Source organism: Panthera leo, chromosome D3, assembly GCF_018350215.1.
Source record: "Panthera leo isolate Ple1 chromosome D3, P.leo_Ple1_pat1.1, whole genome shotgun sequence".
In the NCBI taxonomy this organism is placed as follows: Eukaryota; Metazoa; Chordata; class Mammalia; order Carnivora; family Felidae; genus Panthera; species Panthera leo.
In genome coordinates this window covers 59,779,133-59,851,221 of record NC_056690.1, presented here as the reverse complement: position 1 = coordinate 59,851,221, position 72,089 = coordinate 59,779,133, and the positions used below count along the sequence as shown (strand labels likewise).

Genomic DNA, 72,089 nt, shown 5'->3' with positions numbered 1-72,089 from the left:
TACAGTCCAACAATTGTGTTGTAAACAAAAATCATTGTCATTAATAACAGCAATCTAGTTCCAAGAGAAGCTGCTCATTGAAGATGGAAAAGTTTGTAGCTAACATTCACTCTCTCTTAGTCACTCTCAGGAGGATTTGGACCAGGGCTACACTCCACATTTAGAATCAGAAAAATTTATATGAGATGTTCTTTCAACGAGAAATTTGTTTGCCTTATAGAATTATCTTTTCTCTGGGAACTTAGGCAAATTTTTTTCTATAGCAGTATCTATGCTAACCTTTTATGCAAATGGACTACACAAGCAAAATTTTGTTTTGTAGTCAGTCTACTCTGATAAATGGTTGACATTTCATGTCAAACATTTCTGCCCAGGTCACAGACCTCTATTCTTACACTGAGTTCCATAGTGCTGGCTCTCTCTGATAGTCATATGCTGATCCCTGCACTATTGCTACCATTGCCCCCATCATCACAAATTATAACACATCACCATGGGAAATAGTAAATGTCTACAGAGGAATGTGAGGGGTAGGCACCATTACGGGATTCACACACATACCTTTAGACATAGACACTCATGGTACTATGCTCTTGATATCTACAGATGAAGTAGCCATTCCACAATCATGTGAGCTTCTTACAAGTTTCTTCCATGTTTTGATGAAGGATGTGCACATATTCACCCACATTCCTATGCTCCCTTGTCTTTGTGAGGTAATTGTCAATACTTTCCTATCAGGAACTAGAATTAAGAAATGGGGTATGAACCTTAGGTTGACACAATTTATAAAGTGCTACTGGAGTATGCCTTAAGCTGTGGGAATATAATACTTATGCTCTCATTCTATTAACTGAAAGGCTCTCTTGGAGTCACATTTGGAACCTTACCCCACTAGGGTAGTGGTCACCCCATTTGGCTTAGTACCCAGTGAGGTCTGATGTTGTCAACTCACAGCTCTGGGACGGAAGATAGGTTATCAAATAACCTCTGATAGATATGCCAATAAACTGGCTGAATTTGATAAGGAGCAATTAAGGGAAATGTTCTGTGTTCCTTATGTACAGTGTGCTGTTGGATTCAGAAGCATGTTATTGGGGAACTGTATGTCTCACTCATGTCTCAGTGAGTTGGATCTGTGGAATGAACCTCTCGCCTCTAACTCCTCAGAAGCTGCTTTGTTCTTACTCCCTTGGGTTAGTCAACCAGACTGGAAACAAATTAATGAAGAGACCTCCTCCATTAGAGAAAAGCTGAAGGATCAAGTTGCTAATCTTAAATTCCAATTTTATTTTCCTTTTATTCACTAACCTCTTGCTCATTTTTTTCCTTAAATAATATTTGGTTTCCCATTTTCTTCTCTCATTTTCTAATTTCCAGTGAGTGCTACATGAGGGCAGAAGATGTAGCCACCCATATGATATGATTTCTTAGTACCACACACCCCTCTTCCGATACCATGTCTTAAAAACTTGTCTTCAATTGCTCAACCTATTTTCCCCATTAGAAATTCATTAGAAATGTATTCCATTCAGAATGAAAACATCAAACAGCAAAGAAATAGATTTATACTTCTGGATCTAAAAGATTCATAAGAAGTTAGGAAGGCAAATTTTGGTTAAATAAATGCAAGATTTGTCTATAGACAGCTACAGCTAAACCCAACAGGAATAGTGAGTAGTCCAATAGGGTCCTTTTAACACAGATTTAATGAAGTCCTGTGATACTTCCCAGGCTAGTGGAAAAGCGAATGTTGGGTGACCTATTGAGGTTCCTGACTCATTTTTCTACCTCAAATGAAGCAATTATGAATTTGTCTGCCTTAAAAAATTGGCTTTAATTTACATTTTCTCCTGATGCAACGGTTCCATTGCTAAATAATACTTGGAAAAAAACTTTTTTTTCCTTATTGATTTTAATAGTGCTGTGTCCTTAGGAAGGGGAATGTTTAAGTTGTTATTAGTATTCTGGTTGTTACTAAAGCAAAGGCAATGTGGTGGGGTTTCTATTTGTTGCTTAAGTTTTGTTATTAAGGTCAAATAAGATTGCATTTTTCATGAACACAGTTATTTCTCTCCCTATGACCAAATTCACATTATAGAATAAACTCTTCGCTTATTCAAGCATCTTGGCAAGAAAAGTGAGGTAGAATTTCATTGTTTTGAAGATGTGTGTTTATATTGTTCGTGCATGCTGAATCCTAACAGAATATTATTTGACTAAGAGTAATAAAAGATCTAGGAGAAAGCAAAACACTTGAATGGTTTTTACAAGAGCATGTTATTATAGAAATTCTACCCATGGATACCACCATTTTGAGTCTCTAAATGCCCTAGCTACCCTAGAAAACCCAATACTGGGCATGCTACCAGACTTTTAACACACATTCACTGTACACATGTTGGCTGAATGGATGATTATTGCTGCCAAGTCATTGATTTCTGGTCCTGATGAGGTACTCTGGATGCACAGAGGGTCAGCAATATGACTGTTTTCTCATCTGGACCTCTGTCCCCATTAATGACCTCTTTGTGAAAGATGGTTTAGAAACAACTTTTCCTGAATAAAAGGCACAAGCATAAGGAATATAGTCAGTGATACTGTAATAGTGTTGTATGGTGACAGATGGTAGCTACACTTGTGGTGAGCATAACATAATGTATAAACTTGTCCAATAACTATGTTGTACACCTGCAATTAATGTAACATTGTGTATCAACTATACTCAAATTTAAAAAAGTAAAAAACTTTTCTAAATAATAATATTGTGTTAAAGCACATTGGTACTGGCCACTTGGATGTTCATTACATTATCTTTTTTTTTTACACATACATATATAATTATGTAAACATTTTTGGTAACAGTGACATATTTCATAACACACACACACACACACACACACACACACACAGATTCTATACTTACTAAAACATAAAAGAGTTGGCATATAGTAGTCAGCCTAGGTTCACTTTGTTTTAAATGGAGACAAGGATTCTGGCTCAAATAAGATGACTAGGAGTATCCTAGTATCACAATTGGCATGTTTTTTGTTGTTGTTTTTGTTGTTAGTTAGTTAGTTTGTTTTTCTTTTGGACTTGTGTAGCAGTATTGGTGTGAACCTATTAGAAACGTAATGGGACCCCTGACCTGAGTACTCTGCTACAAGGGTTTTCTGCCTCCCCATCTATAATAACCTATTGGAAGTGTCTGTTCAAAGACAAATATTTACCCTAAGTATAGTTCTCTAACTCTATTTTCTGCTCTCATACTTCTATTATGTTGCTCTAGCAATATGAACCACCTCTTCTCCAAGATCATGACATTTTCCTTCCTGATTTTCTGCACATGACATTGCTTCCTTTGAGGATCCTTTTGTGAACTTGTTCACCTGGAAAACCATGCTATTGGTCCAAGTGTCACTTCTGCACAGCCCCCCTTGGCTTCCCATGTAGCGTTAGATCTGCTTCCTGGCTGCCACTATTGCTCTTATCACCTGGTCTGTCATACAGTCTGATGCTCTGAGCCACCTCTACCTCTCCACTGGACTGCCATTTCCTCAAAGATGAAGCTCAGAATCTTCTCACTTTCCCACCAGAGTGACCAGTCCCATATAGCACCTTGCTCGAAGATAGTCAATGTATGTTTGCAGAAGACAGGGGGTGAAAAAAAAGAAAGAAAAATCCATTCAACTGTTGTCATTGTGCTGTGAATGAGTCATATCAAAGCACATTTCTGAATTTACCAGAAAGTGGTGGAGCTTTTTCTTTTTTTTTTTTTTTTAATTTTTTTTTAAGTTTATTTATTTTTGAAACAGAGAGAGACAGAGCATGAACAGGGATGGGTCAGAGAGAGAGGGAGACACAGATTCGGAAGCAGGCTCCAGGCTCTGAGCTGTTAGCACAGAGCCTGACGCGGGGCTCGAACTCATGGACCACGAGATCGTGACCTGAGCTGAAGTCGGATGCTTAACCGACTGAGCCACCCAGGCGCCCCTGGAGCTTTTTCTGATATACAGGAAGGAAAAGAGAAAGAGCTAAAATATAACACATCGTCTGAATTCATGATCCCGAATAATTAGATAATGAGGGGCAGGACATTAGAATCTACGACTGCGGTGGAGTGGATAACGCTCCTCCTCCACCGTGCTGCTCAGGATGGGATTCTCTCTCCCCATATGCCTTCAGCTGTCTCTGAATTCCACCTCAAACCTGAAGTAGGATGAGAATTACCTAACTTCAGCCAGCAGCATGGGGAATGCAAGAGACAAATGTCTCCAACTGGTGAACACCCCATTATTTTGATAGACACACAAAAACATTAAGGATTTTAAGAACAATGTGATTATGAGGTGAATTTTCCATTTATTTTCCAGATTTGGGGTGTCAGATTGACACAGCTGCAGGAAAGCAGAGCTGTCAGTGTAATGCACTCACATCACAGGCGTCCTATGAGTGTATAAGCATGGAGTATTATCAGGGGCCCAAAAAGAAGAGTCCTACCCCAAATCACAGAAACACACCCTTATACAAGGGTCCTTGCCAGCTTTCTTACACCTAGAGTTCCTGTAAAATCGTTGTCTGTGTTTTTCTTTCTTATTACACTGAGAGAGTAAAAAGGCAGAGAACCCAGTGGGAAGGAACATGGTGCCTGAGATTCATCTCACGTGGAACAACTCAAGGTCACATACTTCCCTTAATCCAGAGGCTGGGGACATCAAAGTTGAGCACCACCAACTCAGCAATGCTGCTGGCCATTCAGCATCATATCAATCTGCAGAACTGGTGTGAGATCACAACGATGGCAGAGTAAAAGCTGAAAGGAGTTCCAGATCCAAAGCCCTTCTTCACACAGGGAATTTGAAGCTGAGAGAAGAAACATGGTATGGTTTGCCCTGGCCATATTTGATTGGTGACCCCTAAAACTAGGTTTCTTGTTTTATGACTCCTAGTTCATTTCTCTTTGCTTTAATCATGATCACTTCCTTAGAAGTATCTGTAATCTAGAATTGAAACTTGAGAGATGAACATAAAAGTTCTGACAATTCTAACTTTTATGATTGTTTTCCTCATTTAAGAAATTTAGAAAAAAACCCAAAATATACAACATGAGACCATATATACAATATAAATAATGAATTAACAGTTTTATTTATGAACAACTTTTAACTCATGTCCCATAGAAAGGAGGAAAAAATGTAAGAGAAAAATCCCACAAGATTAATTAAGAACATAAGAGAAGTTTTTACTTGTCTTTTTTTGGAATTTTATTGTTTCTGGGTCAGGTTGCCTGATTTGGAAATCTCCCTGCCTTGCTAGCACAGGACATTCATGCTGATGTAAATTGATCATTTAAAAGCCTTATATAATTTTTCTCAGGAAGGATAAATGAATATAGGCAGGAAGAGGGGGCTTTAAAGCACGACTTGTTTTTAAAAGACCTGCATACAATATTAGATCATCTCCATTCAACAAAGTATACTGGTCTGAAAAGACATACATTTGCACATGGTAGATCCAACTGAAAGAAACTAATCAGAAATCAATTGGACAAACAGGAGAAGGCATTTCTTTTTGTCTGACTCAATTACTTGGGAGGGAAAAGACAAACTATGGAAGTGGGATGGGGATAAAATATCCATGCAAATTAATAGACTAATACCTATGTCCTATGTGGGTCATGATTTCCCTCTTCTTGAACCTATTATATATATACAGGCAATAATATTATTTTGTATATATGATTATTTATATACATGATTTCCCTCTTCTTGATATATATATATATATATATATATATATATATATATATATATACACATATATATATATATATATAGAGAGAGAGAGAGAGCGCGCAAATGAAGTTTGATCTCCATGTTATAATTACTGGTTCCACTTTGAACACAAAGAAGATCTATTTGTAAATGTCTGCAGCTATGTTGAAGGTTGGTATCTATGCCTGGGTCACAAAATTTAGTTCCCAACTTTTTATATTAATCAATCAAGTCTACTAAAATTTATTACTTTGGTAAGGATTATCATGATCCCGCAGTAACTAATCCTATTTAAGATGTTCCCCAGATCAGAAGGGCCCAAGAGGGGCACCTGGGTGGCTCAGTCAGTTGAGCGTCCGACTTCAGCTCAGGTCACGATCTTGCGGTCCGTGAGTTCGAGCCCCACGTCAGGCTCTGGGCTGATGGTCCAGAGCCTGGAGCCTGCTTCCGATTCTGTGTCTCCCTCTCTCTCTGCCCCTCCCCCGTTCATGCTCTGTCTCTCTCTGTCTCAAAAATAAATAAATGTTAAAAAAAAAATTAAAAAAAAAGAAGGGCCCAAGAGTCAGAGGCAATACCTTCAAATAGAACCATGATGTGTTATATCTAAAGAAGATTCTAAGTATCTTCTCTGGCACTAGTCGATGGGAGGGAGATGCTGGTGGTTAAAAAATGCTGGGTGAGATGAGGAAATCTTGGCCATGAAGAAAAGAACAGTCATTGGCTGAAACTAACTGATGCTTTCTAGGTTCCAGATGGAATGGTAAATGGTCTATGTGTGAAACATTAGGAGTTCTTCCAATAACAGTGATACTATTGTGCCCTTACGTTGGTTTCTTATTGACAGTCCAGTAGAACAAAACAGAGAAGATCTTTTCTGATTTATGCCAAACTAAATCTCATGAAAAAGGACCATAGAAGTACTTTGCAACTATGAAAATTTTAATCAAATTATTAATACTTCATGCTCCATAAGAAAGTAAAATCAATATACCCAATAGAGGTTTAGATTTCATGTTAAAGAAATCTCAAGGTGCCGAATCTCACATCTTCCAGCTACCATGGCCTGTAGAAGATCACCTGAGATTACACATGTTCACTTGGAGAAGCATCAAAACTGAGGACTGTTGTTGAATGTCTCATACTGTCAGTTGTGTAAAAATTACTGCAGTATTTGCTGTATATTACTTTGTGAAATATAAATACATAGCCTGTTAATATAAATAATTCACAATATAGGGATGTATCTTTTGTTCACATACACCCATTAATCACCTTTCCCTAAAAACTGAAAATATTTGACTATGATCATTTAATGAGAATACAGCAATCATGAGCTATAGCATAGTTTAATAAGCCCTATGCAGTTCTTATGAGCTAGAGGAAGAGTCAAAGAAAGATATGTTAAGCAGAGGGAATATTGTGAACAAAGCAAGAAGGATAAGAAGAGGAGGAGCTGAAAGTGTTTGTATGAGACTGAGTTAAGAAGTTTGCTGGAGCAGAAAAGTAGATATAATGAAGCCAGTCCATAAAAGACTTTGAATGCCACCTGATTTAGCAGGTCTTGTGTCTCTCAGGCTCTCCAGGAAACAGAAAACTTATGTGCAGACAGTGCGCGTAGTTATATTGAGAACACCTATAAAAGAATGAAAGAAGCTAGACAAGTGAGAGCTGGACAATATCTTCTTCAAACTTTAAAAGTGCTTATTGGCACATTGGGTTCTGTGTTTGTTTTCCATAACCTCCTCAAATGAATCCATGTTGTATCATACAAACACAGCACTACCTAAATAAAAACAAGTAAGCTACAAAGTTTTAGCAGAAGAAATAATTTCTGTTTCCTTAGTAAGTTAGGAAAAAATATTTTGTCCTTGTTAAAAATATCTCAGATTCTAGCTTTCTTTAAATGTTCATGCAGGGATTTAAAAAAAAAACATAATGCATTTTCAAACAACCCATCTTAAAAAAAATTTAAAAACATCCTTCACTGCACCGAGTCATAACGAAGCATACCCAGCAAATGCTGCACAGTTAATGTTGCTCATGGACCCCTGTTGAGCGGAAGGATTTTACTAGAACTGTATGAAGTGCCTTGAAATTAATTTTCCTATAATAGAAACTACTTAAAAGAATTATCTTGCTGTGCAGCAAATCAGTTCATGTGGCAGATTTATGCTTTCATCTGGAATTTTCTTAAAGGGGGCAAAGGCAACAAAGAGATGGTTTGGATGAACTTAAAATCAGAGTCTGCCCAAGCCCTGAGCTTTGTTCTTGGGTTAAAAAGACTTGAGAAGATGTTAAGACCTGAATAAATGCAAGATTGTTTTTGGATAAGCATCAAGCAATATTCCAAAGAAAATTTCAAGCTAAAGGAACTTTTAACCCTAGCATTATCTTACAGATGAAGATACTGAAACTGTGGGGAGAGGTCAAAGAGTTGGTCAGTGGCATGCAAGCAATCACATACGTGTGCAAAGACACATCTATTTATCTATACATAGACACATCTCATGTTTAGGAATACTTCCCAGTTCCCAACCATACAGTTTAAGATCCATATTATTGAGGTTGGGCTAGGCTTTTCCGTGACATAAGTCAGCACAAACTTAACACAGTCAAAGCTCATTTCTCACTTACTTCACATGTATATGCAGTTTGGAGGCCCTCCAAAACCTGGGTGGTTTGTTCCCCAGATACTGACTCTGAGAAGCACCATGAGGTTCTATCATCTCAGAGTTCCATGCTTCCAGTATACTAACAGTGGGAAGAGACTCTACTAAACTGTATTTTTTTTCCTTTTTTAATATTTTCAGAATATCACTTGGCCTGGTGAATGGAGAGGGTATTAGACTATCAACAGCAAAGCTTTTAGACCAGTATTCTCAGCCCCCCTCCCCCATCCTGAATGGCAGTTATCATCGTAAGCTAAGAAAGTTCTAGGATGATTAACTTTGGAAACAAGTATTTGTTAGCTACCTGCAGTGAAACACACTCCTCATTCCCCACTGTAGGAGAGTCACAATAGTCTTAAAAAATTTGGGAAGAGTCTTTAAAAAGTCATGGAAACTAAATCCATGAACTGATAGCATCCAACCATGGAATATGGGAATTTAGAAAAGAGAAAATTTGAGAGAACATGTAGAAATAGTGAATAAATCAACATGGGGAGAGAAATATAAGAAAAAGACACAGGGGGGCACCTGGGTGGCTAAGTTGATTAAGCGTTCGACTCTTGATTTCAGCTCAGGTCATGATGTCATGACTGAGATCGAGAGCCATGTCAGACTCTCCACAGACAGCATTGAGTCTGCTTGGGATTCTCTCTCTCTCTCTCTCTCTCTCTCTCTCTCTCTCTTTCTTCTTCTTCTTCTTCTTCTTCTTCTTCTTCTTCTTCTTCTTCTTCTTCTTCTCTCTCTATGCCCTTCCTCCACTTGCACTCTCTCTTTCTCTCTCTCTCCCTCTCTCAATAAATAAACATTAAGAAAAAGAAAGACCAGAGATTTAGGAAGAAGTTCTTTGAGCTACAGAGTAGAAATGATGGAAAACAAAGTCTTCAACTTTTCAGACTATGGTTTAGAGAATATAAGTACTGAGGACTTGTAAGCAAACAGCCCTGGAACCCATGGAGTGTCAGGAAAAGTCATAGGTTAACAGAGATTGTTCTTTCTTGGCCTCAACTCATCACTGACTAATCATGAAGGAAATTAGGTGATCACATGTCAATTATGAGGTGTGATTTTCAGGTCCTGATGAAGCACCATATCTGAGAAGGAAGGGGACCAACAGCTTTGTGTTTTTAAATTTTTTTTCTTTTTGAGAATTTTAAAATCAAAGTCTTAGACAAGTGTCCTTGGTTGAAGTGCAAAGTTGAGCTGAAATTTCATAACAGGTGAAATCTGTTGCACTTCTGGTAACAGCCTTAAGAAAACAAACAAGCAACAGCAAAGGCAGTAGAGGAGAAGCATTCCTCAGAGTCAAGCTCAGTCATATACACTACCCTTGTTTATCACCCAGCAACATCTCCTCAACTCTTGTTTGAGACAGATATTTTGCTCTCTAGGTTATTCCTTCCTCTATAATGAACTAGTTCCAAGAAAGTTTTAAGAAAAAACTCAGTAATTAAAATACATAATGATATTTCTTCTTTCTTTGTTTTAATTACAGTCCTTACAGTGTGAGAATGTTCAGTATCAGGTTGTCGTATATTAAGTCTGTGACCATTAATTCTAAGTTTAGTCTGCAAAGCATTTTGCTTTTGCTGAGAGAGGTAGCCCTCATTCTTAATTCAGTTTTATTCCAGGCTGACTCTCTCTCTCTCTATGGTATATGTAAGTAGGATATTTTAGCTCATTCTGGAATCTAACCCTGGAAAATTCATCTCACTCCCCTGATCAAGAGTAAAATATATCTTGCTAGTTCTGGTAGCCAATTTCTTCTTGACTCTGTAGAAAGACATGCTCTAAGGGGCTGAGTAACAATCCTTTAACTCCTATGTGCCTGGATTCCTAGCCAGAATCTCTTTGCAGTGACTCTGTTCTTTAAAACATGTTCATGCAGTCTTCTACTTCTAAATCCCTCTTTCCAGATGTACATTTCCTACTTGCAATTACTTCTTTCTTGTCAAAAACATTTTAGTATGGGTCCTTTATGTCCAACATAAAGGGATGATATATTTGAAATAATTATCTTTGATTTGTTAAGAAGATTAAGAAAAAGTGGAGATGTTTTCATGAACTTTCCCCCGCCCCACTCCCCACAAAATGTAGGTGATATGCTTATTTTACAGTTAGCGACCCAATGCTGGTCCTTATAAATTCTAGTGAAGAACAATGATAAACTCTATTACTTAGTTTCTGTGTAAACCTTTATTCTCTAAGCTTATTGTATTTCTAGTCAACTAAAACCTTCTGCCTGATTTAAGGAGTTAGCATGTGAAAATATTTGCTGAACCTGATTCCCTGATGGGAAATACAATCCACTAGAATCAAATGTATTTGTGAAACACAAACACATTTTCATTATCTGTAGCTTATAATCAAAGCAAAGTTTCTTGCTTTGACAAACATCCTATTCACTTTGGAAATAGCAGTGAAGCACAAATTTTGCATTTATTAATTGTGCATCCCTGCTGTAAACATTAGCTAACCATTTGCTGTTGAATCTTAAGTAAATCTCTAGCCCTAAAAGGCACCACTCAGCTACCAAACTCTCAGGCTCCACATTTTGAGTAGGTTATAATCTTGGCAAGATGCATTTTCCCCATCAACATCCATAATGTCTCCCCAGGGAGGAATTTGTCAAAGGAGGAATTTGTAAAGTCACCATCTTCACAGAGGCCCTGGAGAACGAATTTAGCTGATGTGTGTAAAGACCTCCAGAGGTGAAAAATGGGGCAAGATAGTCACTGGTGCCAGAGGGACTTTTTTTGGCAGTGTTGGGGAATCTTCCATGAATTAAACAGGAGCATTTCTTATATGACCAAGAGAGGAGGAGGTTTTCTAAGAGAATTACATGGAATCGTATGTGATCTTCAAGCAGTTGCTCAGATTAGATACGTCTGGAATGGCCCATATTTATTCATTTGAAATTTCAAAATGCTTTAAAAGAAGAGGAAGATCAGAAAACTTGAAACAAACTGAAATAATTAAAAAGCTCAATGGAAGATATTGCAGGCCTTTGAATAAATGTGTACATAGTCCCTCAATTCTAGAGAGAGGTAAGGAATGTTTGAAGTCCTGAAATTCAGGTGATCTCATCTATAGAAAGCTTTTTCAGTCCTAGAAACCTTATTCTGTTACACGGTTGGAAAAAGAAAATTCTCCCCAACATAGCGCCTATGTTTTGATCCTTTTTTGTATATACAGACAATGGGTAAATAGATAATCCTTTCCTTCTGTGAAAAAATATATATACAAATATGTGTGTGTGTACATATGTGTACATATATACATATGTGTATTGTAGGTGTATGTGTGTGTGTGTGTGTGTGTGTATGAAAGAGAGAGAAATTATGAATTTCCAAAGACTAAGCTTAGTCATTAGTCAATGGGAAAACTGAGATTTGATGGGGAAATGTTTATATTTTGGCTTCATATATTGGTACCATGATATATTCTAATGGGAAAAATGTCAATAAACCAGTAATTAATAAAGAAGCAAACAGGGGTGACTGGATGGCTCAGTGGGTTAAGCCTCCAACTTGGTTTTAGTTCAGATCATGGTCTCATGATTAATGGAATCAAGTGTGGGGTGCTCTGCCTCTGCAGAGCCCGCTTGGGATTCTCTCTCTCTCCCTTTCTCTCTGTCCCTCCCCCGCTTGTGCTCTCTGTCTCAAAATAAATGTTTGTTTTTAATAAAGAAGCAAAAAATAAACATCGTCTTATTATTTTCCCTTTAATATCAATTTGGGACATTTGATGCCTTGACCTAACTAAACTCCTGGAGTCTCCAAGCCCAGTTCCTCCCTCCGTGTCGCGCAGTAGTTCTTTTCTTTTGTCGCTGCCACAAATTCACTGTAGGCTTCCATCATCCCATTCAGCACTACAGCAACAGTCCCCCATCCCCTTTCCTTCAGTCTCTTCCTTATCAAATTAATTAAATCTGCAGCAAGCTAAGTCTTTTGAATATAACACTTTAATTCTGGTTGCAAAACTCTCAGTTTCTTTTCATTTCCTAGAGGATAAACCCTTAAATTCTTCGCATGCTATTCAGACCTTCTACAATCCAACCAATCCATCTTCCCTTTTACTCTTCTGTGCCCTTTGCTGCTAGCAAGTCAATCTAGATTTGGGGCTCCAACAATCCCTGCATTATCTTACTTCCCTTCCTTTCTTCATACTTACCTCTCTTACCGAAATGCATTTGCTCTCATTTCAAACAATCCTTCAAGGCCCAGATAAGGAGCTCCCTTTTCTAAGCAGCTGCCTCAGTTCATTCATGATAAATATAGTTTCTCCTTCCTATGAAACTGTATGGGCCATTGTTCCTACCAATGGAACACACCTTGCCTTGTGCCATTGTATACAGAATCAATTATTATTTAATGAACCTATGTTTATAGCTTGTTTGTCCAATGTGATTGTGATTAACAATGAAGAATTATTACTTCTTCTTTTCTTCCAGTCCCTCCTCCTTCTTCATTCACAACTACAAACAAAGGACTTTGTACAAATCAACACTCAGGAAATATTTGACAATTCATTAAGAAGTGTTATGGGTCCATGTTCCCATCATGATTTCATTTGGGTCATTTCCATACAAATCCTAAGGAGACTCACAGAATTTTTGAGTGAGCCCAATTCGATAATTTATTTGTTGCCATGGTTGTTGTTGTTGTTGTTGTTGTGTGTGTGTACTTATGAGTTTTAAAGGCAGCCTTTGAAAGTTATTGCTGATTACAATGTGATTTTGAATAAAGCAAATTCTCTATGGTTGTTTCAACCCCTAAACATAATATATATATACCATTGCTTACCAAGTCAAGTTTGAAGGATTCAAACATTAGGGTTGTAAACCCACTTCTTGCTAGAACAGTTATCTTACAACACATAACAATAATTTAACAGATCTCACCAGATGACATCTCCCAATGTTCTAGTTATATTTTATCTGGCTTAGTTTTATTCAGTTAAAGCTCTCCACGCTCTTCCTTTCTTGATGTCTAGCTCCTTCAACTGCCAATAGTAAGAGTTTGCAGGATCATGGTTCTACAGAATCTCATATGAAATTTCTGTATGTGCCATGTCAACTTTACACTGAATCCATGGAGCATCTTTTTATTCTCAATGGGGGAACCAGAGTAGTTACATTTAGTTAGGTTTTCAGTGTGGTGCAATGCCAGTGAAATAAGAACCTGAGGGGGACAAGTTGTTCCTCTAGCTGACTTCCTCCCAACCTTAATTTTACAGGTTGAAGACACATAACCACTAGACGTGCAATACCTCACTACATTGACTGCATTGACCTAATAGTAAACAAGTGTAATACACCACATAAATGTTTGATATTCAATCCTAAATGAAAAAATATGTATTCTATAATGAATACTTAATTAGGACTGCAAACTGAATATAAGGAATGGATCCCCTACTGCTTCTGAGACAAAGCAGAGTAAAATGAATTACCATCATGCAGGGAATGATATTAATAGTGTCCAGCTTTATAAATGAATCCAATTTTAAGCCACTTTAGTTGCTATCATACTGAGAAAGAGTGCAACATGTCTAACATATCATTTCCTTTCTGGCAAATGACAAGACTTAAGCAGAAAACAATTTTAACTTGCTGATGTTTGCTTGCATTAAATATTTCTAATTATTGAGTACTCAAAGTCAAACATCATTCAGAAAACAAAAGTCAGTGCTCTTTTCAGCATCAGCCTATTGAGGGGAGCCATGTTGTTTGTTTATTGTGTGTGTGTGTGTGTGTGTGTGTGTGTGTGTGTGTTTCCTTTACAAAAGAATAAAGTAGTTTGAAGTATTGTTTGGGTGACTTTATAGCTTCAGTAATTGTTGGTTCACTCCCTTGAGTCTATCTTATAGAAAACAGTTGGTGGTTTACTATGTGCGATAGCTTAGGTTTATGTGATGTATTTGTTATTCAGAATGTTTGCAGGTGAATGAAGTCACCAGGAAGTGATGTAGCAATCAAAAAGCACTAGGAAAAAAAATCACAAAGAAAGAAAATCACAAAACTCCATTTCCACATGCAAGGAAGAGAGGCTGTTGTGGTGATTCTTATGGTAATAAGGATGGTAATTAGACCATATAAATTGGACTTAAGATAAAGAATCAGTAGACTCTTCTGATTTCCAGAAGTTCTGATTTCAATATTCAATCTATTCACCTACCACTGAATAATTCTTTACTATATTCTCAGTTTGTGATAGTTACTAGATTAAATGTAAAACTAGGAAACAGTGGCATTCCAACTTTGGGATTTATAGTCTTGATGGGCAGGGGAGACCAACATACATTAAGAGTACTAGTCAATTTAGAGTGGTATAGAAATCCTAAATATGGTGATTTAGAATACCATGTAAGGAAAGGAGGTTGAGTGTCAGCTAATAAATGTCTGTCATAGTGCTGAGACAGAGTGATAGCTCATCCTTAGAAAGTCTTCCACTGTGTTGAATCAGAGAGGAGAGGTTTTGTTTACTTTGGAGAGCATCTCCTTCCACCCCTCCTCCCCCCAAGTAGTATTACACGGTTATTTCTAGGCAACAGACACATTGCCAAAGGCTTTGTTTGAAAAGAGGACAGTAAAGAGGAGACAGGACAAAACTCTGGGATCTGTGCAGGAACTTAAGCTTAGAATGGTGCTCAATGTCCTCTTTCTGCAACATGCACAACTAGAGAAAATATGACCCACTGCCTTTATCCAGCTGGCCCCCTTGATAATCTCATGATTACATTCTTATATATACACACATACATATATACTATAGAATAATATAGTATAATATAGAATACAAGTTCAGGCCAGATGCCCACACAAGCATCAGGCATCTGAGTGAAGAATTTCTGCCTTTGGGCACAAGCTAAACCTCACCTTTTCCCTTAAGCCTTCACAATGAAGAAGAAAAAGATCTATCATCAGCCCAAGGAAACAAGAAGTCCTCAAGCACATTCAATTAGACTAAGAAACTCAAAGACAGCAAGACAGTTGGTGGATAAATAAATGGATGGATAAATAGACAGCTGGATGGATAAATAGTTGGATGGATGGATGGATGAATGGGAGGGAAAAAAAAGACTGAATGGATCAACTTATTCTTGGGTTGTCTCTTTCTGAGCTTCACTTTCTGTCCTCTAGGTAATATGTAAAGGTGAGACCTGAAGTAGCTTTTGCTTAAGAAGCTCCTTAACTATTAAAAGAATAATTACTTAACTTAAAAACTTTACCAAGAGTATCTTAGACCAAGTCCTAGGAAAGAAAAGATGATAATGACAACAATTACTTGTATTGAAGACAATGCAATCTCCAGGCTCTAGACTAAGGGTTTCATTTGTATTTATCCATTTATTCTTCATAGTAATTCCATGTAGTAAGCACTATCTTCATATAATCCCTATTAAAGCAAAGATATGTTGGTAACTTGCCTGAGTCACACAGCCAGGAAGTGGTTATCAAGAGTTAATCAAGGGTTAATCAAGAAAAGTATGAGTTGAGAACATGCTCTTACACATTTCTCTGCACTCAGGAATTAGACCCTTTGAGATGTTAACAAGAAGCTAAAAACAAAGCAGTTAGAAGGACCTTATATAGTCTCAATTCTATATCTCTTTCATTGTTTCTCAAAGAATGCTCCCCAAAACTTCTCTCTACAAAATGCTGACTGACTCTCCCCCTCACTGCAGATGAGCTCTGGAGGAAGCAAGCCAGCCTGGATAAGATGATAATCGCACAGATATGTCTTGTTTGGGGAAAAGGCACAGTGTCAGGAGAGGAGAATGGATGCTCTCCGTCCATGGGCGACACCCCTTCCACTCTATGATATACGGACACCAAAGACACCGTACATCATGGTGACATGCACTTAAACTTAAAGCTGGTCCAAGCGCTTCTCTGTTCCCCAGGGGAGCTGCCATAAGCTGTGATCTATGGAGAGGGCCCAGGGCTGCTCTCTGCTTGGGTTTGTTCTGTTTAGAGTAATCCTCTAAATACAATTATTGCCTTCACTGCAAAGAGGCATTTCTTGGAAAAAAGTTAGTGATATGCATCAGAAGAATTGGGATAGGAAAACAAAAATAATCTGGTTTTGGTAGCAGAAGTTGTCTAGACTAAAGCAACATATTGTTATACAAAAGCGTTAAATTGGGAAACAAAATACATGGCTTCTAGCACTGGCTTCTCCCAAAACAGCCTCTGTGACCCTGAGCAAGTCATTTGACACTCTGGATCTCTGTTCTTTCTTTCTGGATCTCTGTATAAAGTAGGGTGGTAAAATTAGACATGTTCCTTAAGGTCTTTTAAAGTTGTTTAAAAATAGAAATTCACTGTTTCTAAAATTGAGAGTCCATATTTGACTGGTCTCCGTGCCTTTCCTATCTAGTACAAGACAGGCAGAGAGGTGCTCAGGAAATATGTGTTGAATTAGGAGACAGGGAAGTTTGCTTATAGAGTTGCACAGAAAACAAGAGACATAGAATCCTGACCTTCAGTCTGATGTATACATTTGATGAATCTGCCTCAATTTTTCATTAGGCTTACAGGAGTAATTTCTATAAAAAGCCGACAAACAAACAAAATCCCCTGTATTGTGTTTAAACATAGTTATAAAAATGAGGTTCTTGCCATTCCCCAGTGATGGCCTGGAGCCATTGTTATATTCATCAGGGATTGATCATTATTGCTCTGCCCAAGATATTCCTGCAAAAAGCAAAAACATCATTTTTCACTAGTCAGACCAATAAAAATGCTAGAGCAATAGCTTTTAAAAAATATATATTTTTAAGTCCTGGATTTCACTGGAGCAGAATGCAATTAAAATAGCTGTTCATCTTACCAGTTCTATTTTATAAAGTAAAAATAATGATGCAATTTAAAATATAATTTTAAGTTCTATTATTAAAAAAAAAGAGTAGTTCAATTCTCCAAGGCAGCACACTTACTCTTTTTATAAAATTTAAAATTTCACCCAATATGTAAAAATGTCCCACATCATGCCATATCTCATGACAAAACGGCTTTTTGAAATGGCTCTTTTGGTAATTTTACATAGTTTCTTTTTACGACTAAAGTATCCTTATTCTCTAATCCCCCAGATCTATCTGCAATGTTCTTAAAGCAGCTGGTGATTTGGGGCTGCATCTCTGACCTTTGCATCTCACTTGTAAGAAGACTTCCTTATTAAGGACATTTGTACTATCAAAGCTTTGTCATATTTTGGATGTTTTATATCAGTTCTGTTCAAGAGGAATATAATGTCAGCCAAAATTTTTCTCATAGTCACATTTAGAAATTGAAAAACAAAGCAAAAAAAAAAACCCTAGTAAATGAATTTGAACGTATTTTTAGCCCAATATATCTAAACTATTTGAATTTCAACAAGTAATTAATATATAAAATATCAGTGAAATACATTGCATTCTTTTTTTCATGCAAAGTCTTCAAACTCCAGTGTCCTTTTATACTTAACACTTAACAGCAATCTTGTGTACCTGCCTCATTCTGTGTGTTCCATGGCCTCTTGGGGCTTGTTGCTGCTGTACTGGACAGCACAGCTTCAGATGACAGCTTCTACTGGAAGTCTAATTTGTTTGCTTATTTGTTAAGTTTTTTTTTTAATGTGTTTTCTTTAACCTACTTGTTTTACATATTGGACCAATTCTGAGTTTCATCAGTACTCACAGGTTTCAGTTATTTTTCCTTTCGTATGAATATCCCTGTAACCGTCTCTTTTACATTCCTTCCCATTCCCACTTTAACCAAGGGTTCTCAACAATAGCAAGTATTAAAGGTTCCCAAATTGGAAGAAAAGCAAAGGACAAAGGGGCTTCCACCATATTGAACAATAAACCTCTCTGTCTTTCTCCCTCTATCTCTCTGTCTCTGTCTCACCCACCTCCCTCACACACACACTTCTCTTCCTCCTCTTCCTCCTGTTCTTCCTCCTCTTCCTCCTCCTCCTCCTCCTCCTCCTCCTCAACAATTCTCCCATGAACGGTGGAGAGGTTTAAAAGTATTATAAATCCATGGACTTCTCTCAGTTCAAGATACCATGAGGCAACAACAAATGTTTTTTGAATGTCTACTACATGCATGGCCTTGTGCAGATGGCAAGTGCAAGAGGAGTTACTAAGAAGCAAGGAGTTAGTAAGATACTTTTAGTTGGTCCACTGGAGACAGAATATTTGCTAGATCCTTGGTGAGAAAAGAGATAGTAACATTCAGTGCTTATAAGTACAAAAACAGGAGCTGTATATTCATTGGGAATTGGGGAATTCCAGGCCGCTAAGAAGGCTGACCTAATATTTTGTAACCATATGTCCTTTCAGCTTTGTGTGACACTACCAATCAAATGAGCTGCGGGATCCTGATAACATTCATTTTTATATAAGCATGGTGGGACCTATTATGCCTATTGACAAATGTGGGGACTAGAGTTCAAAGAACTTTAGTGATTTACTCAAGGGAGGGAGTATGTGGGACTAGAATCCTGCGGACTTTGTTTCTGCCTCTTGATTTTTTTTTTAATTTTTTTTTTAATGTTCATTTATTTTTTTGAGAGAGAGAGAGAGAGAGCAAGCAGGGAAGGAGCAGAGAGAGAGGGAGACACAGAATTGGAAGTAGGCTCCAGCTGTAAGCACAGAGCCTGATGTGGGGCTTGAACTCATGAACCGTGAGATCATGACCTGAGCTGAAGCCGGACACTTAACTGACTGAGCCACCCAGGCGCCCCATTGATTTTTCTTTTTTAATGCTGCATTTTTGTGAACCATATTTGAAATAATTGTGAGTGGGGAAGGACTTAACATTTTAATGAAATTTAATGAGTCAATACATATAAGAAAACACAATTTGTTTTATCCTCCATTTCTCCAATATCCACTCTTAAGTGAATCTTCTCTGAGCATCCATCTCCCATTGAAGGTTTGCTCTCCTTTGGCAGGCTTTCCATTAACCACTTCCCCGGTAGAGAGGCTCTAGTAACATTTGATCCAGGAATTCATGCATGCATAGTCCCTACACGTCAGGTAACCGTGGCCTTCTCTCATCCATTGGTTTGAGGGTAGGTGCTGAGAACGAGCCTTTTTTTTTTTTCCTCCAGCGCCATACTCACAGTGCTCATGCACAGCAAAGTTCAGTCCCGGTGTGGTTTGACTGACACTGATTAGGAGTCTGGGGAAATGAGACTCCCACTCTCCAGTGACCTTCCAGTGGACTCAGCATGAACTCCCCTGTTCACTGCCCGTCGATTTACAGCCCCAATATACTTGTATTCAGTTCCTAGAAGGGTGTCTCATGGAACTTGCTGCTTCTCCTGTTCTCAGAGCAGCAGGAACATGTATTATCACGCTTGATTCAGTTTCAGACCCACCCACACCTCTCCAACTTTCCTGTCATTTTGTCTTTGCCATGAGAATCCTATTTCAGCCCCAAATACTATCCTATGATAGGGTTTTTGACATAGATATTAGACAGGTATATCAAAAGTGGGCTGCCCTAAAAAACACAGTAGCTGGATTTCAACAACTTATTTGGCTTCACTTCGTACATTATTTTGTATAAATATGAACTGGCTTGTAGCTAGCTAGATGACCACACATAAGGGCAGCTAATCAACAGATCGGCATTAACCTGAAGATAGATCTCTAGTGGCCTGACAATGAGTTCTGCCCTTGGCCTTGACCTGTTCAGCATCCTTATCACTTGATCATTTGCAGATTGAATTGTCCTTTGAAGTGTGTTTCAAAAGGTCATAGCCCCAGAGTGCCAGCATTGCTTGGAGTTGTATAGTAGCAGTCAGGAGCAGAAATGGCACCAGAAGCACATTTTCTGAATCAGGAAATGGAAATTTCAGTGATTACTAACTGAATGAGACTTGTCCCTGCTGAGTATATCAGCTCAGACATGAGAAAGTAAACAGACTGCCCAGCAGGCAGATGTGCCTGGATATTCTTCAGATGGACAATACCAATCCCTTTCATGTGCATGCCCTGGAACTGACTTCTTCTTCTGCTTTCCACGTTTCAGTCGATAGTACTATATTTTATAGTGCACCTGAGTCAGACACCTGAGTGCTACCTTCATTTCTTTCTCTCTCCCTTTTCCCCACACTCAACTGACCACCTGTCCTGGTGATGTGAACCTTCCAGTATCTTACTAACCGATTTTCTACAACAAACAAGGGGAAACGACAATTGGGGCAAAAGTGAAGTTGGAAAAGGCTCCACATATGATTATGATAACTCACCCAACCCCCTTAAATAGGTTCAGAAATGCTGCATTATAGAATGTTATCTCTACGGGGACCGCGGAGACAGTTGCCTTTGCAAACACATTAGGGTTCTGTAATAATACAAGTAAAAACAGAGACTTGAGGATCAACTTAAAATCTAACACGTATTTCTATCGCCTCTGAGATTTGTAAAAATGTTTGTAAACAGGAAATTATATAAGGGATTTTGAACCCTCAACCCAATTAAAGGTTAGTGTGAGTTCCCTGCATCTCAGAGGTGATGGAGTTTGGGAGTTCCTATCACAGTAAGAAACACCAAATGGAGCTTTTGCTTTCTGGTTATTATTCACTTGTTGAGTTCTAATGTAACACTTGGGGCTGAGGAGAATGCACAACAATGCAGATAGCCCTCGAGGCCAACAACAGTTGAACTGCATAGACTTTACAACAACTCAGATATCCAAAGAACAGGGGGAAAAAAAAAGGATGGCCCAAAGAAATGACATTAGATGAACTCTGGAGCCCACAGACAGTAGAAAGGGATTTGGGCAGCGCCCCCACCTCCTGCCACCAAGCCAAGCTTTCTAAGGTGCTCACTTCTGTCACCCACACCATGGGCTTTGGATAGGCACAGCCATTCTTTATGCCACACAGTGGGCAGTGTAGGCTGAGGGACAGCTAGCAGAACCTTGGCAGAGGCTTTGATGCTGTCTTTACAAATTGTCACTGAAGGCTTAGGTCAGATCTTAAATCTGTTGTTCTGACTCCTGAAAGACAAATGAACTTGACACACATCCAGTTTCCCTCCACATAGGGAGTTAGTTACACGATGAGACCAGAGCCCATAGTCCACTGGACAATCTACTTCCACAAAGCAGTAGAGATCCTAGTCTCTTAAGGTCAGAGAAATCAAGCAATGATAAGACTTCATTTTACTTTTGGGAAGTGCCCCTAAAGAATTAGAATTATAGCTGATTCCTGTATGCCTTGTGGAACACAGCTCACAGTCCTATCCACCAGGAAATTTCCAACACTGGGATTCACCAGCTCCACTGGGATCAGAAACCAAGGCCCCCTACTGCCTGTACTCCATTTCATGCAGCAGCTTCCATGAAAGAGCTAATAGAGCAGGCCCCAAAGCAGGAAGGCCCAGCTGGAGTTTCAACATTCACCTCACTGGCACTCTTTTGACCTCTTTTCAAAATAATACTTCAAAATATCTGAAAAAAGTTCTTGGAATTGGCAAGAAAATCTAGTATTTTTAAATGTTAGTTTTATCAATTTTACCCAACCCTGTTTATCCTTGTGTGGATGGATGCTGATGATGGATGGACCCCCATGTAGGAGTCAGTAACCAATAGCACCACCCATCTTTAGTTTTGTAGATAGGACTGTACCAATTTGTTGGTATTATCTAATACTTTGCTCATACTGAAACTAGTTCCTGGTTTTCCTTTCTTGGGAACTGTGACCTTATAATTGCTCGTAAAACCAAAAGTCCTTTTCTAAAGAAACAAACAAACAAACAAACAAAAAACCCCAACAACAACCCTGCCAACCCTCTGTTATTTTTTGTTTGTTTGTTTGTTTTACGTTTTATATATTTCCTGATGTGACAGTAAAGTCACTCGAAGCAAATAGGAATCATAAAAACCTTCCTTCACCTTAGGAGAGGTAATTTCATTTCCCTAAAATAAAAGTCAGTTCCTTTACTGTAAAGCCCAGCACACCACACGTTTTCCTGAATTCAGGCTTTGTTATATGTTGGAATACTCTAAGGGAGCAGTCATCTTCAAAGCCATAAACAAACTCACTGAACACAGAGGATAAGCTTTTGTTATTCTTTTTTTCTGCAGGTTTGGCTATTGAATTGCAATGACCACTGCATTTTTTTGTTTGTTTCTTTTGCTTTGCTTTGTTTTAATGCACTTTATGCTGCTTCCCATTACAGCTTATTTTTATCATCCCTTTTCATTGATAGAAGCTTCCAATGTCACTGTTTTGGCCCTTTCCTCAATTCTCTCTCCCACAGTGAAACGTGGTGATTTCTCACAGTACCTGGTCAGAGACTTGGAAGAAAGAGCTATTATAGCTTCAATTGGAAACTGTGGAAAAATCAGAAGAAGTCATTCTCAGATAGTTAACGGCATTTGGTCTGAGATTAAACTGCATGAAATGGAACATTTGGGTCATTGGATAGATATGACAAATAGCAAAATATAATAAACAGACTCCAGTCTTCCCATCCAAGACTTTCCAAAACAAAATAAATGCTTTCCATAGCTGCTGCAGATACTCAGATAGGCTTTTTATTTCAAAATATCCTGATTAATCTTTCAAATGCCCAGAGCTTGGGGATGCCCCCAAACATCACTGCCCAGTGAACTTCTATAAACTTGCATCTTTGTTAGGGGCAATATAATCTATACATTGCAGATTCATTTACCCTTTACCCATCAAATTGTTGTTTAGTGGAAGCCGTTCAGGGCCCCTGAAGCTTTGTGTTATTTTAACGAGCCATTTAAAGCTTCTGTTTCTCTGTGCAAACAGAAGAATGCATTTGACTACAGGATATTTTCTTACATGCCAGCTAATCTGGGTCTTGTTATAGATGCAAAGACTGCACAGGCCAAGTCATAGGCTAACTCTTTCCTTAGTTTTCTGCATCACTCCATACCTGAAAAGAAGAAATGAGACACCACTTCTACATAGCATAGTAAGTAGTAGCAAGTGACATGAACTTTGCTTTTCAGGACCAGGCCCTGAACAGATGTATATTTGGATTGGCCCCTTGATGAGGGAGTTTGAGTACCCAGGACTCTCTGATGCTCAGCTTCTACACCCCACGCCACTCCTGCCAGGTCAGAGGCTTCCTTTGATATAATGCCTGCCCCCACCCCCAACCAAGAATCAGTTACAAAGGATCCCTTTTGTTCCATCAAGAAATTTCTTAGGATGACCTCTTAGTCCTACCAATATTTCTTGCTGTAAACAAGTCAAGCCCATAGAAAACCTAAGAGTGCCTGCTCCTCCAGCCCCAACCAACATAAGTGGCATTTATGTGTGAATCTTGAGGATGGGTCCTGTCTTGTGCGACCATGAGTTGCACAACCAGGAAAGACCAGTTGCAGAGCCGCACCAGACCAAGGACAAGTGTGTGGGTCTTGTGCAGACATAGCCTAGAGAAAAGACACTGGCCTTATCCCTGTAGCCCACCTACCCCCACCACAGTCTGCAGAGAAAAGGATCAGCTTTGGACATCTCTTTATTCATCGAGGGGACAAAGAAGATAAAGACAAGGGGGAAAATGCTATGAAAATGACCTTCATTAAGAATCTTTTCCCCAAAGTTGTTTTGATCATTTGTTTGGCTGTTCTTTTAGCTATTTTTCTAAAATTTCTCAGGACCAAACAACTATGCTTATGTGGCTGCATTCTAGTCTCCTCGTGGTTCTTGAGGTCTGAAGTCAGTTATATTTTGATAAATAATAAATGCCACATTTTTGCCTGAGAGGAGTTGCTTGTGTACCCTAGAACACTTTCCAGGCAAGAAAGGCTCTGAGATGGTCATCGTGATCCAAATCACAGGAGGAAAACAGAGAAGGAAAAATACAGCTCATCCACCTGAAGAGTACCTGTGTTTCCCTGGAGCAGAGTGAAAAGATCCAGAGGCACCTTGAGTATTTAAGGAGATGGAAGATAATACGTGCAGGAGACTGATGCAGATGGAACTTCACCTTCTGGGAATTCTAATGGATCCAATAAGGCAGTGCTGGAGAAAACTTGGGCACACTAAAACCCATGTTTGGTACTCCCTTCTCTTCCCTTTCTGGACGTAGAACTCCCCAGTGTCTTCCATCCAGGCTCCATTTCCTGGTTGTGCCCTCTCTTCAATACCAGCTTACACAGTTGGCTCATGTTCATTGCCTACTACACTGTGCCCACTACGTGACTTACTGGATATGCAATAGGTCAGGACAGAGTCCTTGCTCCGTCACATACCAGATGTGATGTCGCGCTGTTCTTTAACCACAGGGAGGGGATTCCCTTTTCCTTGTCTATAAAGTAGGGTGATAGTTATACCTACCTCATAATGAGACTACTGTAAGGATTAAAAGAGATATTACTAATGCTTATAAGCATTTCTTGCACATTTTAAACCCAATAATAAATGTTACCAGCATCATTATTTTTATTAAATGCTATGGTATAAAATGTGACATCTCCCAAGAGAATTTAAAAGGATTTCAGTTCTTGAACCTAAAAGTACTGGATTTTAATGGTCGAATTCCAAACATCTTAAGAGGCCTATGGAGTTGGGAGAGCAAAGGCTTTTTTGTGGCCACCCAATTATAACTATTCTGTCGATGTTTAATTTTATTAATGGATCTGGTGTCTCAGATCGATTTATTTTTTCATCCGTCTTTAAAGACAGCTCCTAGTTTTGAATGTGACTTGAGAAAGTGGGGGCTTGGAAAGCATAGCCTCATCCCAGCTTGGAGCAGCCTCAGACTATAAACAAATGCACTGAGGCATGTTATGGAAGGCAGGCTCCACATTGCAGAAAGGGGCACTAATTCATTCTTATGCAAGGAAGTTCTTTTAGCATTATTAATGAATATTTTTAATCCTGAAAATATCGCTCAGACTTAGTCACACATGATTGCACCCATTTTGTTTCAAAATTTAAAGAAATCATTTTGACTGAGGTTAATCTTTGCTTTTGGATTTTTTTTTGTCTGAAACAAGGAAAGTATAGTATTCTTCACAGAGACTGCTGTAAAACTTTGCAGCAAATATCTTTTTTAATGTTTTAGTGTTTGTCTCTCTCTAAAAAATAAATAAATAAACAGAAAAATAAATAAACATTAAACAATTTAAAAAAAGAAAGTCAAGAAACTATAAGCAAAAAGAAAAAGATATTGGGCTATATGACAATTAAAACTCTTTTGTGTTCAAAGATACTTTGTGTTTTTTAAAATTTTTTAAATGTTTTTATTTATTTTTGAGAGAGAGAGAGAGAGAGCGCCAGCAGGGGAGGTGCAGAGAGCGCCAGCAGGGGAAGGGAAGAGAGAGAGTGGGAGACACAGAATTCAAAGCAGGCAGGCTCCAGGCTCTGAGCTGTGAGCACAGAGCCCAATGCAGGGCTTGAAGGCACGAACTGTGAGATTATGACCTAAGCTGAAGTCAGATGTTTAACCAACTGAGCCACTCAGGTGCCCCCAAAGATACTTTAAATGATAGCAAATCACAAATAACAGATAAGAAAAAATGCAGATGACAAACAGATTAATATTTTAAGTGTTCATGAAGTTCCCATAAACCTATGAGAGAGAGAAAATATCTATTCAAAGGACTACTCCAATGTTGTTTTGAAAATATTTGCATCCATGTGATAAGATGACTCTGTTATTTCCAGCCATTGGCCCAGCCAGAGTGTTTGAGATGATAAAGATACCATGGGGATATGGTGGAGGAATAAAATATGATCAGGCTAAGTGCTCAAGAGCTGCGTCTGTTGATTTGTCTTCAAAATTACTGATTTGTGCAGTTTGGGGAAAATATTTATTTCTTTAACCTCCACCAAATCAGAAATTTCATCCTTTCATGATTTGTTACATAAATATTGTAACATTGCCCAAGCCAGCACCAAGTCAGGCTTCACATGGAGGGAAAGACGTGGAGATGTCAAATAAACTCCCTCATGAGAAAATTCCCCTCTTCCTAAAAGTATACATTTTACCCCTTCTGCCAGCCTAAAGTATGAATTAGAAATGTGCTTGTTTTACTAGGCTCACTTTTAAGTTATTAGCCCTATATGCTGATGCAGGGCTTCTATTAGTCACTCTAAACATACCAGGGATCCATTTCTGGCGAATTGGGAAAGAGACTTCACTCTGAAGCCTGTGACACTTTCGGACGCTACTCAAATAGGCCAGGGTGAAGTGTCATGGAGGGAATCTTCCTGCAGATCAACAGAATTTAACATCAGAGAACTGAAGGGGCGGGGGAGACATGTTGGCAATATAAGAGGAGTGCTAAAAATGAGATATAGGAGAGGCAAAAGCAAATTGCACAACTTTGTTCTATGCTGTAAGACTTGCCCTTCCCCAAATCTGACTTCTGTTACCCCTATCACAAAGTTCTAACAGCTCTCTGAGGAATGGTGACTTATGGCCAAGGAGAAAGTAAGTGTCAATGCCGTTCTGGGTTTTGGAAAACATAAAAATTCTCCTTGTATTTGTGTAGTCATCATTTTCCAATTTCCTCTGATCCAAGTTATTTATGAGCTTTTTAGTGTGGCCGGCACGGGGCTGAATGCAGCCCCTAGAAAAATGTGGTTATAGACCTTGATGCCTGCTGGTTAAAAGTACACGGGACTCTTATAAATACACAGACACTGCCTCTGGTCACTCACAGGGCTATTATCCAGACGTGTCCCTGCCTTACCTTGAGGATGTTGTTCTCAGATTACAGACTCGACTGTCCTTTCTCTGACCGCGTAGGAAAAGCAAGAAAAAGGCACAAAGAAATAAAAAGTAGGATACCAAGCATTAGCCTCACACAGTTCATGACAGGCAAAGACAAAACAGTGTTCAGAAGGAGTAAAAGGTGGGGCCAGAAAGACCAAGGTTGAGGGAGGAGTCAGGACAGAGATGGAGAGAATGAAGCAGAATGGGCAGCTCTGGTGACATAATGGCTGAAAATAGAAGCACATCTGGAGGGGGGAGAGTGAGCCAATCACAGCAAATGTGGCTATGTGTGACACACTGCCATTTCCCATCCTCTCTCTGAAATGCATTTGAATTTCCCCTCATTTTATACTCACAGTCATTTTGAAGAGTCCATCTTAAGGTGAATTCATGGAAAACCGATTTTCATTAGGATTGTGGACACTAAGGTTTTAGCATTTATAGGAAGTGGCAGCACCAAGGTCTGGCCTTATATGTGCATGTAGGAGTCATGTATATGGAGATGGGGTTCTAGAACACTGCCTTTATCCAGAACAGCCAGGAGCCACTGAGCATGGTGCAGCCCCAGTCCAGGTTATGAATTTCAGCAACCATTGCCTAAGTGGCCTTCCTCTTAAAATGAGCAGTTTACAAAGGAGTACACACTATTTGGGGAAAGACGAAGCAACAGAAGTTCTTAATTATGTGCTCACTATATTCTGGGTGTTGTCCTGAACACCGAAGATGAACTGCTGCGAACATCAAGCAGACGCAACACCTGCCCTCACGTGGTCTATACTTTAATGGGGAAGACAACAGATGAAAGCTGATAATAAACACTATAAAGAAATCACTGCAAGGTGATCCGATAAGGGCTGCTGAGGGTGGTCAGGAAAGTCCCTTCAGAAGAGGTGATATTTGAGCAGGGAGCTGTAAAAAGGAGGACACAAACATCTGGTATCCAAAAGAGCCCTACAAACAGGACTTCTCTCCCCATCCAAGTTTGGAGCAGATTAAAAGGGGTACAGTGTGTGAGTCAGCAATGTGGCAGGAAGGCTGCGGCATTCTTCAAGGGGTACTCAAAGCTAGCTTAATGAAGAAGTTATTAACAAAGGTGCAGAATGGATTAAAGATAATCCAAGTGTTGACCACCACAGAACCAGCAACAGTGTGAAACCACACCACTCTTGAGTCTGTAGGCTCTGTCTGGGACAGGGAAGCAGCTATTAGAAGTGGGCAAGAGAGGACTGCTGGATGGGAGCTGTGGCCTTCAGTACAGTGATTTTACTATTGCCATCTGGTAGTCCAGCAGGCAGCAGGGGATCAAATACCCATCCTCTCCTTTCTCCTACTCTCTAATCTTATGCTGATGCCCCCCCAGCCCCCTGGTCTAGCCCAACTGGAAACCAATAGGCAAGGGAGACCTAGACAGAGAGCAAAGATGAAAGTTAGGGAGAAGGCAAGGGCAAACGGAAGATATCCAAGTACAAACATGGAACAAAGCATGTAGCATGCAAAATACCACGTCTGATACTTATAACGCTGGTATTAAAGAATGTGTAACGGGAGGGATGTGGATTTTGATGGAGAAGAGCAAAGAGAATCTAGCATCACGGGAAGAAGGGAGCTAGTGCTCAAAGGGAGCAATGAGGCCGAGTACAGAAAGAATAGAAACAGAAACCAAAAGCAAACGTCATTTTCTCTTGCTCACAATGTTTTCTAGAGCTGGCTGGCTGAGGTGAGGGGAAAGTGGATAGAGACCATGACACTATAAGCTGTGTTATTTCCAGCTGCCTCTGAAGCTTTGGGTTTTATCTCTGATCGGCAGCGTGCTGTCATGTTCTGCGATTGTAATAATAGCGGCAGAGATAAGCACTTTTGAAAGAGATCACTGTGGAGATGAATAGATCAGCTGGTTTCATAGCATCTTTCCCAGTTATGCCTTTCATGTTAACTGCCTTTCCTAATGCAAAATCCCCTTTATTTAAAGCATTGAGATACCAAAAATAAGAAAAAAAAAATCGTTCTTACTTGGACTTTGATTAAAGTAATGAGTATGTTTTAATCTATTTCTGCTGGTTAAAACAATTACATTTTAAAAAGAAACTTAGTTACCCCAAATTAAATGACTCTCTCTAATTGAAGCATATGGGCACAGTTCAAGTCAGCCCCATAGCAATGACCTCAAACAGAACTCTTAATCCTTTCTCCTATTGCCTTACATAAAAATGTTGTCATCTAAGTAGTAACATAAATGGACCTACCTAGGAAGCACATGTGTTTTAGTGAATGAAGAGTGACTCATATAACCCAGGCAGGCCTCAGACTCTCACTTTGCCAGATGGGATATTAACTCAATCCTAGACATTTATCAAATACTTACTGTGCATCAGGAGAAGAAAGTAAAACTCGAGGAGTTTAACACTAAGTGACTTAAGTGATAGCAACCAGGGACAAGAACTTGGAGGCTTTATGTCTTGGACTCACACTCTTTTATTTTTTTATGTTTATTTATTTATTTGGAGAGAGAAAGAAAGAGAAAGCATGAGCCAGGGAGAGGCAGAGAGAAAGGAAGAAAGAGAGAGTCAAGCGGGTCCCGTGCTGTCAGTGCAGAGCCTGATGCAGGGCTCGGTCTCAGGAAATGTGAGATCATGACTTGGGCCAAGATCAAGAGTCGGATGCTTAGCCGACTCAGCCACCCAGGTGCCCCTTGGACTCACATTCTTATTATTGCACTGAACCACTTCAGATTTCACAAATGACTTCCATTCCTGAATGGATTCGTGGAGCACCAGCATTTGCCCAAGGGGCCAGCCAGGTGCTATAGATGTGTCTCTCAAAAGATAAACAATAGGAATGGTGGGGCCTGTGACAAACGTTTTAGTATGGACATTCAATCACAAATATGAAAACAATAAAAACCCACTTTGTTGGTCAAAGCATGTCTGTGGGCTGGATTCAGTCTGAGGTCTGCTAATTTGTATACCTCAGAATGCAGGAAATAGTTCTTTTTCCCTACAATTGTGCATGATTCTAAGTGAAAACTTTGTCTTTTTCCTCCCTGTCTTCTTCTATTTTTTCTCTCATTTATTTAAATGTTTCTCTCTACTGAAATTCTTTGTTGATGGTAGTAACTTTTAAGCATAATTCATTTTCAAAATGTGTGCCCACATACTGACAGAAAGAAAAAAGGAGAATTGATTATAAGTATTTACATGGGGTTCCAGGGTTCTTGAAGTTTACAACAAATTTGAATATATAGAAGGGTGGAGCCCAGGGGAAAACGTGCTCCTTCCTGGAGCATAAAATTCAGCAAAAATCCAATAGTGCGGTCAAGTGCCAAATACGCACGTTGACGTGTTAAACAGAAAGGAGTAGTAGCAACTCCAGGAAAGAAACCAAGCTAAATCTTATAGACATGCTGAAATATAAATCCTAATGATTTCACACCTCTGTACTTAAGCTGTCTACACTAGAGTACTATGACTGGGAAAAACAGCTAAAGTATGTTATGAATGAATACAAGTTTTAAAAATAATTAATAATCATTGACTTTACCTTTACCTCAGTGATCTAAACTGAAATAATGATATTATTAACAGTAATTATTGATAATGACATATATAAGCACCTATATCTTCTCAAAGGGTTTTCAGGGTGTCATCTAAATAAACCTTGAGGGGGACCTGGGTGGCTTAGTTGGTTGAGCGTCCGAGTTCTGCTCAGGTCATGATCTCACAGCTCATGAGTTCGAGCCCCACATCAGGTTCTCCGTTGTCAGCACAGAGCCCACTTCAGTTCCTCCATCCCCCTCTCTCTGCCCCTTCCTCTCTCTCTTTCAAAAATAAATAAACATTTAAAAAATAAACAAATAAATAAACCTTGAGAAGGAGGATAACCTGTTTGGGTTCAAGAGAAAATAAAGAGAAATGAGGGAAAAAAAAAAAAAAACATCTTTCAAGGGCACCTGGGTAGGCTTAATCGGTTAAGTGTCTGACTCTTGACTTCGGCTCAGGTCATGATCTCATGGTTCATGGGATCAAACCCCATGCTGGGCTCTACACTGAAAACGCAGAGCCTGCTAGGGATTCTCTCTCTCTCTCTCTCTCTCCCTCTCTCTCTGCCCTTCCCCCTCCCCATGCTATCTCTCCCTCTCTCTTAAAATAAGCAAATAAACCTTAAATAAACAAATAATAAACATTAAAAAACTAATTAAAATAAATAAACATTAAATAAATAAATTGATCGATCGATCGATAAATAAATAAATAAGCAGATTTGGGACCAAGAACAGATGGGCAAACTCTAAGTCTAATACTCTACTTGGAGAGGAAAACAAAAACTACATGGTAAGAAAGTGTGTCAAAAGAAGCATATGCTTTTATTACCATCGTTAATTAAGAAATATATATTTCAGAGTTCAAACCAAAATCCTTCATTTTGAGTATTTTTCATTCTCTCTACTTCATATGTAATTGCTATACCCTGAAGAGTCCGAGTATTACTTTCATCCTAGCAGCAGTCTAGCAGCGGGCACAAGTGCATTGTCCATTCTGGAAACCTCCATCCCAATCCCACCATTACATATCATCAGTTGGTTACTATGTCTCCTTGGGTTATGTGTATGGGGGAGAGAAGCAGTTTTACCAACCAGAAAAACCCCTCGATTCCTATCCTAGTTCTACCTGGCCTACAGTCTAAGACAATACTCCCCAAAACAATCCCACTAAGATAGTGAGAGGTGGAGATGGGAGAGAGTGTTCATGTAATGACATAACTAATCCTGTCCAAACTCTGCAACATGGTTGAGTCAGGGATTTATTGAGACATATGTGTGAAATCACATTAGAAATTTCAATATAGAAAGAATAATAGTACAAACTGGCAACACATACTCTTAGTTATCTCCAAGGAAATGAGAGGATGTTGATTTTTAAATAATATACTCAAAAGTGATATCACCACTCCTAGAGGGAAAATAAAACTAGTTTTAAAGAATCAAAGAGTCAAATTCTTCATAAAATAGAGCTTTCTTATTTTTACTATTTTATTGACAGGGGCAACATAAAAATCATACTAACAGGTGACTATATTTTAATCAAATATGATATATTCTGAGGAAAAAAACAATACTTGCATCTCTGGAGAATTAAAATCAGCCATTGTTGTTTCTGATGTAGAGACTGAACTGAAATTATAACACCTATCCCATGTTTATATGTAAGAATCTCAAGCATAAGGAGCCTCATTTCACAAGGATATAGAGCTTAATCTTCCAAATCTCTTCATTAGCATTTGACAAAAATTTGAGACCAAATGTATAAGAATCAAGGAGCTACCTAGGGACCAGCTTCCTCCTCTTCTGTGAGAAGATGTAGAATTTTCTTTTTTTTTTTTAAGTTTATTTATTTTGAGAGAGACAGTGAGGGGCAGAGGGGCTGGGGAGAGAATCCCAAGCAGGCTCTGAACTGATAGTGCAGAGCCTCATGTGGGGCTCCATCCCATGAACTGTGCGATCATGACCTGAGCAGAAATCAGGAGTAGGATGTTTAACCGCCTGAGCCACCCAGGTGCCCCAGAGAAGGTGAAGAATTTTCTTAAGACAAGATTGTGTAGATTTAAAGAAAGGTCTATGTGCAAGAGGAAAAGAGAGAGAGAGAGAGAAATTGAAACAGGGTAAAGGAAGGAGACAGATGTAGTCCAAAAAAGAATAAATCCACCTGAATTTCTGCAGTCAGATAATTCCTAGTAGGCAGCCTTAGTAAGGTTGGATTTCCAGATTCCACCAGGAGTATTTCCCAAGCTACCAAGCTCAATGAGTTCCTTCTGAGACAGAAGAGGAGGGCTCTGCCACAATGAGGTCACATACCTAAAGATAAGTTATTGTGTCTATTTTTATTAAGAGCATTAATGATGACATTGTAATTTGCGAGCAGTGATGAGAGAACTGATAGGAAACTGAGATATCGTTCTTCAGTGAATGATTTGGTGGGTCTGTATTCTTGTTCTATACTCAAAATACTAAAAAAGATGGACACATCCAGAGATATCAAGCTATCAGGAACAGACTGTCATCAACTATTTTTACTGAAGAACAAAATGAGAAACAGAATTTTGAATTATATATTTTCAATACAAGATGTGTATTTAATGGAATTAAAAAATGAACTTATACATCTATTCATTCTCTTTTCAATGAAAATGCATATCACTGATATACTGAGATCCAGAAGACTCATCATGTTAAATAAAGTCAGAATGAAGAGATTCATGTACAATGAAGCACTACAAGATCAGACCTACCAAGGGTCATAGGAATAGTATAATTAACCCCGTGGGTGCTAGACACCAGTGGAAGGTCTTTCTATGAACTCTTTCACCTTTGACAAACAGCCTATTTGGGGATTCCATTGTTACCGTCATTTTACACATGAGTAAATGAGGTACAGAGAGATTAGCTCACTTGCAGAATGAGAGACATAATAAGAGAATGAGCCTGTATTTAATGCAGATGGTCTGACTACCTAAAAATTGTCTGTGCACACGGATCTTTCTACTAACCACAAAACTGAGCCTCCACCTGACGGAATGAAACCTGAAACTCCACACATCTTAACATATTCCCCAGGTGGTTCTTGCAGAGCTAACACAATGATGTGTGTATTAATGTCCACTGAACCGGTGTCCATCGACCACTGCTGTCCAGTATAGGAAGCCTGGTTTCTGCATTTTGTATTTGTTTGTCCATCCCCTAACACAGGTAGGCCTTCAGCAAATATTTGCAATTTATGGAGTTAGTGAATCAGTAATGGCACTGATTGGATCAGATCAGTAAATGACTGGGGTTTATCTGAAGCTATTCCCTGAAGCCTCAGGGGTTGGGAAATGGGTTTGGAAACTCCTTAATCACCCATATAATTTCCTGTAGAATACCATAAAAAAAGATAACTTTCCATATTTTTTTTCTTTTTCTTTTTCCTAATTCTACTCTAAATGTTCTGGAATGATCTTATTGTCACCTAATCACTCAGCACAAGAAAGCCTCAGAGCTCGCAAGATTGTTTTGTTTTGTTTTGTTTCTCTTTAGGCTGCAATATGCTTATTGACTTGTAGACTAGCTAGATTTCTGTAGGTAATCTTTTGCAAGAGTTGCATTTGCATGGCATCCACATAGGGATCCATTTAGAATCATCATGAATCGATTTGCTAAGAGTTTACGTTTTTCAGACTTTGGAATTATATCCTAGGAAAACAGACAACACATTCTCTCTTGCTGTATGAAATATGCAGGAGACTACTTTGGGTTACAATGCTCTTTTGCATTGGCACAGATGCTGAAAAGCAAATTCTCAGCTGGTCGGTCTCACTCAGAAGGTGTGCTACACTAATAACTGTGTATGGGGGAGCATTGCCAACTCACAATATAACAAGTTAAACTGCGTGTTGTATTAGCATTATTCTTAATGCTAATGTAATGTCTATCCACGAAGGCAGCATTGTTAGATTGTTAGTACTGTAGATTGTAATGACAAAAGGAATTAGATGGGTTTTCTATGTTAAATCAATCATTAAGCAGTGCTATAATTATTTGCTGTTGGGAACGCTCTTTTTTCTATTGTAAAATTGACACAGTCTATGAACGTAATTGCTGTGTTTTCATCCTAGGGCCCTTTAAGATTAGAGTCTGGGAGGAAGATGTGGCACTTCTAATCCTTCTGACATTTCAGAGGGACTATCCTGGCAGGAATAATATCACATCACCGTGTAATTAATCAGTGCATTTTCCTGTGGTCTGTGAAGCCTGTGTTTCCCTCTGCATTTGAGAGACAGAGAGGTGGCATGTACGAACCTCTGCGGCTTTAATTACAATGTGATGTTGGGTCCAATTATATTCTTGGGCAATTTGACCTTTTCGAGTTGCATATTCAGACCATTTCACTGATTCCAAGGTGGAAAATTTTAGGCATCAGTGTATGTGGATTTGAGATCATTGGATCTCTGTTTCCCTCATTTCCCTGGGAGTAAGAAAGTCTTACAGAGTATAAACTGGTAATGATGACATCAAATTAAAAAAGAAAAACCTTTATTACCTGAAATGGCTTCCCTTCATTTTACAGATGATAGGGCCAGCACAGCAGGAATCTGTGTTAAGGTATGATCTCTCTCATTTTCTCTCTCTCTCTCACTCTCTCTCACTCTCTCCTCTCTTCTCTCTATAGATAGTTGATAGATAGGTAGATAGATATATAGATACATACATACATACATACATACATACATACATACAAACATACATACATAGGATAGAGGGATATCTAGAAATAGACATATATGGTCTATCTGTGTCTCTTTTTGAAATAAATGTAAAGAACGTCTGTATATATGTTTGGAAGTAAGAGAAAACAATCTGTTCTATGGATAATTTATCTGAATAACTCTTCCAGCAACATCATAGGATTAATTAAGCACCTGAGAGAGGTGCACAGAAATATGTATGTTTTTGGCCTTGCGTGGAATTATCATTAGTATTAATATCAATAAAAATGGGAGAGGGACTTTTATTTGCAGGGCAAGAGTAAGTGCTATGGGAGATATGCGAGAAAGACAGAATTTCTGCTTCCCCCAACTTAGCTCCCCAAGGAAAACACATAGGAACACAAAGCTAGAGTAGAGAAGAAAATGTGACAGGGTCATAGGAGTTGTACAAACATGAATTCAGAGTGGAACAAAATAGCATGTGTGGGGGGATATTCAGAGATGGTTTCATGGAAGGAGTGAGATTTTTATCTGAACCTTATTCTGCATAAAATGAGGAACCAAAGATGTTTTTACACAGAAGTATACTATGTTAGAAGTGGAGATTTAGTGAGATTAACTTGGAGTTGTAGAGTCTGGGTACCAGGGGGTAGAAGGAGAATTAATGGCGACCTGTGGAAGGCTGCCTTCTTAGTAGGATGGGGCTCTGTGGTGTCCTTTGCATTATGGGACCACCTAAGTCTGAAATAATAAAAACTAGCATTGATTGAGAATGGAGAATGAGCACTCCAAGCTGATGCAGGAAGCAGTCTGCGTGCCCATCATTAAAGAACTCTTCAAAGCCTTAAACTATATGTGGTTTACCTGTGGACACTATACATGAATAGTGTATGAAAACACTGCGTGTGCCTGGGTAAGCGTTACCAGACAACTTTTATGTATTTTATTTTATCCTCACTATGAAGTGGTTAATATCAATTCTGTTTTATTGATGTGGAAAAGGAGATCCAGTTGCTCAAGTTAAAGAAACCAAATCAAACCAAGAGGCAAGGATGGCACTCAAGCCCAGGCCTTCTGATTCCACGAATCCTATCTTTCCCACTCACAATTTCTAATTTCCAAGTCAGGAAAGGTAAATTTATTAGTTCTCCATATGCAAATATGAAACTTTTCATTGTTAGTTATTTTTCAAATCTGTGATAATGAGATAGACTGGGAAGCAAAAACCTCGGCTTAATTGCAGTTCACAGGGTGAAAATGCGCCACGACTGCAAAGGGTGTTTGCCTGTGACAGGTGCTACTTAACGATTCATCATCTATTAAGGCAAGGCCGTGGAAAAATACAATAAGGCTGTGATTTTCAAGAATCATAATTCAATTTTTCAAGGAAACAGAATAGATAGTGTGGAGACTATGAGAAATTCAGAAAATATTTACGACTCTTTATTTGGTTGACTTTTATTTATTTGGTTGTTTTTCACTTTGCTGTGCCCTCCCTAAAGTTCTCATAGGATTTCCAGCGTAAATCTATTCATATGCCCATCAGAGGAGGCCTTACTTTCCCAAGACAGCCAGGTTTTGATGCCCCTGCATTGTGTCTGTCTATCTTTGGCTCTCTTTTCTTTCAGGGCTCTGCTTTCTGCAGCTCCACTGCCCACCTCATAGCTCAGTCTGCCAGTCTTCCCACTTGCAGTCTCAGCCCCATCCAGTGTGAGTCAGGTGCCTCAGAGCCCCCTGTTTATTGATCTTCAAGATAGAGCCATCATCGCCGTAAGATTGACCTGAAAATCAGTAGACAGAACCTTAACCTGAACCCCATATTACTCCTCAGGTCCAGCGAAGCCTTACCCTGGGATGTCCTGGATCTGAAAATGGAATTCTTCACCCTAAGTGCCCAACTCTGATATCTTAGCTGGTCTTCATTCTTGGACTGACCTTCCGTTTCAGCTTATGCCTAGGGATCTTATTCTGAGAAAGAGCTGTGCTCTTTTTTTTTTCCAAACCCTTTTTATGGGGACTGGAAGATTTCTCATAAAACTTCTCAGTGGCACATTAGACAAGATATGCCCATGTGAATTCCCATCAAAGGGCCGAAAAGGGATACTGACCTTGAAACTCCTAGTTTTACCAAAAGGACCACCAAGTGGGAAAAAAAGCAAGGAATAAATATGTAAATATCCCAATGATCCCTTTTACATGACTTCAAATTTCATGAAGTAAAATCAGTTCACAATCTTACAAGAACAATTCTAAACAAAACAACACCCATTAACTGCAATGGAATTGTTGCCTCTGGTGGGGGCAGAAAGAGGGGTGAAAATGGATAATGGTGGCGAAAGCCAGTTTATCATTCAAGAGACACTTCTTGTGGCTCAGTGATTGTAATGTGCCCTTTTGTGAATAGTATGACCGAATGAAGCCTCTGACATCTGCAACAGTAAAAGGAGAAAAATGAATGTGGTGGTTTATTATTGTATTTTCTTCTAAATTTCAATTTACCTTTCCATTCTAATTCACCATTTAAAGCAGGTGAATTCATTCTGCAAATATAATCAAGGGATGTTCATATTGCATTAATAGATTGCTTTAGTTTTGTACTTCTCACAACTTAATTATTTAGAGTCCAATTCCCTTATTCAACATTAGCATATTAAGGCAAAATCTAATTTGCAGTAAGCAGCTTGAGGCCACAGAACCACTGAAAAGAGTAAATGGAGGCAAGTGAATATGTTCAATTTTTTATCTCATCAATGCATCCAGTAGCTGATGGATATATTCTTCACTTGCATCTTTCAGTATTTGAGTTCAGTAAAATAATGTGTGTATTTTGGCAAGTTTGCTTGCATTTTAAGAATTTTTATTAGTTTTCTTTCTGAAAAGAGGGCAATGTCTGGCACTGGGCTAAAAATAAATAAGAAAAGAAATGGGGGAAAAGAAGTAAACATCAGACAAGTGAAAGTAACAAGCAAAATTTGGCACTATAGAAAATGATTGGTAAATGTTTAATCATTTAATTTTCTGGGCCATCTATTATCTAGCAGTATTGAATGTGTTCAACTGACCCATCATACCCTCACTGATCAAACTGCTACCTCAGAATGTACTCTAAGATCATGATAGGGAATGTTGAGTTAAGAAAAGGTAAATTAACACAAATTAGAAGGTATTTCTCAACAACACCTACTGTGGGCCCAGTCATTTGCCAGACACTATTATTGGTGATAACTAGAAATGTCAACTTGTCCCTCCCCTCAGTGTCCTTGGGATTTAGCTAAGCACAATCTTCCACACATTAGAGTCATATAACAGTGTAGCAGTGTAGAGTCAAGAATTAACTTGTGTCTTTACACAAATTCTGGACTAGCTAGAGGGCTTAGAGATAGACAAGGTCAGGAAGGGACAGTTTGTTTTCAACTGCTGGTAAGTACAAAGCATGGATAAGGCCAAGGCGTGGTTAGGCAGGCACATGCAATAATCTTTGAAATTTGGATTTGGAGGGAGGGCTATGGAGGAGAGATCAGCCTGGAACTCTCTCAAACACTTTATAAAGCCATATGAGTTTGGCCATTAAAAAGATAACACACACATACAATGATTGTCTCCTCTTAAAATGAGATCTGAGCTCTAGTTTGAAGCTCCAGTGATGGGCAATTCAGTGCAAGCAGCCTTCGGCAATTTGCAAAGAACTGTCTGAGGATGTGGCGTTGCTATCCTTAATGATTGTGTTTGTCTTTAAGGAGAAGAAATGAGTCATGGTCCAATTTCACAAGTTCATGCATTAGATTGACTGAATCATCCACTACATCCAGTTTCTATCCTCCCCTAAGTTAGTTTAATTGACAAAGAAATCCAGATTTTGAGTGACCCTAAAACAGATCATTAAGAGAAGTCTGGGATAGAGACTTGAAAGCAGCGTTTATATTCCTATTACAAGAAAGTTTGCAATCAGCAAGTACTATGTTTATATAAGCCTATTACATGTTTTAGAAAGTGGCCATGGTGGCTGTAGCAAATAGTTCACTGGCTTTGTGAGACCCATCTCTGTCTCAGCTTCAAAAGCATATGTTCCTTCCTAGTCTTCACTGTGGAACCCTGGAAACAATAATAGCTTTGGAGACAGACAGCTGTTGTTTTAAATGTCTGCTCTCTTCTTTGTCTTTTATTATCTGTATCACCTTGGACATATCTATTCTATTCCTTGATTTCCATATACTTATCTGTTATAGGGTTACCATGTTTATTAAATGCTATATTATACTGAACTGTTCAGCAGGGTGCCTCAAATAGAATAACCACTCAACAAATGCTGGTTACTATTATCACTATCATTGTTCTTAGTATTATTACTTCTATTAGACACTTGCCATCACACTTTTCTTCTTTAAAGGACCCTATGTCCAATCCTCCTCAGTGTGACTATGAAGAATCCTGAGAATTTAAGCAGTTTGTAGTAGTCCCAGTGACTTTGCCAGAGACTAATTTAGCATTTGCCTTTGGCCAATAAAGAAGTTAACGGGAAGACTACAGGGGAACTTCTTCAAAAGTTCTTTTACTACAACAAAGGAACATGAAAGAAAGCTCCTCTTCTCTTACATGTTATATTCTTGTATATAAAAAGTGGGGGGGGGCGGTGACTGAGACAACCCTGAGTGACAACGAAGGACACTGGGCAAAGAAAAGAACAACACTCAGAGAAAGAAACATGTAAAAAGAGAAACATTTAAAAGACAGAAGCAATGCTATTAATATGTCAACATGGAGTCAGTAAATTAACCTATTAATGGATCTGAGTACTTACTGTTGTTGAGAAACCTAATTTTATTTTAAATGATAATTTAAAGCATATTTTTTGCTTCCTGCATCCTCAAGCATCATAAATGATACATTATGAAATAAATTTATGTTTTTCTCCTGGCCCCATTCCTTCCACATATAAACACACATACTTGGACAGACACAAATACATAAACATGCACACACACACACATACACACACAGAAGAACAAGGCCGACATACAGGAAGGCCATTCCAGATCTGATTCTATTAAATAAAAATTCCATTTTATTTTATCTGGCTGTGATTGACTAAGAAATTGATAAAGTAAGTGATCATGGGTTATACAAAGATGAATAAAACAGTCTTTTCCCTCGAATGACTTATAATCAAACCAGAGAATAAGTACATAAACAGCTATCATCCAAGGCTGGTTATAGTATCTACCTTAGAAGAGGCATAAAGTTGAGAAAGGACAGAGCACAAGAAATAGGTCACGCTGTCTGCCAGTGGAAGGATCCATTTGTATTACAAATATATGCATTCATCTTCTGTGTATTTGGCTTATAATTAGTAGTTATAGTCTAATAGAAATGTTACCTCTTCTTGGGGACAATCACCAACATCTAATTCTTAATTTGCCTTCTGATGTTTCCCCAGTCCACTTATTATTTATGAAGTCCAGAATATACACACCAATTCTTACCTCCAGACATTCTTCCTACATCTAATGTTTATGGTGTAGACTGAGTTTTAAGATTCAAAAACTTCTTTTTTCCACTTTGAATTTTGAAAAATCTTTTTATATGAAAAAGCTGAGAATTGACTTTTTGTTCTCCATTGTTCTCCATTGTTCTACTGTTGATTTCCCATCCCTGAGGCAGCAAACCTACATGATCCTGGATACTACAAGAAATTAAAAAGGGATAAGGAAGGCTTATCAGGAAAAAAAAATAATTTCATGGAATAAAAAACACATGGAGTATACAAAATATCATATCTCTACACAGAGAGAAAAGGCATAAGAGAATATGAACTAGCAATACAGGGAAGTGTCCTGAAGGAACCGTGTTGGGCAAATTCTTGAATGAAGACTGGTAGAAAAGAAGACAGAATACATTCTTGGAAGGAGGGATAAAGGCACAGATATAGGGTAAATTTCCTATGACAACCTGGGAAGAATTATTGGTGCGCAGGCTCATTTGGGGCAACTTTTTTGAAAATACCTGCCGAGTGAAATATAAACTTGCTATGCCTTAATTTTATGCAACAATATATCCAGGTAAAAATATTGGGGTATCAATATGGCAGCAACTGGCCTAGCTTCTTCTACACACACAAAGATCCAGTGAGATCATCCCAAAGCTTGAAGCAGAATGTCCTAATTGAATCAAGTTGAGTGATAGGAAATGAGTGATAGGATTGAAATGGTATAGAAAACAGCTAAGAAAGTGAATTTAAGGCTGAGGTGCTTCGATTTCACCCAGTAACTGATCTGTCCACTAATGCATCTCCGTGTATGCATCATCTTTCTCATATCCATCTTGTCTGTTACCTAGGCCAACTTTTTCATGATTTTTGAATGCAGTTGTTTTTTTCCCTCAGCTTTCTTCACTTCAAGATAGAGACTCCCTAAGAACACGTTCCAGTTCTCTCTCCCAGGCTGCCACAGCTCTTTAAGCAGACATTTGAAGAACTGTCAGAATCAAGGGACAGAGAGCGGAAAGAGCAGACAAGGGAAGCAGAAGGCAGTGCAAAAAAATGGGAAGTGCTGCGGTAGCTGGCCATTGTGCCAATTTCATGCTTTCACACCTTTGAATGAGTGTTCAAAGTGTTTCATTTTGGAAGCCTCAGACAGTGGAGCACTGATTGCAATGGCTTCAGGCATTTCAGGGCACAGCTGGCCACTCGGCCACCCCTGTGTCCATGGCAGTTTTCTAAAAATAAGGGAAATAAAATATAGGTTATTTTCAGCTCTGATGGGTGAACCTCACTGTGAACAACTGCAGGATCAGTGTTGTTGTTGGCGTGTGTGTGTGTGCGCGCGCGTGTGTGTTTTCCCCTTTCTTTCATTTTCTTTTTTCAAACACAGCCCAAGCCACATCAGCTTTGAGCAATATGACTCTTCTTTCATACAGTATAGAAGAAACAGAAAGAAAGAAAGATGCCATTTTAGATAAATAATAACAAATTCTGAGCCTGGGTTATTGCAACGGTCTCGCTAGTCCCAAATTCTATCTTAAAGAAAGAAAAAGAAAAAAAAAATCTGGGGGAAGGGAGGACAAACATTAAAAAAGTAGCTGTTTGATATGTTATACTTACTTAAAAACAAAAACAAACAAAAAACCCTTTTACATGAGTGGTTTTAGGTAAAATTATTGTTAAATTTAACTATTTTTATTAAACCTATTTAAATATTTAGTCTTGCAACTTTTTAGAATAATGAATGTAGCAAATAATGTCCCTAATATTCCCCATTTGAGAGCTGGATGTCAGAACCTGAGTTTTAGATCTAGTTCTGCTGTTTATTGGTATGTGGTAGGTACATTTGCCAAGTCACTTAATTTCTATAGGACCTCAATTTTCTACATTGAATTGAGATTTATTTTTTTCTTTAGAATTAGTTAAAACTTGAAGAATTTTAGAGGTCATTTAGTTTATTGTCTTTACAGATGAGAAAGCTACTGGGTCACACAGTTGGTTGGAAGAACATTTTTAATGAGCACCCAGCTGTCCTAATTACTGATGTGTATTTTCACATTACTGCCATCATTTTTGCTTCATGTAAGCCTTCCATTCCTTTATACCTACTCAACTCATCTCTACTCAAACCAATATCATAGCCCTCCTAACAGATTTCCCCACAATTTACCAACTTTCTAGAACTCCCTCATGTATCTCAATAACATTTAACTAGTTTCAGGAGCAAACTAAGGACATTTCCATCTCTGCAGCCTTCCCTGACTGCTTTTGCAAAAACATAATCTCTTGTTCTTTGGGACTGAGTAGCACCTAACAGCTCTATCACTTAAGTCATCCATCTACAAAGTCAATGAATAATACATGAAGCCTAGGTATGACAGAAGAGCCTGACTCATACTTACTACTTGGTGTCCTCAGCAACTAGAACTGTGTCTTTGGTCACAGTTTCCTTGTAGGCAAAGCGGGGATAACAATATTACCTATTTCATAGGACTTTTAGAAAGATTAAATTTTATGTATACATATCAACTTAAGCACTGTTTGACACACAGTAAGCTCTGTATTAATCTTGGTAATTATTTATCTTTGTTGTTGATGATGATAATGATAATGATAATGATAATGCTTTGGGGAGGTGAAAATTTTTCTTCTGGAGGATTGCTGACCAAATCCTCAAAGTCCATTCCTAATAGGGACATGACAGAAAGTAAAGAAATAATTAAGCTAAATGCTTTTTCATCCTTCTATAAAGAGAATTCCATTTCCTAATTCCCTGAATATTTGAGATTGTCTGAACTTTTTAGAGCCAAATTGAAAATACAATAGGATGTATATTTCTAGAGCAATTAAGCTTTCACTATTTGCTTTAGGGTTCTGATTTCTTATACCTTTGGTTCATAGATAATAAGAGTGGAAGATCAGTGATATTTTTGTACTTTTTAAAAAGTACTTGATTTACCCATTTTAAAGACTTCTACATGCATAGATATGGTGAGGCAAGGAAGGGGAAATACAGCCTTCCTTTTCCCTCAGACATGGATACCACAAATATCTTTTCTTACATCTAGAGCTGCTGGAAACTTTAGATATTCAATTAGGAGCCGCAAATCGTGTATCTTGTTATGTTGAGGGCATTCACTCATGAGAAGCAGCATAAAAGGTATTCTTAACAGCTCTAGATATCAAGAGTTTTGTCAGAGCTCTACTGCTGAGTATGTGACAGACAAATAATTTCTTCCTTATGAGCTGAAGTTTCCTCATCTGCAATAATTTGGAGTCCAGCTTGACTTAGTTTCTTTTAAGTTTCAAATTCTGGGGAAAAATGATATCTTTGGGTGGAATTTAATAGACCAGTTTCAGACCCAATTTGGGGAAATTTCGTGCCACTTAATACCATTGATGTTTCCAGTAATGGACTAATGTTTTTGTAGCATCAACCCAGTGCCTAGAATTATAAGTTCTGTGATACCAGATTTTACAGAAAACAAGGAAGAAGGATATATCATCTTACTGCCCTCATTCTGATCACTAGAGCATGACAAAGCAATCTTTTGTGCCTAGCACCAGTTAAGCAACTAATTCATCAACATAATGTGACTGAGAATATGCAGGGAGCAAAAAAATTGTTTATCGTGTATAAGGGTGAGAGAAGAAGAAGGTCTTTTCCTAGGGTTCTTATTTGATAGACAAGACTTAAATATCCAAATTATACACAGTTCTTAACTCCCTTCTCTTTCTTTATATTGTGGATAGATCTTTCAGACATACATTGTCATGTAGGGCATTTGTATAGAATAGTCTAATGTTTTTTTGTGCCATACTGTAGTGGGGGTCACTTGAAGAAAGATTCTTTGGAAACAGCCATTGATCTCTTTATAGATATTTACTCTGAATACCCACAGCACATTACTCATAACCCTCTGGAGAAAAAAATAACAGCATTTTATAGTTATGAGTTTATATATACTACCTTTCTAATACACTATATGAAATTTAAGGGTAAGAAATATTTCCTCTTTTACATCCATGTTTTCTAAGATATACTATAATATCTCATACATAGGGTGACCATATGTCCCAAGTAGCCTAAGACAGTTCTGTTTTATGTCCAAGGTCCTAGAATAATTACCACTAGCACCCCTTTTCACACATAAAAGAATTCTCATTAGATGATAAATTATTTGGTCAACCTACTTACACATATACATTCTCCATAAATATTTGTAAATGATGAATCCCCAGAATCAGACCCCTTCCCTTGATTGAGTTCTATGTCTATACTCATTTTTGTTATGGAACACCAGAGAGCAGAGGGCATGCCATATGGACAATCAGGAGAATTACTTAAAAAATTATAAAGATGTATAGCTTGATGTGAATTTAGGAGCCATTTAATCTTCTATTCAAAGCAGGGATTCTTCTTTAGAATCCCCCCAAATGGCCATATATTCTTATTTTCCTTATGAATTTAATAAATTTATATGTGTCTGGCAGGTTTTGTCCTAAGTGCTGAAATTTAGCAGTGACTAGAGCAGATGTGTTACCTGCATTCATGACGCACAGAACTTAGTGGAAGAGGCAGATCATACACAAAAACATCAAACACATAAGCACATGATAGAGTTATGATACTAGGGAAGTGTAAAGTTTCAATGAGATCAATTATCAAGGTTCTAATGTGGATGGAAGTGACAAGGGGTCAATGTAGGTCTCTCAGGGGAAGTAGCATTGATGTTTGGACTTGAACGATCAATAGGACAAAGTTGCGAAGAGTATGGAGCCAGAATGTTCCTGGATGAAGAAATAGCATATAGTAAAGTTCTAAAGTGGAAAAGAGCTTTGAGATTTTAAGAAACTGAAGGATGGCTAGCAAAACATGGTGAAAGCTAGTAATGGAGATGAGGGTCGTTACAAATTGGTATTAGAGTGGGAGAACAGGGTCAAATCATGTATATCTGGGGCCACAACTGACTCTTGCAACAGCTCATTCTCAAATTTTGCCTCAATCCTGGTCAAAATTTTAATTTAATTTACTTTATTTTAATTTAATTTAATTATTTTATTTTATTATATTTTATATTTTATTTTATTTTATTTTATTTTATCTTATTTTTTAGAAAGGGGGAAGGGGCAGAGAGAGAGAGAGAGAGAGAGAGGGAGAGAGAGAGGATCCCAAGTAGGTTCCAGGCTCAGCGCAGAGCCTGATGCAGGGCTTGATTTCACAACCCTAGGATCACGACCTGAGCCCAAAGTGTTGGATGCTCAACTGACTAAGCCACCCAGGCGGCCAATGCTAGTCAAATTAACAGGCCTAGGAACTACTGCCAGAGGAATAATACCCATATTTACAGTTCACAGCCTTTCTCTGCCATTAATGTTTCCTTAACAGTAAATATTCATTCACTTCAAGGGGAGTAGAGTGGGGGTGGGGATATAGGGGTAGAAAAGGAGAGTGAAAAGGAAGGCCAGATTCATTATTACAAAGGAAACCATTCCAATCACTGGGACTATCTACTTATCCCTTGTTTTCCTTACTTTTTTTTTTTTCAATTAAAAAGGGCATTTCCATGCTAATTGGATCTTTATTCCTTGAGAGTCCCTCTGCTCTTGTAAACTCTTCCTCTTCTGAAGCATTTAATCCCCAGCTTGAAACATCACTGTTGATTGTAGTGGAAAGACTGTGATGTCACAAATGGGGGATTATGACTTCACAGGAGAAATAAAAGAGCAAGACAGACAGTTTCTAGAGACCAAGATCTTTTATTTATGAGAATGTCTCTATTAATCAAAAGGGGACAGAAATACCAAACATATAGAAAATGACAGCAGAATTGTAGCTAAATAAAATGTTCTTCAAAATTATCTTGGCAATGTCACTTTCTCTTTAGACGATTCCTGAGAAATGCTATTGCAGAAGATAGGTTTGAGATTCCAAATCTCCCTATACTCAGCACTTGAGAAATACTTAGCCCTGGGGTAATTGAAAGTATAATCAGGCCACAGAGCAATCTCTACCACATTTTGCCTCTGATGTAGAACATAATGTTACCTATGGCCCCTTCATGATGTTCTTTAGTTGGGTCCCTGGAAGAAAGATCACCTCCATTCTATTTCAGCAGTGAAATCTTTTGGTGCTAAGGTGCATTTGGGGGGCAGAGGGTTGGGGGTGGGGTTTTAAGCACAAACTCAATTTCCTTAATACATAGAAGCATCCAAGTAATTTTCTTCTTGAGTGAGTGTAGATAGTTGTAACTTTCAATGAAGTTGTCTATTCCATCTAGATGATTAAATTTATGAATATAGAATTGTTCACAGTGTTCTCTTACTATCCTTTAATGTCTGTAGGCTCGAAGTGATGTTTCTGTTTTCATCCTTGATATTGGTAATATATGTCTTCTCTATTTTTTTCTTGATCATACTAGCTAAAGATTAATCGATATTATTGTTCTTTTCCAATGAATGTCTCTTGTCTTTATTGCTTATCCCTATTGTTTTTGCATTTATAATTTCAGTTGTTTCTACTTTTATCATTGTATATCATTCTTTCTGCTTGCTTTAGATTTAATTTGCTATTCTTTGTTTAGTTTCTTAATGTGGTACCTTAGATTACTGATTTTAGACCTTCTTCTTTTCTAACATATACATTTAAGGCCATAAGTTTCCTATTAAATAAATTTTGATGTCCCATATTTTAGTTTTTATTTTATTCAAAAGATTATTTTTCCCTTTGATATTTCCTCTTTGTGCCATGATTATTTAGTACTGTTATTTACTTTACAAGTATTTAGAGATTTTATAGATGTATTTCTGTTTTTATTTTTTTTAATTTATTTATTTTGAGAGAAAGAGGGAGGGAGGGAGAGAGAGAATACAAGCAGTAGAGAGGCAGAGAGAGAGAGAAGGAGAGAGAGAAAATCCCAAGCAGGCTCTGTGCTGATATGCAAGGCTTGAACTCAGGAACCCTGAGGTCATGACTGAAGCTGAAATCAAGAGTCGGGTGCTTAACTGACCAAGCCACCCAAGAACCCCTATTTTCTGATTTCTAATTTAAGTATGCTATGATCTGAGATGATACTTTGTATTATTTCTGTTTATAAAATTTTCTTAAGTCTATCTTAGCAGATGCACAATGCCATTTGAGAAGAATGGATACTCTGTTGTTGCTTGAGAGTTCCATAAGTATCAACAAGGTCAAATTGGATGATAATATTTTTAGGTAATGTATATGTTTTCTAATTTTTCTGCCTATTCTATCAATTATGGAGAGAGTAATGTTGAAGCTTTACCTATAATTGTGGATTTGGTTTATTTTTCCTTTCAGATGTTTCTGGTTTTGCTTTATGTAATTTTTTTTAAATTGAGGTATAGTTGACATACATTATGTTAGTGTGAAGTGTCCAAAATAGTCACCCAACATTTATATTTATATACATTACAAAATTCTCACCATAAGTGTGCTTACCACTTGTTATCATACAAAGTTATTGACATATTGACCCTATTCTCTATGCTGTATTTTTTATTCCTGTGACTTATTATTTTATAATTGGAAATTTGTACCTCTTAACCCCCTTTACCTATTTCATCCATTGCCCCGCCCTCCTCCCCTATGGCAACCACCAATTTGTTCTCTGTCTTTATGAGTCTGTTTCTATTTTTTGTTTATTAGTTTATTTTGTCTTTTAGATTCCACATATAAGAGAAATCATATGGTGTTTGTCTTTCTCTAACTTATGTTACTTAGCATAATACCTCTACATCCCTCCTTGTTGTTGTAAATGGCAAGATTTCATCTTTTTTATGGCCAATATTTCATTATATATCTATATCTATATCACATTTTGTTTTTCCACTTGTCAATTGATGGACACTTTATACTCCTTTAATATCTATATTATTGTGAATAATGCTACAATAAACATAAGGGTGTGTATACACGCATACACACACACACACACACACACATTTTAAATCAGTGTTTTCATTTTCTTCAGGTTAATACTCAGAAGTAGAATTACTGGATTATATGGTATTTCTATTTTTGAAACAGACTACTATATGCATAGAATGTTATATATGAACTTCATAATAACCACAAGCCAAAAACCTAAATGACATACCAAAAAATGAAAAGAAATGAGACCAAGCATAACACTAAAGAAAGATATTAAACCACAAGGGAAGAGAGCAAGAGAAGAAGAAAGGACAGAGAAGAACCACAAAAACAAGCAGAAGACAATTAGCAAAATGGTAATAAGTACATACCTATTAATAATTACTTTAAATGTGAATGTACTAAATGTTCCAATCAAAAGACAAAGAGTGACTGAATGGATTAACAAAAAAACACTCAAAACAAAAACAAAAACAAAAATAACCCATCTATATACTGCCTACAAGAGACTCACCTCGGACCTAAAGAAAATGAAGGGATGGAAAAAAGATATACCATGTAAACTGAAGTTAAAAACAAAAGAAAACAAAAACCTGGGGTTAGCTATACTTACATCAGACAAAATAAACTTTGAAACAGACTATAAAAAAAGACAAAAAGGGCATTACAGAATAATAAAGGGATCAATCCAACAAGAAGATAAAACAATTATAAATATCTATGCACTCAACAGAGAGGCACCTAAATATATAAAGCAAATATTATCAGACATAAAGGGGGGAATTGACAGTAATAATAGTAGGGGACTGTAATATCCATCTACATCAATGAATAGATTACTCATACAGAAAATTAATAAGAAAACATTGGTTTTCCTCACATGCTTTTGGATTCTGTTTGGTTCATAGACATTTAGGATTGCTATGCTTTCTTGAAGAATATACTCTATTATATTTATGTAAGTCTTTCTCTATCTCTTTTATTCTTCCTTATCCTGAAGTCTGATTTGTCAGAATAAATATTCCCACTATCTCTTGGGGTTTTTTTTGTTTGTTTTGAGAATAAGAAAAATAAAAGTTTTTGTTTTGTTTTGCTTTACTTTCATTATTCTTTCTTTGATTCTTTTCTTTCCTCTATGCAGACCTGAGTTCCTAACCTACATTATTTTCCTTCTTTCTAAAGGACTTATTTTAGCATTTCTTATAATGCAGGTCTACTGGCAACAAAATGGCTCAATTATTGTTTGAGAGTCTTTTTCTCTTTCCTTTTTGAAAGATTATTTTATGTGAATTCTAGGTTGATGGACTTTTTCTCCCAAAATTTTAAATATTTCACTCCACTCTCTACTTGCTTGCATGTTTTCAAAGAAATTAGATATAATTTTTATCTTTGTTCCTCTATAGATCAAGGTATTTCTTCCTTCTAGCTTCTTTCAGAATCTTTTCTTTATCTTTGTAGCTTGAAAATGATATTCCTAGGAATAGGTTTTGTTTTTGTTTTCTTTTCTTTTTGGCATTCATCCTGCTTGATGTTCTATGTGGTTTCTGGATCTGTGGTTTGGTGTCTGACTTTAATTTGGGGAAATTTTCAGTCATTGTTGTTTCAAATATTTCCTCAGTTTCTTTTTCTCTTTCTTCACCTTCTGGTATTCCCATTACATATGTATTACACCTTTGTACTTGTCCCACAGTTGTTGGATATTCTGTTCTGCTTTTTTAGTCTTTGTCCTCTTTTCAGTTTTTGAGAATTACAGTGATATGTCTTCTAGCTCAGATATTCTTTACTCAACTATGTCCAGTTTATTAATAAGTAAGACCATTAAAATCATTCTTTGTTTCTGTTAGTGTTTTTATCTTTAGCACCCTTTTTGGTTCTTTCTTTGGATTTCCATATTTCTGCTTGCCCATCTGCTTTTGCATGTTTTCTATTTTATCCATTAGAACCTTGAACATATTAATCACAGTCCTAAATTCCCAGTCTCATAAATCCAACATCTCTGCCATGTCTGGTTCTGATACTTTTTCTGCCTCTTCTAATTGCGGTGTTTTTATTTGTTTGTTTTTGGTTTTGGTTTTGGTCTTTGGTCTTTTGGTATGTCTTGTAATTTTTTCTTGATAGTTGGACATGATGTACCAGTTAAAAAAAAAAACTTCTGTAAAAAGGCCTTTATTAATGTATTGGTGGAATGTGGAGGAAGGAAGCATTCTGTAGTTCTATGATTCTGTTTCAGTCTCTTAGTGAGCCTATGCGTCTTGACTGTGAAGTTTACAAATGTTCTCAATTTTCTCTCCCCTTAGGTGGGACAAGATGGCTAGAGTGTATTGGAGTTGGGTATTTTAATATTCCCATATAGTAGGCTATTGCTGGCTGGAGGTGGCTATTTTCCTTCCCCCAGGGCAGTTAAGATCTGATAATACCCTAGTAGGTTAGTCTCTGGTTAACTAGTTTTCCCTGAATATAGACCTTGTTAAGAACAGAGTGCACTGGCATATTTCTGATTGGTTCCTTTTCCCTTTCCCCTGCTGGAATAATGAGGAGATTTTTCTCCAGTTTTTACTATAGAAATGTGATCAAGCTCCTGGAGTTGTTAATCTCACAATATTGAGGGGGCCCACTATAACCAGGTCCCTCTGGGATTTTTAATTCTCAAACTTGTCAACATTAAGCCTCCAGCAATTCTTCAATTGCAGTTAAGGTTTTCCTATCCTATCAATGGTTCCTGTGGTCATTCTCATCCCTGAGTTTGTTCTGGTAAGCTGTGATATCTGTATTCATCTTTATGTTTCTCCATCTTGGGAGCAAGGGTTTTCCCTGTGTCCTTCCATCTCTTAAAGATTCAACAAAAGTTGTTGATTTTTCAGTCTGTTCAGCTTTTTATTTATTAGGATGGTGACTTCCAAGCTCTTTACATGTAGAATGGGAAACCACACTTGTCCCCCTCTTTTATTTATTTATTATTTATTTATTTCTTTTTGAGAGGGAGAGAGAGAGAGAGCGCGAGCTCTGGGGAGGATCAGAGAGAGAGAGAGAGAGAGAGAGAGAGAGAGAGAGAGAGAATCTTAAGCAGACTCCATTCTCATGTTGGAGCCTGACACAGGGCTCAATCCCACCACCCTGGGGTCATGACCTGAGCCTAAATCAAGAGTTGGACATTGAACTGCTCAGCCACCCAAACACCCCTCTCACTATATTTTAATTAGTGCTTCCATGATATTTCTTTCTGCCTCTTTTTTCTTTTACATTATCTACTTCTTTGTATATAAGGTGGTTTTTTATAGAAAGTAGGTAAATTGTTTCAGCTTTAGCTATTGGGAGATTTTTGAACTTCTCCTTTTATACAGTCTTACTTTTTTTTCTTTTTTTGCACTACAAGATGCTCTAGTCTTATCTTGCATATTTCCCACGCAAGTCCTCCAATTAGCCATTTCTTCAAGGAGTTTTGGTTCTTTACCTGAAGAATGGTATTGGAAACAAAGATCTGGATGCTAGGTTTGCACACTGTTACTGTTGTGCTTTGATCCTAGGCCCTCTTAGCTGCCGTAGTAAGGAAATATATGCATGCATACATATTTCTATAAGTATTTGTATATGTATCCATCTGTATATCTAGTAAATTAAACATGAGTTCATACTGGTGTCTATAACTCTAATCCATTACCAGGTGAGTAATTCTAGTCCTAGTTTATGTGCAATTTCCTATTCTAACAATAAGAAACCTAAATTCTGTCATCTGTCTTCCATTAATTTAATCGTTCCATTCCCATATACATGATTTTAGAATTGCTAACTTATTCCTCTAAAAGAAAAAAGAATATCAACTAGAATATTATGGTTATTTATAATTTCTTTTGTTTTTACTCTTACAGACTACACTCATTTCTAAAGTCACTTAGGTCAGCATCTAAAAAGTAGCACCCACCACGTTCGGTGACATTGTTTCATAGTTTTGTAAGTTATTTTAAAAGATTATCAAAATGTAGATATTTCCCTGTATTCCTTATTTTCTAAGAGTGTTTTCTTTTATCATAACTGTGTGTTAGATTTTGCCAAGTGCTTTTTCTGTGTCAATTGATAAGATATTACTTCCTTTTCATTAGTTGGTTGTTGTAAACTTCAGTGGCTGATTTTAAAAAGTAGAACCAGTCTTGCATAGTTGGTTGTGGTATATAATTATTTTTATACATTGTCAAATTTTATTTGAAGGCTATTTTTATTAGGTATAGAATTCTGATTTGACATTTGCTTTCAGCACTTTAAGGACGTCATTCTATCTCTCCTCTTGGTTATAGACTTTCTTACAAGAAGTCTGCTATAATTATTAACTTTTTTCTTCTGTAAATAATGTGTCTCTCCCACCTTTCAGGCTATCTTCAGGATTTTCCTTTTGCTTTTGCTTTTCAGCAGTTTAATGTGACAGGCTTTGGTATGTGTATGGTTTTTTTTTATTGTTTTTGTTTCTGTTTTTCACTAGCTTTCCCTGTTGGTGTTCTCTAAATAGTCTTGAAACTGGTTTAGTGTTGTTACTTTTGGAAAATTTTGGGCCACTATTTCCTCAATTTTTTTCCTTATTTTTCTTTTATCCTTTCTTAATTATGCACACATATGATACACTGTATAGTGCCTCATAATTTCTAGAGATTCTTTTTTTTTTCCCTTCTGCTCTTTTTTCACTTGTATTTTATTTTATTTTAAGTTTATTTATCTATTTTGAGAGAGAGAGAGAGAGAGAGAGAGAGAGCTAGCACGAGTGGGGGAAGGGCAGGGAGAAGGAGAGAACAGAATCCCAAGCAGGCTCCATTTTGTTTTCTAATATTTGTATTTGATGTTTCCTTAGGTTTCACCTTTCTTCTTTTATTAGCTGTTTGATCTCACATGTTGTCTACCTTTGCCTTGAGAATCTATAACTTAGTAATAAAATTAACTTATTTTAAGTTTCCTCTCTGGTAGTACCAGTACTTTGTCATATCTGAGTCTTGTTCTAATATTTACTTTGTCTCTTCTGGTGTGTTTTATTTGTTTTTGTTTGTTTTTGCCTTTTTATATATGTCATAATTTTTGTTCAAAGCTGGACATTTTGTATAGGATGATAAATACTAAATTAAATAGTTTTATGCTTGCAGTATAGCATCTTTCCTTCTGTGGGGGGTTGTGTTAATCTGGGCTGGGTTTGATATTTGTATTGCTATGGGTACTCTCAGTGTGCCAAAGTCTTCCTCCAGTGATATATTTTTTTTTCTTTCCTTTTGTTTCCCCTCCTGACTTGGGTTCTCCCCTTTGCATTAGTCCCTGAAGATAGTCTGTATTTTCCATTTCTCCCAGCTATATTACACTGTTATTTTTAAACTAATGCTTGTTAGCATGATTACAGAGGATGTGGGAGGGAGCATAATTTTTCATCTTAGGCAGATATTTTGAACCTGTTCTTGGGGATGCTGTCTTTACAAATGTTCCTGTTCTTGTTCCAGACATAATGATGAGCATAGCATTCATTCTGCCCTACAAGAAAGGGCGGAAATTAATTCTCCTATACCTGCTCCACCCCACCAGGTGCAATGTGTACCTTACAGCATCCCCACATGTGGTACCCTCTCCATGTAGGGTAAGGCACTTTTCATAGTTAGTTACAATACAGGAGATGGACCCAGGGACTTAACTTTTTGCCTCCATTCTCCAACTTTAACCACCATGGGGTTTCACCAGTGCTCTCAGGCTACAGAGTAAAGTTTTTGTTTCTTAGGGATAATAAGGAAATTAATCTGGGTATTTTTTGAGTATTGTCTTCCTTCCCATCACTTCACTTGCATTCCCCGCCCCCAGTGCTCTTAGGGCACACATTTTGATACTCTCCCTGTGCAGATTAGGGCTTTTGTTCCTCAGGGAAGATAGAGAAAATAGTGTATAAAGATTTTCATGTTTAGTCTACATTTCTCTTCTTCAACTGCTAGAAGCTTCCACCAGTGCCTTCTGGTTACAAGTTTTGATGTCATTCCTTTCCAGATGAAAGTTTTTACTCCTGAGAGGAGAGAGGTGGGATGGGTCTTCACAGAGTTTTGGCAGTAGCTGCTTTTCCTTTTTATTCCCATCATGAGGGAGCTTTCTCAGGATTATCTCAAATCTTTTCTATAGGCTACCTGGCAGTGTTCTTGGAGGAAAACTTTGCTAGAGTATGTGGATCCCCCTGTACCTGTGACCTTCTGAAGTTCTACCCTCTCTCAGTAGGCTCCACCCTACTTTTAGCCATTCTTTCAAAATTTCTATTTAAATTGATTTATAGGTCTGTATGTTGTTAGATGAGAGCTGACCCAGGCAAACAAATAGTAAGGTGTTCCTATTCCTTTAGGTGCCTGTTTCTCTCTCAGTTTTATGTTTGTTTGCTTGTCCTACAACTTCAGTTCTACGAAAGTTTGAGTAAAAGTCACTCGTTTGCTGTTTGTCTAGATTTTCTTTGTTGTAAAGTTGGGAATGGTGTTATCCACAGCTCTTACTGTCTGTAAGCTGACACCGAAAGTCCCTGAGAATGTGCTTTGACTTTTCCTAGTTGAAATTAATTAAAATAATTGAAATTGAAATTAAAATTGAAATTCCTACTGCTCACGACCAAAAATAAAATTACTTAAGGTTTATGTATATATGACTATATGCTGAATGTTGACTTTTATTTTTTTTTCATGTTTATTTATTTTTGAGAGAAAGAGCATGCAAGCCAGGGAGGGACAGAGAGAGAAGGAGACACAGAATCTGAAGCAGGCTCCAGGCTCCAAGTTGTCAGCACAGAGCCCGATGTGGGGCTCAAACTTACGAGCTGTGAGATCATGACCTGAGCTTAAGTCAGACACTTAACCGACTGAACCACCCAGGTGCCCCATGAATGTTGATTTTTAAAAGAACAGGTTTGAATGTTTTATCATTCTCTCCAGGTCAGTTTTCTTGGACCTACTTTTTCAAATTCATTGCGGTAGTCTGAGCTCTTGGCTTTGATGAACTTTGACAGATGGACAATGCAGTGGGGCAAAGAAAATAAATGCCTAAAATAGTCCTCATTTTATAACTCATGGACACTTGAAAAATTAGTTAGAATAGGGACATCCATCACCTCAGTACCTCTGCCCCCCACACCCAAAAAAGACCAAGCAAAAAAAGGACCGCTTCAAAAGAGCTAATAATATGCAAAATATGGGGCAAATTCTAAAATCAGGAACCAATTTAGGATGCGATCAGTTTAAATGTTGATCAATTACAAACCTAGGATAATGAGATTTTAAGTGTCATTAATTTCACAACAATAGAAATGAAGCAGCAACAGTAACTACAACAAAAACAACAAAAACATTATTTGGCCTCCAGTCTAATCTTACCTGTTTGTCCCAAATCAAATGTAAACTCTTTCATGAAGCCTTTCCTAATCTTAACCAAAAAGAAATGATTGCTTCCATATCTAAAAACAAACACGTTATCTTCTTCATTGAACCTAAACCTAATCTGAATCTAACTACATTGTGAATCAGTGTGGACATAAACAAAGACAAACCAAATGAGAACAAGCAAAATCTATTTATTCAGAGCTATAGCCAGGGAGTCTGCCACCACCACTTGTGTTTGGTAAAGACTCAAAAAGGCAGGTGAATGGGAAACCTTTATAGAAAAAGGAGAGGCTTCAAGTGATGCTCTGATTGGAGGCTATTGGCAAGGAGACGCTGCAGGTGGGCTAACTAGCAAGGGGTCACCCTTTGTGACTGATTGGAGGTACATATTTGCTTTCTCTGATTGGTCCTCAACTGGAAGTGGGGACAAAAACCATGGAAGCTTTCAGTTATTAATCAAGTCCTGGCCACTCTCGGCCAATTGTGATAGGTGTTATTTTTTGACTACCTGGATTGTTACTGGAGTTACAGGCCTGAATTCACACAGGTTTAACTTATAGACAGAGAGCAGGCTGCTTTGTGAGGATGATTACTGTAGAAAATGGGTTAGTTTCTTGGGCTGGTTGCTGCAGGTTGTGGGTAAGAATTTTATTTTTACATATAGTCTGGTGATTGTATATCCAGTCTTTCAGTGGCAAAGAAATAAGGGCCCCAGAAGTCTAGACCTACCCTGTTCAAAATTACCTATCCTCCCAAGCAAAACACAGCCCCAGGTCTCAAAATAAACTTAAAGCAGAGTCATTTTCATTAGGCCCCTTCATCTTGGTATGCAGAAAATGGTATGCAGAAAAAGGAAGATTCAAGAAACCCTAGAAAAGTGAGAGTCTGCATAACCATGCTAATGACAGTGTTATGTTAGGACATTCCCTCACAACTTTGGCTACAGAATATATTACTTAAATTAGGTATTTTCCTAACTCTTTCAATCCTGGATTTTTAAATTCGTAAATGAATTTGGAGAAGATCATTGTTTTCATTCATACTCCATTAAGATTGCTGGGAACCCATTAGCTATTTTCAGTATTTCACAGGTTAATAGAAATAAATAAATAGTGCAATGAGCCTGCACAAGCTAATAAAAATATTATATACCATCATTTTTCTTAATGCATTAATATTATTTATACATAATGATATCAGTATGTGAATATTAGTAAGTTGGGTAGATGATCCTTCATAATAAATATGGAATATGCAAACTATTTCAAACAAAGGGTCTTAGAGTGTAAAGGACATGCTGTCACTTTATAGTAAGATAGCAAAAAAATCTGACAAATGAACTTTAGGGTTTCTTTTGATTTCAACAATTTTATGCTTATAGCAGGTTCATATTTCTGATATATATTTTTTAAATTTGACATAAAAAGAACCATATTTAGTGAGATTTATTTAACACAATTAGAAAATGCAGCTATAACTCTAAAGAAGTATGATCAAGCCAAATGCATAAATTCCAGATTGAATTTATAAAATTTGAATTTGTAATGAACATAAATTCAAAATATATTTCTTAAAGGAAAAAAACCTAGGGGTAGGCAAAGTAGCTTAAGTATTTTTTTTCAAATAACATTCATTTAAGCAAACTAAGAAAAATTTAAGATTTGGTTTTTGAGTAATAAAACAGTTCCATTGAGGACCTCATAAATTGTCAATGTCCTGATATTTAAACATACCTCTTAGATTGAATTTTTATTATTAATTTGCTCATTAAACCCAGTTTGCTATTTGAACATTAATATGTACCTCCCCAATCATTGTGATTTCCCAAAAGTGGGGTCTAGAGTAATGATACTCAGAATGCATTTATTTTTTAGCTAGTACATGTATTTCTCATGTATTTTGATATGTTTATTGGGTTAAAATGTTAAGGAATAATGTATGCACATCATTTCATTCCATTCAGCATTTGGAAATAACATCTCCCTTTCAGGAAGGCCATTTCTGTGTGGGCCATGGTCAAAAACGATTTGCTTTACTCCCCTGCAGCACAGAAGAGAGAAGTTTAGAGAAACACTTAACAGGAAGATTTTCAAGAGTCACTCCATTGTTTCCTATGATGCCCCAAATTAAGTGCCAGAAATGTGCTGAATGCTAGCGTTTGCAAATTGGGAAATGAAGAATATGACCCGCAAATTCCCACTTCCCACCATTTTAATAAAAACGTTACAAGCAACATTTAAAATCACAATAAGGAAAAATTCAAGGCCTGAGAGAACTGATTTTGCAAAGATGAGCTCCTTTTTCCTCTGTAAGCTCCAATCAAATGCCTTCACAGAATAAAATGACACACTGCCAGACAACAATTGCACTATCGAATTGTGCATTTTTATTTCATCTCCACACTAATGTTACCGATATATTAACAAGAATTAAAAACCTGAAGAAACAAAATTCCCAAATAAGATGGATAAAGGTACTACTACATGGTGGTTACTTTGATTCTGCAGGCTCTGAAGATGTTCTTAATGAAACTCATAATTTGGTGCATCAAGTAAAGTTCTAGGTACTTTGTACATATGTTTTCAAAATATGGTAATTCAAGGTGATCTTGTCATTGATTTGTTATAGGAAACAAGGAGTTATTAAGTGATATAACTTGTTGGTGTGTATTTTACTCTGTTCATATAAACCAGTGAAGCAAGATCAATTTGTTTCTCGGTTGAATTAGTTTTCTTGTGGGCACCTCAAGCATACATTCAAGAACAGCTTCCAAGAAACAAATTTATTTTCCTGAAATGATGGTCTTTATTGGCAACATCTAGTTCTTTTAATTTTACAGTTGGTTTCCCAGTTATGATCTCTGTTTTCATGAAGCATGAGAAAAATCCTAGAACAGTTAAATGTGCTTACCATATAGTTTATGAATTAGCTGCTTCTTCAAATTGGAAAAAGTCAGAATAAAACCGCACTCTCAGTAACTCCGGCCTTTGTTTCCTGACTCCCAGAACAGTAAAATTACTTATCCTGCATGCATCCCCGCTTGGTCATGGCAGGTGTTAAATTGCCATCAGTAAACACACACATACACATACACATACACATACACATACACGTATACATACACGTATATATATATATACATATACATACATATACATATACTTATACATATACATATACATACACATAGAGAGGGTCTGGGGAGAAAGGGAAAGGAGAGAAAGATAAAGAAGTAAATGTAGAGTTGGAGAACCCCAATCCTGGTCCTACTTTGTCAGTCTTTCATTTATTGTGTATATTACAGACATCATATAAATCCCCCGAGCCTTTGGTTTCTAATCTGTAACAACAAAAAACCAGCAAACAAACAACCTATTTTGGACCTATCAACATCCAAAGGTGTTGTGCTGTCTGTGGAACTCTGAGAGATGAAAATATACCTTTAAAAGATAGAGTATGCATTGAATAAATTTTAGGGGAGTATTCTTTTTCTCTCTGATATTATACCATCAGACAGCTCTGATGAAACTAAGACACCTGCGAGTTGTGTTTGGTCTTTCAAATAAAGAAAAAATATCTTTTTTTTGGCTTCTTTTGGCTGCATTTGAAAGAAGGAAGGAACACAGGTGCATTTTAAATGATTCTTCCAGCTCTGTCCAGAGGGTCTGCTCAGCCTGGGAGGGACAGCCATTAGTTGAGTAAGTGAGAAGTGACATGTTCTGTCTCTCAAAGGGTTTCTTCGTGTCCACTTTGGTAGCTCTCATTACATTGCCTGAATCCATTAAGACAGAAACAAGGTTACCCCATGAAATGTTTTTGTGACTAAAGAGGACATGCAGCTCTTTAATCAGTGACAGAACATCTCCTCTGACAAGACTGAGTGATACAGTGCGCTCTGGTCCCACCTTTGCTGCTAAGAGGGAATATCCCTTACAAGGACAGACAATATTCTCATTAAATTGCCACTGGTTGATCTATCAATGTTCTAGTGAAAATAATTTTTCTGAATATGTTTAATGTAAATATTCGGACTACATTTAATGTAAACATCTACATGAAACAAAATCTCATCTTACATTGAGCAGATATCTGATCCTTGATAGTGCAGCCAATGCCTTGAGGTTATGAGATAACTATCAGCTGGTTTCAGATATTCCAGGAGTCAGGGTGACAGTGGTGGGTAGCAGGGTGGTTAGGATCCTGTCTATTCCCAAAGTGAAAGACAAAGCTGCTGGGTGAGAAGAGTGTGATGCTTGCCACATCCTTTCTTAGCAATGGTCTCAAATAGGAACCAGAGTGATTTTGTAACTTGAGACCCTAGAGGAAAAGTGGTCAGCAATGTGTGGCTGACCTTAGTATATTTTTAAAGATTATACGTGTGGGTGAATATATGCCATTTGGATATATGACGTGGGTAAAGAGTTATAAAAGGGACTAATCAGTAGGAAAATGCCACATTAGCTTGCAGTGTTGGATTTTGTACATACATACTAATCTGAGAGAGAATAAAACCTGGGTGAACGTAAAAATGAAGTGGAGCTTAAAGTTTCTGAATTCCAGTTGGCTTGTTGGTAAATAAGAAACATGATGTCCAAAGAACTGAAATGACTACCTCTCAGAGTTGCATCGACAGTTACTATCGGTGTCCAAAATCCAGATCTCTACTTCTTGTTTAAGATTTCTATGAATTTTACAAACTGTACCATAACTATCAATAGTTTATTTTGAAAATATACCATTAGTGTGGCTATGGCTCAGTGCCAGAAATGGCTGAGCATTAATTGACAGGTGCTTCTGCTCTGCAGAACCCTCATCTGCAACTGTAGAACATCAACATGTCTCTCTTTCTCTTCTTCTCAAGTATTTCTCAAGACCTCATCGGAATCCTAAGTATGTCTCAGAATTGTTCCTCTCTCTCTCTGGGGGTGGCAGATGAGCCATAGTTACCAGACATTGGTGCTTTCCCATGGGTGTTCTGCTGGTCTGCTGCTCTTGCTGCTGCTACCCCCACTCTCGGACTCTCCCAGCGCACCTCAAAGCTGAGAAACCCTCCAGGAGCTTTACCACCTTTGTGCACCATTTGTGGCCATAGCAGGTCACCATCTCCAAGTCTGGACAAATGGAAGACACTATCATATCCCCTCCAATTCCACTTTCCACTCAACTCTTTCAGGCAACAGACAAAATCCCATATGTAAATATGTCATACGAGTAGCATTCCGAATAGGTCAACTACTTCTGCAGAGATAAAGGTTCTGAATCTCAGTCATGGCTCAGATGGAGCTCTCTGTAACTCAGTGACAACTCCCACCCGCTGCCGCAAGTCACACAGTGCCTTCAACTAATTCTCTCCCTGTCTAGGACCCTCACTGTACAGTCTGACTCAGTTAACTGACAAAACTTATTTCTACTGATCATTTCTTCTCTCTTCCTCATCGGACTATGAACAAAAGGACATTTCAAAGTTTTCGGCAAATGGCATTAGGAAACCTGATGTCCACCTGAAAAAGAATGAAACTGGACCTATGTCTTATACCATAAGCAAAAATCAACTCAAAATGGATTAAAGACTTAAACATAAGACCTGAAATTATAAAACTCCTACAGGAAACATAATGGAAAGCTTTATGACATTGGTCTTGCTAACAATTTCACGAATATGACACCAAAAGCACAGGCAACAAAAACACAAATAAACAAGTGGGACTATATCAAACTAAAAAGCATCTAAACAGCAAAGAAAACCATTAACAAAGTGAAAAGTCAACTTGTGGAATGGGGGAAAACAGCAGCAAAAATATAATAAAAAAGAAAACAAAAAAAAAAAAAACCAAACAAGCAAACAAACAAAAACACCCTAATAACCAAATTAAAAAATGGACAAAGGACTTTAGTAGATAGTTCTTCAAAGAAGACAAATAAATGACCAACAGGTTTATGAAAAATGTTCAATGTCACCCATCATCAGGAAACTGCAAATCAAATCATAATGAGTTATCACCTCACACTTCTCAGGATGACTATAATAAGCACAAACAAATCGGGCACCTAGGTGGCTCAGTCAATTAAGCATCTGATTTCAGCTCAGGTCATGATCTCAGTTTGTGGGTTTGAGCCCCACATCAGGCTTTGTGCTGACAGCTCAGTGCCTGGAGCCTGCTTCAGATTCTGTGCCTCCCTCTCTCTCTCTCTGCCCCTCTCCCACTTGCACTCTGTCTCTCTCTGTCTGTCAAAAATAAAGTTAAAAAAATAAATTAAAAAAAAATAAACACATGCACGCACACACACACACACACACACACACCCAAAAGGCAATACTTGTTGACAAGGATGTAAAGAAATTGGAATCCTGCAACCCTGTTGGTGAGATTGAAATATGGTACAGCCTCTGTGGAAAACAGTATGAAGATTCCTCAGAAGAAAATTTTAAAAAGAACTACCATATGATCTGGCAATCTCACGTCTAAGTATTTACCAAAAGAAATTGAAATGAGAGTCTGGAAGAGATATTTGTACTCCTATGTTCATCACAGCACTAGTCACAATTGCCAAGGTTGGGCAACAACCTAAATGCCCATCATCAGATGAATGGATTAAAAAAATGTTGTAGGGGCGCCTGGGTCGCTCAGTCGGTTAAGCTTCCGACCTCAGCTCAGGTCATGATCTCACAGTCTGTGAGTTCGAGCCCCGCATCAGGCTCTGTGCTGACAGCTCAGAGCCTGGAGCCTGTTTCGGATTCTGTGTCTCCCTCTCTCTCTGACCCTCCCCCGTTCATGCTCTGTCTCTCTCTGTCTCAAAAATAAATAAATAAATGTTAAAAAAAAATTAAAAAAAAATGTTGTATATACATACCATGGCATACTACTTGGCCTTAAAAATTTTTTTTTAAATCTGCAATAAGTGACAACATGGATGAATTTTGATGGTTTACAATAAGCAAAATAAGGCACAGAAAGACAAATACTGCATGATTCCACTTACATGAGGTACCGAGAATAGTCAAATTCATAGACTCAAAGAATGAAAATGTCAGGGGCTGGGGGGAAGGGGAAATGAGAAGTTACTAACCAACAGCCATAAACTTTCAATTAAACGGAATACATAAACTCTGGAGATCAGCTGTACAACATTGTACCTGTATTCAGCAATGATGTATTATACATTCAAAATATTGTTAAGATGGTAGATCTCATATAAGTATTCTTACCACTGAAAGGGCAGGCCTACGCCGGCCGACTCCATCTTGTTCTGTGTTCTCCACCTTGAGTGACTATGTCCCCGACATGACCCCTTTTTCGGGAAAATCACAGAAACCTCAGACCGCGCCTCCTCCCCTTGAGTAACCTCGCGCTCACCCGTTCAAACTTCCTGATCAAAACACGCCCAGCGACCTGCGTAACAGGACTCCGACCCTTCCCCAGCCAATCGGCTGAGGCCACGACCCTTCCCCAGCCCATCGGCTGAGGCCACAGCCATTACCTCACCAACTGCCCCTAGACCCCTATAAAACCTTTGTGCTTTTGAAACTCGCTCTCTCTCCCTGGTATCTCACCGCTGCATCGGTGCAGGTAGGGGATTGAGCTCGAGCTAGCTCGAATAAAGGTTCTTTTGCTTTTGCATCGGACTCGGCTCCCTAGTGGTCTTTGGGGATCACGAATTCTGGGCATAACACCACACAATACGGTAAAATTTGTAAGGAGAAAAGTCTTGGATTTTGAGTTTCTGTATGCTCTCTACAGATAAATGTTAATTAAACTGTTTTTCTCTGATAGAGCTAATTTATTTAGGTTTGTGTTCTAAATGCAGGCTAAAATGTAGCGTTGTCTGCCCGATATATTTTTACCTGTAAACTAAATGGAGGCTTTTGCCAAGAACCTATCCTTATGCTATCCATTCTTACTCAGTCCTTGGGCCCTCCAAGTCCTGGTGGACAGACCAGAAAATGCTGGGATTCCCCAAGTTACTTGTCAAACTTCACTGCACACTTACAGATGCTGTGATTTTTTTTCTCTCTCAGTAGTGTTTATACTAGTTTTTCTGATTAGGCACAGTAATATTTGGCTTTGGAAAAAGGAGCCTTGCTTGGTGTAGGAGCAGGAAAGATCCAAGGAAAATATATATTTCTGTATAGGTTCACTCACGTCACTACCTCGGCTCCTTTTCTGATTCCAGGTCATGAACTTTTCACCAAAGAGAAATGCACTTGAAATTAACTCTACACCACACTGTTACTATTTACATGTCTTCCAATACACCCTGCAGGGCTTTTTTTGTTTGTTTGTTTGGTTTGGTTGTTCATTGTATGTGGACTCTTCAAAAATGACACCCATAAAATATAATGCTGCTTCCGCAAAATTGTGGTATCTTTGAATGTAGGAGGTTATAAATAAGCTTGGTAGTTAAACTTCTGTGTTTCAAACTTTTGCCACTTTATCTCTGTCACTGCAAAAGGCCTATCGGTCTGTCTTCTCTTGTGCCTATGATAAAATGCTTATGTGGTAGTAATCAGTCTTGTATCCTCCCCTTCTTCCCATCCATTTATTTTTAATTTTCCAGTTTCAGACAACAACCACTTTGGGAGCTGTGATATGCCTACCTTTAGTGTATTTCTACGGCCTCTGGGAATGAAAATTGAAGAACGGTGCTGAGGTAGTTACTTCCCAGGCCTGCGTCGTGTTTGCCTCACTTTAATTAGTCAACCCCCATAATCCCACATATTTCTGATATATCTGCTGAGAGGATGAATATAGTTGTCCCCACCCCTTTATAACTTGACACCTTTTCTTTTTTATAACTTGACACCTTTTCGAAACCCAGTGAATGTCCCAATTAGTTTAATCTGCTTTTAATCTCTGTCATCCCCATTACTTCTGGACTTCGCTCATTTCTTCTACTTGGTCAACACAGCTTATGAACACTCATCTCCTGCAAACTCCTCTGGCTGCAAAGGCCCTGTCACTTCTTATATTTATTTTCAATTTTCCCTTTGTCTTGTTTTAGTCAGTGTCTAATATTGCAAGAGCAAATGAGAAATAGATGTAATATTTTAACCTTTACCTTTCAATACTCACTAATTAAAGTATTCATATTTTAAAACATACCATATGAGGTTTATTTCTCTATAAAGAGTCAGGTCATTATTTTTCCATCTTGCAATTCTTCCATAAAGGAAAAAGAGAAAAGCAGCTACAGACGAATAATTTACATTTTCTAAGTTGCAGAACAGCCAGATATAAAAACTGTAGCCAATTACAATTTTTTAAAATAAAAAAGTTCTTCAATAATAAAGCATTTTCTAAGTACCTCATTGTTTTATACCACCAATTATCTAAACATGAAAGTAGGCAAGATTTTATAACTCAAAAAACAGATGCAGTAACATTTATCAAATATCCATGGACACTAAGAAAACACAAGCTAGGCCATCTCTTTTTCTTATGAAAACCTTGCATGTTCTATAAAGAAGAGTGCAGGAGAACATTAAATATATTTTACTTAATTTCCTGAATATAAAAATAGTATGCATAATACAAGTAGCTACAGGATTTGAATGACTGATTTGATTAATGGAGTTCCCCTAGAAAGTATTAAGGCTTACAGTCCTATTTTTTTTTTCAAATGTCTACTATCTCTCTTTCCTTCGTCCTCTAAATTTTCCATAACTGTAAAATATATTTAAAATATGTGTCTAATTTAGATAAGAGAAGACCTTACTATGGATATTACACGTAAGTGTTGAAGGAGGAGAACATGACATAATGACTTGGAGATTTTCAAACCAAAAGGATAAGTGTTTTCTTTATAATAATCTTTACAGAACACAATTTACCAGGTAGTTTACATTGTTTTTTTTTTTTTTTTATTCCTCTCCAGTTGTGTCAAATTGTGAAAATAATTTTCTCAACAAAGTGACTAGCCTTTCAAAAGCCACAACTGTATTTTCTCCTTCTATTAGCCTCCCCAAACTGATGGGGCACCATTTTTTTTTTAATCCCAATTGAAATCCTAAAAAGTCTTTCAAAGTTTCCTATGATAAAGAGTGACTGTTGATGGTAGGAGTAGATAACATACAATTATTTTGGTATACTGTTTGACAGTTTCTTGTAAAAGTATACAATTGATTCTTAAGCAACATAGGGGTTGGGATGTCAACACCCTTTGTGGCTGAAAATCTGTGTAGAACTTTGACTCCCCAAAAACTTAAATGCTAATAGCCTACTGTTGACCTTAAGCTTTACCAATAACATAAATAGTCAATTAACACATAGTTTATATGTAATACATATTACATAATGAATTCTTACAATAAAGTAAGATAGAGAAGAGAAAATTTTAAGAAAACCATAAGGGAAAATGCATTTACATTACTGTACTATATTTCTTGAAAAAAAATTTGTGTGTAAGTGGATCCATAGTTCAAACCTGGTCAAGGGTCAACTCTTCTTATGTCAACTGTATGACTCATCAGTTCTACTCCTACTTATATGTACCAAAGATAAAATTTAAAAAAAAAACCTCACAACAATATATATGTTGGGGCACCTGGATGGTGCAGTCAGTTTAGCATCTGACTCTTGATCTCAGCTCAGGTCATGATCTCATGGTTCGTGAGTTTGAGCCCCACATTGGACTCTGAGCTGATGGTATGGAGCCTGCTTGGGATTCTGTCTCTCCTTCTCTCTGGACCTCCTCTGCTTGTGCTCTCATTCTCTCTCTCTCTGTTAAAACGAATAAACTTAAAAAAAAATTATATGTTGACAGCAGCTTTATTCATCATATCATCAAACTGCAAACAACCCATATCTATATGTCCATCAAGAGAATGTATAAATAAACATATACAGTAGTATGCAATGGTATAAAAAGAAGGAACTACTGATACACAGAGTCATGTAGATGATTTTCAAAAACATGAGAACCAAAATATGCCAAACACAAAGTACATACTGTATGTTTTCATTTATATGCAGTTACAAATAGGTACACCTAACTGGCATGGATAGATATCAGAATAGTATCTGCTTTAGAGTGGAGTTTTGAGTATTGATTGAGAAGGGGCAAGAATGAATTTTGTGGAGTGGTAGAAATGTTTTTTTGTTTTTGTTTTTGTTTTTGTTTTTTATCTTCATAGGGGTGTTGTTTACACAGACCTATTTATTTGTCAAATCTCATCTAATTGTACACTGAAATCCCCTGCATTTCACTGCATGAAAATTATACCTAAATTAATTTTTTAAAGTGGTCTGCAGGTTACCTGGGTGTCTCAGGCGTGGTTAAGCATCCGACTTCAGCTTAGGCCATGATCTCATGTTTCGTGAAGTTCGAGCCCCACCTCGGGCTCTGTGCTGACAGTTCAGAGCCTGGAGCCTACTTCAGATTCTCTCTCTCTCTCTCTCTCTCTCTCTCTCTCTGTGTGTGTGTCTCTCTCTCTCTCTTTCTCTCTCTGCCCCTCCCCCACTTACACTCTCTCAAAAAATAAAGATTAAAAATAAATAAATAGGTAAATAAATAAATAATAAGTAGTCTGCTTAACATATAAAGGATATGGAATGTGTAGGAAAAAAATCTGAAAAGAACAAAAAAAATTCTATTATTCATCAGGGCACTTTAACTGTTTTTATTTATTTAACGAAACAGAAGATAACCTAATTTAAACATGCTAAAACTAATAATAAAGGCAAAATTCAGGTATTTTAATTCTCCTTCAAAGTAATACAAATAATAGTGCAATATAGGTTTTAGGTAAATGTTTTCTATGATGACTTGTTCACATGGCTGATGATCTGTTCACTGGTACAAGGACCATGTGATGGTAGTTGGACCTTTCTATGATGCTGCCTGAATTTCCTCGGCAATAAAGGGACTTGGCTTCCCCTTGGACAAGTGATCTGAGAGAGCAGGGAGGAAGCTACATACCTTCTATGGCTTGGCTCAGAAATAGCATGTAGTTATTTCTGCCTCATCCTAACCATTAGAAGCTAGTCACTAAGTATAGCCCACACTCAAGGAGAGAGAGAGTACATTCCATCTTTCAAAGGAAAGAGTATCAAAGAACTTTTGGTCACAGTTTAAAACCAGTACACAGAGTGTGTGACCTCACTCTTTCATATGTATCTGACCCTTGCATAGAGCAAGGGGGCTTTCCCTGTAGAATTTCAATAGTAAAGCATTGGTCTCAGCAGTGATACATTGTCATTTGGGGGAATTAGCCTCAGTCCATACAGGGAAAGAGAAATTATTCCTGGGATTAATACCAGGGTGAGGCAAGGGAGGAGGTAAAGGAAGATAATGAGGCTCTGGCCTCAGGTAGAGATTAAGGGGGTAAAAAATTAATGCAGAATGGTTGTGTTGCATTAATTTTGCTTTTTGAAAAATACTAAATTATAATATTACCTCAATTGTTGAAAATTTTAACTCCCCTGAAAGTTTTTACTTTAAGGTGAAAGTAAATGCCTCAGTCACCTTGTTTGCTTAACCCTGTTCCTGGCCCCATTCTCTCAGACTTCCCCCTCTTCCTACTTTATATATTAGTGGCCTAATACCGGTTACTTCCAGCAGCCTGAAATTAGTGTATCCTCAGTCTGCTGGTAACAGATCATGGATAACACAGAACGGTGGGAAACTGCAAGGTTTGATACAGGTGGCTTGGGTACTAACACTGGTCAAGTCCTGCTCTAATTAGCCACTGGACCTTAAAAAAGTCATTTCATCTCTCAGGGTATAAGTTTCTTTGCCACAAATGTGAAAGAACTGGATTAGGTGCTTGCAAAGGACCAAAATTTTCATAGCATAAAGTCTTAGTGTCTTGGTTGATGTTCCTTCTCTTGAATCCATCATCTGTAGCTAGAGACCTGAAATCCATTATTCTTCAGGGTAAAACTAATGCCGTTCCTATGTGATTGTTGTTTTTAATTTTAATTTGGAATCATTCTTTTTGCAGTCATTTGGCAGGTTTGCCCAATCTCGCTCCGGGGTAGTAATCAGGGCATGATGCAGTGTTGGTATCATTTTCTATTTTCATCAAGGTGCCCTGAGGACTTCCAGCATTTGATGCCAACAAATTTAAATTATTAATTTTATTACAACAAGAATTCTATAATGGCAGAGTTACTAAAATGCTTTTCAAATTGGTTTTTAACTAGAAAAATAAAGAGAGAGAATTTGGACACTTGGGAAATAATGAAAAAGTGAGACAGCACTGCTATTGATTTAAAGTCAGGTAAGGGGATTATTTTTTGAGTTCAATATTCACAAATCATTGGCTTTAGATGAGATACTAATCAGAGTGCTTAACAACCTCGTAGGTATGTAATAATGAAGAAACCAACCAATAATAAATGAAAATGGTGGCGTTGACATTGAAGAAAAAAAAACCTGATCTCACTAATTAATATTCTTTTAATTGATTCCACTGCTTAATTAATAAACTATATTTTCAACATGCCTAGTTAAAAACCTACTGTAAACAAGAGATATATAATCAGAGTCAAGGGATGGACTCACATCTCCATTTCTGAATGATCTGGGGTAAATCACAAAAACCAATTTGAACCTGTCTTCACCTGAAAAATGTGGATATTGAAACCCTCATGCAGGGGCGCCTGGGTGGCTCAGTCTGTTGGGCGTCTGACTTCAGCTCAGCTCGTGATCTCACGGTTTGTGGGTTCGAGCCCCACGTCGGGCTCTGTGCTGTCAACACAGAGCCTGGAGACTGCTTCAGATTCTGTGTCTCCCTCTCTCTCTGCCCCCTCCCCTACTCATGCTCTGTCTCTCTGTCTCTCAAGAATGAATAAACATTAAAAAAAAATCCTCATGCAGGGATTTTTGTGTGGCTCAAATAAGGTACTGTGCATAAACGCAATTTGTACACTGTGAAGTACTCTGCACATACAGAGAATTTATAAATTTGTAGATATTTCTCATTTCCAATTAATATTATTGGGAGTCCTAGAAGGTGGCAGGGATGAAATTCTGTGGAACTCTAATGTGACTTTATGCATCAGATGACTCAAAGCTGACCCTGGAAAATACAAGTGTATAGATTCCACTTTCATTCAGAGTGATGTGATGAGCTCTCTAATAAATGATAGCATCACAGAACTTTTGAAAAATCCTTTTCATTATTTGTGTTTACTGGGTGCTTAAACAAGAGGAACCTCAGCTGGCAGACACAACAAATCGGTCAGCAAAATTCATTCACAGGGTTACCCTGTGCCTGATTTGCCACAGTCAGCCATCCTTGTATTCCACACCCAGTTCTGTTTTGTCAAACCCCACAACCCCAAATGTGGGTCACTCCGAAGGTGGAAAGAGTCTCAGCTGAAGGGCAAATCTAGGTTGGGACTAGAACCAAACCCTTGGTGTTAAGTCCAAGAATCTAGGTTGGCTCTGTAGATGAAGAAATAAACATCATCCAGGAGGAATCCAGAGACCTAACTGCTCATGTGAAGAGAGTGTGGCTGGTATGGGAGGTAGTAGAAACATAATCTGAAAGTTAAGCCAGGGTACAAGTTTTGTGGAAACATTTGTGGGTAGTTGATGAGGTAAAAGGCCATAAAGACTCCAAGACTAGAAGATGGGCTAGAGAGTGAGCAGTGTGGAGCTGGCCAAGAAGGAAATGCAAACCCAGAAATGCTATCTGCTCACTTCTCTTTCCTCCCAAGGATATCTTGAATAAAAGGATGTTAGTAAGAGTCAGAACCATGCCTTGGAAACAGGAAAAGGCCACTAAATGTTGAAGTGCTCTGTGCATGGTGAATTTGAATCTTTGCCTTATTTGTTTTTTGATGCTGTTCATTCATCTCCAGCTGGAGCAAAAGGACACAAAGACATCCTGTACGTTGTTCCTACAGGAAAAGGCCAGGAGCTGCTAACAGGAAAATTCATTTCTCTAATAAGACACTGCATGTACCATATTACTAAAAGAAAAAGTAATGTTGGAGAATCCTGACTACCCAGCGGGTCATCCTATAAGTAAACAGTAGGTCTATGTATCTGTGAACTAAAAACTGAGGAGCCGTTTTCACATTCACCTTCCCTTTTCTCCAGAATCTAGCTGGGCAGCGGCGAATGTCAGCAAACTATTTGAAAGAATATAACAGCCACAATTTTTTGAAGACTAATCATGTGTCAGGCTTTGTGCTAGCCACTCTCCATGTATCCGCTCATTTAAACCTCACTTCAACCTCACAGAGTAAATAGTGTTATCCCCATTTTATTGATGAGGAAATTGAGGCCTCTTGCCAGCAAACAATGGGTTGAAACTTGAACACAGTTTCACTGCAAAGCCCACTTCATGGCATTTCATTCTACTATTACATTCTGTGGCATGTGAAGGAAACTGAATAAATATGTGTTCCTGTGGTGTGGGTGAAGTTTTTTCTGATGGTGAGAGGTAGGGGGAGGGTGGGGTACCTGTAGGCAGAGGTGCAGGATGGTGTATGGTTCACATGAGTTGATCTATAAATTAAGGGAGGGATAATGAAATTAGGGGTAGAGGGAACATATAAAATTTACCCACTTTCTGAAAGGTTAACCTTAAAATACCTTCCTTGAGGAGGACTAAGGAAAAGCTAGCTAGATTTTCATCCTCTGTTCCTATACTGTAATTCTCTTCTGAGAGCACTTTGAGCCTTCAGTAAAGACATGCCTTACAGTCTGATAAGTTGGACTGATAGACTTGAAGGAGACAGTACAGAGGACTCCTGGGTCTGCCTGATCCCATTTCCTGGAAAGAAGGCAATCCTGATCTCCTGGTGGACCTTGTGAGAGAACTCCAGAAGGTCTTTTGCATCCACAGGAAAATCCAAAATTTGGGACTATAGGAGACAGCCCACGGCAAGAAAAAACAAACCACACTTCCACGTTAGTTAAGAACCCTCTTTGATAGGGTTTGGAATACTGAAATTATATTCCATCAGCCCAAGAGATTACGCTGAGCGGTTTGCTGCTGGTTTTCTTCTGACTTTTGAATATCTA

At 37.8% G+C, this 72,089-nt stretch overlaps 1 long non-coding RNA gene across 1 annotated transcript; it reads right to left on the bottom strand.

The window, feature by feature from the left end:
* Nucleotides 1-36,898: 36,898 nt before the first annotated feature.
* LOC122203269 lies at nt 36,899-46,473 on the bottom strand. Its single transcript, XR_006195109.1, has 3 exons — nt 46,392-46,473; nt 40,861-41,060; nt 36,899-37,161 (listed from the first exon to the last, which is right to left on the bottom strand). It is a non-coding gene; the product is annotated as an uncharacterized LOC122203269 (long non-coding RNA).
* Nucleotides 46,474-72,089: the final 25,616 nt, after the last annotated feature.